Below are 66,626 nucleotides of genomic sequence, written 5' to 3' on the forward strand. Positions count from 1 at the left end.
GGAGCGGAGAAACTACGCCATGTTCTCCGCAGCCTTCAACATGTCATCAATGATGACGAACACCTCGCTATGGCCATCCCCGCACCTCCACCACTCGCCTTTAAACAGCCACCCAACCTCAAACAAACCATCGTTCGCAGCAAATTACCCAGCTTTCAGGAGAACAGCGTCCACGACACCACACAACCCTGCCACGGTAACCTCTGCAAGACATGCCAGATCATCGACACAGATACCACCATCACACGAGAGGACACTACCCACCAGGTGCACGGTTCATACTCCTGTGACTCGGCCAACGTTGTCTATCTCATACGTTGCAGGAAAGGATGCCCCAGAGCATGGTACATTGGCGAGACCATGCAGACGCTGCGACAACGGATGAACGGACACCGCGCAACAATCGCCAAACAGGAGGGTTCTCTCCCTGTCGGGGAACACTTCAGCAGTCATGGACATTCAGCCACCGACCTTCGAGACACACGACAACGCAAAATCGTCAAGCAGAAATTGATAGCCAAGTTCCGCACCCACGAGGACGGCCTCAACCGGGATCTTGGGTTCATATCACACTACACGTAACCCCACCAGCGAACAAATGTTATCTGTTTTTAATATAACGGGTCATTGACTGTCTTCCTTCTCTCTCTTTTTTTTGGGGGGTTTGTATATTCGGTGGCCTTTTAGGTGACACCTTTCTGTCTGCTCACTGTGATTGCCTTGGCAACAGGCAGTAATCACCAGGCATTGTTCTGTGATTTTCAAATGCGAAGGATTCGAAAATTTCATTTCCACACCGTTCACCTGACGAAGGAGGAAGCCTCCGAAAGCTTGTGGAATTTAAAATAAATTTGTTGGACTATAACTTGGTGTTGTAAAATTGTTTATAATTTCCTCTGGTTCAGGGAGAGGCCAGGAGGCAGTTCAGTATGCTCCTCCCTGCCCCATATCAGATAGAGAATTTAACAAGTAGAAGTGTTTGCAAGATCATCCCTTTAAAAGGTGCATTAGGCCCAACAGCCTTTAGTTTTCACCCAACTTCCTCCAGTGTTGGTCAGACATTAACCCAACATTCAGGTTCAGCTGCAAGTTCATGATATTTTGCAGCTGTATGATTAAGAAATCTTATTCCTGGAATATTCTGGTATCCCTCTACCTGTTCATTTATTTCATCAGGTACTTTAGGAAAGATGTGAAGGCCTTAGAGAAGGTGCAGAAGTGATTTACTAGAATGATTCCAGGGATGAGGGACTTTGGTTACATGGATAGACTGGAGAAGCTGGGGTTGTTCTCCTTGGAACAGAGAAGGTTGCCAGGAGATTTGAGAGAGGTATTCAAAATCATGAAGGGTCTAAAACAGAGTAGATAGAAAAATACTTCCCATTGGCAGGAGGGTCAAGAACCAGAGGATATAGATTTATGGTGATTGGGAAAAGAACCAAAGGTGATAAGGAAAAACTTTTTTTTTGAAACACAGCGAGTGGTTAGGATCTGGAATGCACTGCCCGAGGGGGTGGTGGAGGCAGATTCCATCATAGCCTTCAATAGGGAACTGGATAAGTGCTTGAAAGGAAAAAATTTGCAGTGGGACCAGCTGGATTGCTCTCGCATAGAGCTGGCGTGGACTCAATGGGCCGAATGGTGGCCTTCTGTGCAGTAACCTTGCTATGATTCTATTTCAATTCAATTTCGAGGTCTTTAGTTTGGTGAGAACCTGGCTTGTAAAAACTACAGAAAAGCATTAACTGTAGCCAAAGGCCTCATCTTAATTTGTAGCTATAGATTTAGGGTTCTAAATTAAGTTGATTCTATTGCATTATTTAAAACAAATGAGAAACAGAAGCTCAACTAAGACACCATGTGCACATACAGAAATACAAAAGCTTGTATTTGCATTTTATTGAGTATACTTAAGTTTTATACAGAAGGTGCTCAAATAATTACACTGATCAGATATCCATAAAACATGAATACAGGAACTGACAATGCAGTATTTCAATTAAGATCAATCACTCTACATAACCAGAAGTTTCACACTACAATTACTTCTTGTAATGTTCATTTGGTCCAGGAAACTGAACTGCATAACATCCGATGCCCCCTTTTTAAAAAAAAAATCAATCGCTCATTGCTACTATTTTCTGGATTATTTCATGCTAAGAACAGAAAAGGTCACAGTAAAATTGGTTTGTACATCAGTGTCAGTTTCCAGAAAATGTAATTTCTCTAGCATATTACTGGCCATCTCCATCTTTACATTTATTGGTGATTCACTGTATTCTCCATATTAAAGGGTTTAGGCTTTTTCTGTGTAAATAATCAGTTTTCATTTTTATCCAGCCACACAGTAGATTTGGTTTTATGAAAATATAGCGTGCACAGCTGCTAAAGATTTTTTGCACACTACATTTTATATCCAATTATATTTTCAAATAACTTAAGACAATATAAAAATCATAAAGTAGCTCCCTAATCATAGTCATTAACACTTTTACAGAGTAGCAGTACATGAATGCAGGAACAGATGTGATTATGCAAAGCATTCACTATGTACAGGTAGTTATTTCCTTTGGTATATCAAAATGAAATTTCACTTTTTTTGAGGGAAGGGGCAGGCAAAACTGAATTTTTAAAATTGGAGCCGAAACTGATATTCATTTATACTGACTAGCGTTTCCTGACAAGAAATTAAAATGTAAACATTTTCTGCCCTCAGCCACTACAGGCAAAACCACCTGCTGAATGCAGAGCTGAAGTCTTAACTTTTGAGGATTAATGCAAACTGTAGTTATTTCCCACTTCTCAATAAAACTTTATAAGTTTATATACTTCATATTGATAATGTAGTAAAATAAAGCGATCTACATCAGAAGTGCATTCTGTAACAAAAAGGTGTTTCATTTTAGCAGTCTTACACTGCCATTTTCAATTAGTGATAAAAATAGGAAGATTTAACAAAAATACTTAGCAAAAGTTTAATTTAAATGTGAAAGGTTACATTTAAAACACAGTAAATTCTACATATTGCACTATACTTTGAGAATACTTAAATGCACCAAAAATATTCCTGAAACATTTGTTGCATTTTCTAAGAAGGGTTTTCAGGAAATCACTTTTTAATACAAAAAGCACTAAGAAAATCTCACTGTACATCAAAGCAGTGAGCAGAAAAAATTGAGTAAAACTGGATAAAATATGTTTTTTCTCCCCATTTCTCTTCAGTCTGACATTCGTTGCATCTTGATATTTTTCAGGAACCCGGAAACAGTTATTGGTCCCTTGATTCATATAGAAGCTTGGCAGCCTAAGGATTTAGGTTGGGGGGGTGGTGGTGGTGATGGTTTGGGGAGGGGGAAAAAGGAGAAGAGAAAGAGGGAGGGACAATAAACATTCAGTATCAGTAAGTTTTCAATCACTATACAATACACATTTGCTGAGTTTTCTTGCATCTCAGTGATTTAACAGTCAAACAAATTTTAGACACAATTTCCAGGCTGAGTAGTTATTGCTATTCATTATTTTTTTTTGCTAGAAATGTAATATAAATAACTCAGTGGATGCGCACATTGTTCCCTCACCTTTGGCACTAGTGATCAAATCCAGCCAAACTGGTGAAATGAATGTCTCCATTCTGATGGCAGTGAAGAATACTTTGTGAAATGAGTTTGGGCCATTTCCACTTAGTAGTCACAGGCTGACACAGCACAAACAATACAAATTGATAATCTTATTCAAAGCCCCACAAGGAAAGAGTGGTAGAATTCAGATTGGTGCAATATCAGTGTTCTTCTGAGGTTATAGTTAAAATGTATTCTTCAACTGGCCTAACTTGAAAGTGCCTGGTGGAAAAGTGTTCCATTACCCAGCAATGACAAACCTCACAGTTTGACAGGCACATCAAGTTAAAGTTATATACTAAAGAAAGAAAAAAACTTGTGTTTGTATCACACCTTTCATGACTTCAGCTGTCCCTAAGCGCTTCACAGCTAATGAAGTTTTTTTTTGACGTGTTGTCACTGTTGTAATGTAGGGAAACATGGCAGTCAATTTGCAAAAGTCCAAAAATAGCAAGGAGATAAATGACCAGATAATCTGCTTTAGTAATGTATGATGTGGAGATGCCGGTGATGGACTGGGGTTGACAATTGTAAACAATTTTACAACACCAAGTTATAGTCCAGCAATTTTATTTTAAATTCACAAGCTTTCGGAGGCTTCCTCCTTCGTCAGGTGAACGATGTGAAAATGAAATCCTCGAAATGAAATCGCATTTATAATTCACAGAACAATGCTTGGTGATTACAGACAGTTTTTTCAACTGCCCGTTGCCAAGGCAATCAGTGTGCAGACAGACAGGTGTTACCTGCCAGGTCTCAGAATATACAAATCACCAAAAAAAAGATAGAGAGGTAGAAACATAGAAAAGACAGCAACTGACCCGTTATATTAAAAACAGATAACATTTGTTCGCTGGTGGGGTAACGTGTAGCGTGACATGAACCCAAGATCCCGGTTGAGGCCGTCCTCATGGGTGCGGAACTTGGCTATCAATTTCTGCTCGACGATTTTGCGTTGTCGTGTGTCTCGAAGGCCGCCTTGGAGTACGCTTACCCGAAGGTCGGTGGATGAATGTCCATGACTGCTGAAGTGTTCCCCGACTGGGAGGGAACCCTCCTGTTTGGCGATTGTTGCGCGGTGTCCGTTCATCCGTTGTCGCAGCGTCTGCATGGTCTCGCCAATGTACCATGCTCTGGAGCATCCTTTCCTGCAACGTATGAGGTAGACAACGTTGGCCGAGTCACAGGAGTATGAACCATGCACCTGGTGGGTGGTGTCCTCTCGTGTGATGGTGGTATCTGTGTGGTGGTATCAAGACATGCCAGATCATCGACACAGATACCACCATCACACGAGAGGACACCACCCACCAGGTGCATGGTTCATACTCCTGTGACTCGGCCAACGTTGTCTACCTCATACGTTGCAGGAAAGGATGCCCCAGAGCATGGTACATTGGCGAGACCATGCAGACGCTGCGACAACGGATGAACGGACACCGCGCAACAATCGCCAAACAGGAGGGTTCCCTCCCAGTCGGGGAACACTTCAGCAGTCATGGACATTCATCCACCGACCTTCGGGTAAGCGTACTCCAAGGCGGCCTTCGAGACACACGACAACGCAAAATCGTCGAGCAGAAATTGATAGCCAAGTTCCACACCCATGAGGACGGCCTCAACCGGGATCTTGGGTTCATGTCACGCTACACGTTACCCCACCAGCGAACAAATGTTATCTGTTTTTAATATAACGGGTCAGTTGCTGTCTTTTCTATGTTTCTACCTCTCTATCTCTGTTTTTTTTTGTTTGTTGTTTTTTTTTGGTGATTTGTATATTCTGTGAGACCTGGCAGGTAACACCTGTCTGTCTGCACACTGATTGCCTTGGCAACGGGCAGTTGAAAAAACTGTCTGTACTCACCAAGCATTGTTCTGTGAATTATAAATGCGATTTCATTTCGAGGATTTCATTTTCACATCGTTCACCTGACGAAGGAGGAAGCCTCCGAAAGCTCGTGAATTTAAAATAAAATTGCTGGACTATAACTTGGTGTTGTAAAATTGTTTACAATTAGTAATGTATGTTGAGGGAGAAATATTGACCAGGACACCCAGAGAACTCCCTTGCTCTTCTTCGAATAGTGCCAAGGAATCTTTTACGTCTACCTGAGACACGTCTCTATTTAATGTCTCATCCAAAAGGATCCTCCGACAGTGCAGCACTGAAGTGTCAACCTGGATTATGTGTGCAATCCTCTGTAGTTGGGCTTGAACCCATGACCTTCCAACTCAGAGACGAGAGTGCTACCACTGATGCAAGGCTGACACCTGAATGAAGGAAATCAACCACTGGCAAAACCCTCAAGATGAGCAAACCCCAAATTCCACTTTGAGCCCAGAGACAAAACCAGACAAAACTCCAGTCACCTGCCCAGCCCCGCAACTCGCGCGCCCAAACTCCAACCAGCCACAACCCACGGGGCATCTATCCACCCAGCAACACTGGGCAAAATCCATTCAACCCTACTGCCCCCCTCCATCTTGATCAGGAGTGATCCAGTCAGTGACACAATGTTGGCTAACCTGATGTGATATAGGAATTACATGGTTGAATCTGCTAATAAACTCCAATTTTTTTTTAATGAATCGTCACTTGCTATTGAGAATGAGAATAATGGTTTGCAAACGTCATGGGGAAGGAATTGGTTAGGTGGGGTAACAAACATACAGCATGTAGATGGGCAGTCATGGTAAAGCAAATGAGGTGTAATTTGCATGGATTGTAGGTTAAAATCCCACTCCACAGACTTGAGCACAAAATCTAGGATGACATTTCAGTGCAGCACCGAGGGAGTGCAACACTGCTGGAGGTGTCGTCTTTCAGATGAGACTTTAAACTGAGGCCTCATCTGCCCTCTCAGGTGGACAAGATCCCATGGCACTATTTGAAGCGAAGGGGAGTTTTCCCCAGTGTCCTGGCCAATATTTATGCCTCAACCAACATCACTAAAACAGATAATTTGGTCATTACCTTATTGCTGTTTGTGGGACCTGGCTGTGCGCATACTGGCTGCCACATTTCCTACTTTAGAACAGTGACGACACTTCAAAAAGTACTTACTTGGCTTTAAAGCGCTTTGGGACATCCTGAGGTTTTGAAAGGTGCTTTATAAATGCAACTTCTTTTGTTCTTTATACACCAACCTGCAAAGTCATTAAACTAAGAAAGGCTATATTTTTCAAACTTGAGTTTCAGAACTGCATAATGTCCACTGTCAAATTTTGCATTGGTGCTTTGATCATACTTTTCTGCATTACTCAAGTTTAAAATCTTCTACAGGTGTAAGCTGTGGCTCAGTCGGTAGCATTCTCACCTCCGTCTCAGAAGGTTGTGGGTTCAAGCCCCACTCCAGAGACTTGAGCACAAAATCTAGGCTGACACTCCAGTGCAGTACTGAGGGAGTGCTGCACTGTATGAGGTGCCCTCTTTCAGATGAGATGTTAAAGTGAGGCCCTGTCTGCCCATTTAGGTGGACATAAAATATCCTACGGCACTATTTCGAAGAACAGGGGAGTTCCTCCCAGTGTCCTGGCCAATATTTATCCCTCAACCAACATCACTGAAAAAAAAAATAATCTGGTCATTATCACATTGCTGTTGTGGGACTTTGCTGTGTGCAAATTGGCTGTTGTGTTTCCTACATTACAACAGTGACTACACTTCAAAAAATACTTCATTGGCGGTAAAGTGCTTTGGGACATCTTGAGGTTGTGAAAGCAACTATATAAACGCAAGTGTTTCTTTCTACAAAAAGAAAGCTTCACAAAAATAAGCCACAAATCAGTATCTAATGAGGTGAAATCACAAAAAAAAGTTGAGAAATTAAATTAATGGATTTTATCTGTGATATCTACAAGGGTCCTATTCAAAGTATTCTGAAGTTAGTTCAAATATTCTTAGATATACAAAGAGAGCAGGTGGAAGTTTCTGTACGTCAATATTCAAGAGAACCCAACTTGATTAAAATCTATTGTATCAATTTAAAGAATATTTTAATTAATGTTTTAAAAAAGATGTCTGCATAACTCTGATCCACCTGGAAAGGTAGAAAATATTAGCAAGAGTGTGTCTGGGGGCCTGCCCCCAGTTGTAGAACAGTACCCCAGCATGAGTTATCAAGAGTGGAGGAATAAGAGTGGAAAATTAAAGGAAAATATTGTCATATCCCATCTGCCAGTTTATTGGACAAGTCAAACTCTCAATTAAATTTCTCAGAACAGCAAACAGAGCTTTTTTTGAAAAGCAAGTGGTTACTACTGATTATTGTAAATGGGTGACTACAGCCAAACAAAACTTCTCATTCCCCTTCCATGTCCAAATAGTGAGTTGGTCCCAGATCTTTCCAGTGGCATTGTTGGGTTGCTTCACTCACAAATTATTCTACCATCTTGGCAAGCTTCCCAAGTGTTCACCAATTTCATCTGGTATTATACACTCTAGTTACCCATAACTAAGGTAGCACTGACTGATCCATAATTTTCTGGTCTTATCCTTTTCCTGAAAGGGATTGGGATATTTGCCACTATTCCTTTAACACAATTCTTATTTCCAAAGATTTTTTAAAAATTATGCTTAGTGCCTCCACCATGTTGTCCCCAGTCTCATTATTCTGAGGTACATACCATTGAAGTCTGATGACTTTTCTACTTTCAGCACCATTCACATTTTTAAATTTCCTCTTCAACATTTACCTGATGGCCCTTTCACATTCTCCTCAGCACTCCCACAGGTCCACTTCTACCTTGCTCTGTGAAAACTAAAATATTTGAAGCATCTCCTTTCATTCTCAAGAACAAAATGGATTGTTCACCATAAGGTGATCCCACCCTCTTCTTTGACTACCCTGTTACCCGTGCTTTTTTCATATTTACTTTTAGCCTTCCTAATCTCCTGTTTTGATTCCCATCACTACTTTTTTTGTATTTCTCAGTTTTCTTCTGTATTATCTTCCCTACATTTATCTTTTATAACCTAATTTTTGAAATGGGCTAATTTCCAGTCCAACGCCTTTATCATTGACTCCTCTTTTTCTTTATCTATTTTCAGTCTGTACCTAAATAGGTTATGATCACTATTTCTCATGTTCCTACACCTTCAGATTGTTTATTTGTCCTGTTTTTGTTACCCAGAACCAGATCAAGCAAACCTATCTTCCTGAACATGCAACACACTGATTAAGAAAGCAGTCCTGGAAGTATTCTAAGAACCTCCTCATTTGGACCACAACCATGTGCCTTGCCGCAGTCTACTCTTGCCATTAGTGTTTCTGTTCTCCAATTCCTAAGCTAATTTTGCACACAAATACTCTGCATTTAAATAGTTGCATTTTCACTTCCTACAGTAAAGTTCATTTACTCCAGACTGACACAAGACTCTAGCAGATCTTTAATATTTTGGTCCATTATACTTTACCTTATGCATAGCAGCCAGCCAACCAACAGACATCTTCTTGTTGCTATTGAAATCATCAGATGCACTTAACTTCAACTGTTTTGGTTCCTGGGAGCTCAAAGTTTTGTACTGGACCAGCATCCCTGTGGCACGTGTATTACCTCCTGGAATTGTACAGATAATTGAACACCATTAAAATTCTGTTAAAAAGCAAACTGGTAAGTTATCTTTTTGCATCATCCCACCTAGCAGCTTCTCCCAAATACTTTCACAAGATAATATTACAACTTTCTTGCAAACTTCCTTTTCGGTCAACTAATGTGATAATTTTACTTGCACAAACACCTGCTTTACTGGTTTGAATTTTTTCCAGGAAAACAATGTTATAAGGTAAAACAAGGTCAGAAAGAACAATCCCAGGCGGGAAAGCCAACACAACTGCTTCCTTTTTACTGTAGCTAATGCATCCTGTGATCCAATTAGTGTCTGATGTATGTCTGTGAGAGCCAAAATAAGAGCAAGCAGCCCAATAGTTTTAGATCATACAAAATCATGATTTCAAATGAATCCAACATAATTTGGCATAAAATATGATTCAACTACGTGCTGTTACATGCCATACAAATAATTTGTTCAAATTAATGAAAGGTACCTGGTATCTGAATCACAATGTACAACTGAATTTCCTGGATAGGCTGCAACATGCATCCTCAAAGAGTAAGACTGCAAATAAGGAAGGCTGGAACACCATACCTTAGGGGTTTGCATGTGTCATCTTAGCATAATTTTTTTTTTACCAACTATTTCCACTAATATTTGTGAGGATTTTTTTTTCCAGATAAAGGAATACATATGTGTAAACACAAAGGGCAACCTTATAATACCTCTCCCAAATGGACAATTATGTCTAAATGTGGACAATGAGTCAATGGGCTTTTTGATTAGGGGTGATCACAAATGTTCCCACTCTTTTCTCACCCAGCACCCACTTTTTTCAGCAGGAGTTGGATAGCAATGAATCAGCAACAGGAACCCTGGCTGTTCCCAGACTCCATCCCAACCAAGAGATGCTGAATATAAATGTCACCCTGGCTGAAATTGGCTAACTTAGCACAAGCCAAAGATGGAAATCCGGACTTTTCTGGTCCATGCAACTCAGCACATCACATTGCACACTCACTGAACTACATTTAAACTTACAAAAGTGTATTATGCTAAAACCATTTGAGGTAGCTTTCCAGTTACCTACATCATATTTGATTCCACTAATAAAACAGTAAAGTTTCAAATAGCCTAAAATAACTGCAAAACTATCAGTCTTTGACAACACTATATACTAATGGATGATGGACTAGATGGAAATGCACACAGTGAGTAAAGCACAGGTCGTTAGAATGGTATACTTGGAAGCAGAAAGCTGCTATTTCTGACTCTTAAAGAACACATGCAATCTAAAGCAAGCAAATAAGGAAAAGATAAAATTCTTAGGATTTTGAGGAGTTTGCCTTGTAATTTACAATGCATCACAGTCAGCACCAGCAACAATTGAATTCAGCTTAACTGAAACTGCACGGGTACTCCTCACAGAAAAAGCATCATTCAGAAAGGCAGCTAATACACAGTAAATTAGAAGCTAAGCTCCTTATGGCCATATGTAGGGAGATCGGCACATGCTAAGTTGTTGGTTAAGATGACAATCATACTTCTAACCTTCTGTAATGTACGGGTTCTCCAGTAGGCTGGTATAAGTGTGAATATCTTTCTCTGTACCAAGACGATAGGCAGCAGCAGGCATTGAAAAGAAGGATTAGTTTCAGGCCATTCTATCAGGAAAATATGAGCTCCACCATCTAATTCAATACACAAACACCACTAACTACATTAAAATAATTCTATAAAGGCAGCTAACCAAATTTAATTGAAAATAAAAATCCAATCTCACTTGCATGATTTAGTTGTGAAGGTTACTCCAGGCCACTGATTTCCACAAAGTTACCAATGTTGCCGCACAATTGAGTAATAGGCAGCACATCAACTTTCCTTCCTATGAAATGTTTCAACTCATCCAAACAAAAACAAGCACTGATCTAACCAGCCGGCACTGGAACTTGAACCCATGGCAACTCCTTTGGAAGACAATATTCTGCCATTTGCTGTACAAGGTCCATCCTGGCATCTCATTTTTTCATTATTGCTCTATGCAAATCCCATTTTGCTCTAACATATTAAGCTTTATGACCCAATAATTTTAAAGCAGTAGTTTTCTTGCAAATTAACTTTAATACAAAAAAAAAACAGGTTACTGCTGAAATCAGTTACTTGTACAACTAACATCTACATAACATGAATTTACCTCCAGGAGTAAAACCTTCAGTTAGCACCTGAACACTTATAATTCGGGAAACCTCAATTTCAAAGTGATTTTCTCCATCCAGATACAGATACCTAGCAAAAATTTAAAAGTAGTCATGATTTCAAGAGAAATGTTTCAGAGTAACAAACTTCTGAATACTGCAGTCATACAGGAATGATCAAGAATATTCAATCATTCTCAGTTTGCTTGTTGTATCTTAAATATAGATTTCACCCACTAGCACCTCATCATTTCCCAAAATCATTGGCTCTTATTGGCACTGCCAATCCTCCAACACTTCACCCAAGTGGCTATTTTTCACAGGTGAAACTAGACAGTATTTGCTATCAGATTACAGTTATTCTACCACGTGAAGCATCTCAGCCAATCCCAATCCTGTCCCCAACACCTGCACATGGTGATTTTGCAGCAGGAGGAATCCAAGCCAATTTCCCTCTTCTTACCTAAAAAGAGTACTGATGCCAATTATAACGCCCTAACCACACCCCAACTGAGATCTGCTAACTCAGTACAGATCAGGGATTAAACTTGGCATTTTCCTTATTGCCAAATTAGTGACCCAGTTGGTGATTAGGGCTCATCAAGACAATGGGAAGAGGAGAAAACTAATTCTGTTCCACATTTCAGAACAAGGAAAAGCTACTTTATAAGAAACAAAAAGAGTAGTCGGGCCACAACTACTGTGCACATATTACATGATTTGTCCAATTAGACCTATTTTTCTCAACACTAATAATGGGAGTAACATTTTAAAAAAATGTTCCACAAGAGGTCATCAATTCATATTTGCTTCTACTTTAATTCAAAGCAGACATTGCCATTTTAAGAAAAATGGTAAATACAGGCTTAAATTTGCTTATGCTTTTTCAAAAAATAAAAATGTTTTGCAAATGTGTTCATTACTATATTAAGTTTTAATATGCATTATTCATGATAAATTTCACCAAAAAAACAATTCTGGTTCGTAAACAACCCTGGTACACTAATAGTTTTTGCTGTTTGCCCAGGAAAGGAAAGAAGTTTGTGTTTCCATTTAGATCAGTGAATTCCCATGTGCTTTTCTGCTTTAGTCTTTGTATTTATATAGGGAGTATTCTAGATCTGGTTATCTGTTTGTAGTAGCTCATGAATGACACCAGATCTTGAACCTCTCCTAATTCAGCCTCCATGAGTGCATACACTGACAGATTCCACAGTGCCCAATCCACGTGTTGGGTGGAAGGAGCTTATATCTGTCACCATTTCAGTGAAGACACTGCTTGGCTGCAGTTGATATTGGTATTCGTCAAGATCACTATGAGGGCGCAGACAGATTGACACTTTCTCCCCCCCCTCCCAAAAGGCAACTCTTTTAGGTATGTTTGTCTCCAAATATCAGACTAGAAAGTCCAACCAACATGCTCCCTCTATACAATATGCCCAGCATGGCTCTCAGTCTAACCCAACCAGCCCCAAAATAAAACTAAAGCTGTGAAATTTCTTCTCCACCCCCTCCAATCCAGGGGGCAATCTGTGAAAGGTGTTCTGTAGCCCACCCCTATACAGAAAATTGCTGCATCCACAGGTACAGCAGGCCTAAAAATGGTCCTTAGGCTTTGCTTGATCACAATGGAATTCAATGTAGACAAATGTGAGGTCATCCACTTCGGATCAAAAAAGGATAGAACAGGGTACTTTCTAAATGGTAAAAAGTTAAAAACAGTGGATGTCCAAAGGGACCTAGGGGTTCAGGTACATAGATCATTGAAGTGTCATGAACAGGTGCAGAAAATAATCAATAAGGCTAATGGAATGCTGGCCTTTATATCTAGAGGACTGGAGTACAAGGGGGCAGAAGTTATGCTGCAGCTGTACAAAACCCTGCTTAGACCGCACCTGGAGTACTGTGAGCAGTTCTGGGCACCGCACCTTCGGAAGGACATATTGGCTTTGGAGGGAGTGCAGCGTAGGTTTACTAGAATGATACCCGGACTTCAAGGGTTAAGTTAAGAGGAGAGATTATACACAAATTAGGGTTGTATTCTCTACAGTTTCGAAGGTTAAGTGGTGATCTGGTCGAAGTTTATAAGATATTAAGGGTAACGGATAGGGTGGATAGAGAGAAACTATTTCTGCTGGTTCGGGATTCTAGTAGGGGGCACAGTCTAAAAATTAGAGCCAGACCTTTCAGGAGCGAGATTAGAAAACATTTCTACACACAAAGGGTGGTAGAAGTTTGGAACTCTTCCGCAAACGGCAATTGATACTAGCTCAATTGCTAAATATAAATCTGAGATAAATAGCTTTTTGGCAAAGGTATTAAGGGATATGGGCCAAAGGCAGGTATATGGAGTTAGATCACAGATCAGCCAAGATCTTATCAAATGGCAGAGCAGGCTCGAGGGGCTGAATGACTTACACCTGTTCCTATATTCCTATCTGTGGCTACCCTTATCTTTACACCCTTCAATTCCATTCTCCCTTCCTCTCTAAAGGAATGGACTCATACATCCAATTGCTCAGCCAAGCAGCAATTCTTCATGTGAGCATATACACTGGGTACAAGCAAGATTATTCGATAATGGGGCATCACAGCTGAGCCCAGCATGTCAACACCTAATGTGTACAGATCATACTTTTCAGCAGAAATTACTATAGTGACCATGAGTGGGAACCCAGGCTACTTTCTTCCCTCCCTAGATCAGGGATATAGAGGTCAAATGTAGCAATCTACCACCACTATGATCAGCTAACAGACCAGATATCAAACTGGAGATCTTCTTTATCTGTATGACTCAGTACCACACGATGCAGTTACCCACTGAGAAACTGAGGCACCTCAATTCCATTCCTAACCAGATGTTGTCCAGCTTTTTCGAATTAGCTGATGTTACCTTCTTTCGCATGGGTCTATTCCATTTATTTATAGATGTGTGGAAGAAATGTTTCCTAATCTTTCTCATCGAGGCTTGCCACTTTTGCATTCATGTGTCTACTCAGGCACTAGGGTGAATGGCATCAGGGCCAGCAGTTCAGTCAGTTTTGAGATCACTTATTCTACCCACTTGGCTAATCTAAGCACTGGAGTCTGGTATGCTAGACTCCAGTGCTTAGATTAGCCAAGTGGGTAGAATAAGTGATCTCAAAACTGACTGAACTGCTGGCCCTGATGCCATTCACGCTAGTGCTCAAAGAGATGGGGGATATGCTCTGCAAGCCACTAGCTCGTATTAAACAGCTCTCTGGGCTGGTTCCCATGGACTGGAGAGAGGTGCCTATATTTCAAAATGGCAATGTCAGAAGCTGAAAATTACAGGTCCATTAGTTTGACTTTGGTTAGAGGCAAGTAGCTAGATGGGATCATTACAGAAACACTATGACTACCTTGACAGAGAAAGCATCATCAGGGAATATCAACATGGCTTCTGGAAAAGAGGGCCTCACCAACCTGATGGAATTTAAGGTAGTTACTAAGTCGGTGTACATCAGGAGGCAGAGTGTTGTATATTTTGATTTTCAAAAAGCCTTTGACAAAGTGCTACACAAAAGACTAAAGGTTGAGTCTCAGAATGATACAGCACTGAAGGAGATCATTCAGCCATCATGCCTGTGCCAGGTTAATTGAATCTAGGTTGTTTCAGTTTTAGCTTTATGTCGTGTCAATTCAGTTCAGATTTTGGGGTGGATAAGGAACTGGTTGCACTCTCGTAGACGGAAATTAGTTATTAATGGTAGAAGATCTGCATGGGGACTTGTCTCCAGTTGAGTCCCGCAGGGATCAGTGTTAAGACCATTGCCCTACACCATCTGCATCAATGATCTGGATGAACCGTCGGGGGAACTGTCTGCAAGTTTGCAGATGATAAAGGTGTGTGCGGGTTAGATGAGGAAAAAAAACAAGACAGATGTGATGGGCGAATAGGCCCTGCTCTGGCAGATATCTTTTAATATACAGTGCAACACGCTTAATTGCAACCATCCAGGACAACTTCGCAAATTGCGATAAAATGGGAATTTCTATAAAGCAGGAAACAAGGCTAGTTTGGTGCATAATAACCTTTATTTGCCTAAATTTTGTACACCTTATATATATGAATACAGTGTAACAGCTTAATAATTAAATAAAAATGCTAATGTCTTGGGAATTTTTTTTTATATATGCTGCAAAGAACTCTGATTTTCTTTGGTGTTTCAGAAGTCATCAACCTCCGCACTTTCCCTACCAGTGCATAAAATTCAAACGTTTCACTGTCTTTTGACCTGAGTCGCGCAGAATGCACAGTACAGAATCTACCTCTCTAACCATGGGAATTTCCAGTCCTGGCACATCTTCATTTCTCTGTCAGAGAAGAAATGATTTCTGCAGCAGACATCTCTCCACAGATGTCACGGTCATCATTCATTGAAACCAAAAAAGTTGAACTTTGCCTCACTCAAACCGCTGGGAATCCCTTAATCATCGCTAGAAACCATGCCGCTGTTTCTAAAGCAGTTACTGATGCTGCTGGGAGTTACTGCATTCCAAGCTCTTAGAAAAATGCAAAGCATCCATAACCTGTGAAATGAGAGTTTCCTCTAATACAGAAAACACCTTGCGCAGGAATTGCTTCTTGTAGTGTTGCTTCATGCTATGAATGATGCCTTGGTCCAAGGGTGGATGATTGAAGTGGTGTTAGATGGTAAAAATTGGACCTTCACTTGTGAAAAATTAAAAGCCACGTCATGGCAAGTTATCCATCAAAAGCAACACCTCCTTGTGCTGCTTTCTCATCCTGGTACTGAAAGACCGCAGCCACTAACCAAAATTTATTTGTGGCATCCGAGCATTAGCCCGCACAGTTATCTCTGGAGTCCCCCAAGAATCTATCCTTAACCCCCCCCCCCCCATCTCATCTACATGCTGCCCCTTGGCAACATCATCCGAAAACACGTCAGGTTCCATATGTACACTGACGACACCCAGCTCTACCTCATCATCTCTCTCGACCTCTCCACTGCCTCTGATTTGTCAAGCTGCTTGTCCGATATCCAGTACTGGATGAGCAGAAATTTCCTCCAACTAAATATTGGGAAGACCAAAGCCATTATCTTCGGTCCCCACTACAAATTCTGTTCCCTAGCCACAGAGACTCCATCCCTCTCTCTGGTCACTGTGAGGCTGAACCAGACCGTTCGCAACCTTAGCATCCTATTTGTCCCGGAGATGAGCTTCCGAGTCCATATCCGTTCCATCATCAAGACTGCCTACTTCCACCTCCACAACGTCGCCTGTCTCCACGGCTGCCTCAGCTCATCTGCTGCTGAAACCCTCATTCGTGCGTTTGTTACCTCTAGACTTGACTATTCCAATGCTCTCCTGGCCGGCATCCCATCTTCCACCCTCCATAAACTTGAGTTAATCCAAAACTTTGCTGCCCGTATCCTAACTCGCACCTAGTTGCATTCACCCATTACCCCTGTGCTCACTGACCTACATTGGCTCCCGATCCGGCAACACCTCAATTTAAAAATTCTCATTCTTGTTTTCAAATCCCACCGCCCCAACGGCCTCGCCCCTCCCAATGTCTAACCTCCTCCAACCCTTTGAGATCTCTGCGCTCCTCCAATTCTGGCCTCTTGCTCATCCGATTTTAAATCACTCCACCATGGGCGGCCGTGCCTTCAGCTACCTAGGCCGTAAGTTCTGGAATTCCCTCCCTAAACCTCTCTGCCTCTCTCTCCTCCTTTGAGGCGCTCCTTAAAACCTACCTCTTTGACCAAGCTTTTGGTCACCTGACCTAATATCTCTGTGGCTCAGTGTCAAATTTTGTTTGATAACACTCCGGTGAAGTGCCATGGGACATTTTATAACATTAAAGGTACTATATAAATGCAAGTAGTTGTTGTTATAAATCAGTTGGAAAAGCTTTCACATTTTTAAAAATGAGGGTTCTTGATTTTCCCGATCACGAGTGGTTTCATCTTGTTCGAGCCAGTTTGGTTAGCACGTAACAATGAGACTCTCCTTTCTCATTTGCGCCACCGCTCACCCTCTCTCCTTTCTTTACGTAAGTTTGACCAGGCAGGGCACGATGGAAAAGTCTGGTCTTGTCGCAATTGTAAATGAAGTCGAGTGGATATTCTACTAACAAACCCAGCCACACTTCCTCAGCCCATGTACCAGCAGTGGGGTTGTCACTGTCTGCAAAGCTTTTTGTAAACAGGGTTGTGTCTCACTTTCCAGCCACACAGGAATCTATTTGATGCTTCAAAGCTTTCCACATAGAATTCTTTGGCAAGCTCATTAGCTTTCAACAGGCAGCCTTCAAGCAGGACTTTGAGCTCTTTTGTGATTAAACCACTTAAGCAGCGCTGCATCAACATCAGTCATATTATTTTCATGCTCCATTTCCCGTTCCGGTGCCCATTTCTTTCCCAGTCCTTCAAAATGTTCACTTTTCTTTTCAGAACTCTAGAAACCAGAGTATCTGAAATGCCGTGCTTCTGTGCAACTAGCTTTTGAATCCTCAATTCCTTCAAACTGTTCAAAACATCCACTTGCTCGTGCAGCGACAAGTCATGGTGCTATTTTTGTTCATCCATCTGGAAAATCAACTTCCATGCCTCCCTCACCCACACACGAAAACAGGTGGAAACCAGGTCAGGTTGGTTCTTAGGCACCCTGACCACTCAACCCAATCAGATTGAGAGGGGAGAGCCTCAGGTTTAAAGGTGACAAGTCTTGTTAAAGCAGGATTTCTGCATGCCACATTTGCATATTGTAGATTTAAGAGATATTGTCATAAAATAGCTGATATATGCATTATGGGAAAGAGAAGTTAGCCTGCGTTAGAAAGGAAGATAGGCATTTCAATGCAGACAGGTCGCCAAGGCAACACTGATAAGACATTCCTCACAGTTAGCTAGCTAGCTGGAACTTAGATAAAAGAACAGGGCTTTGTCTATCATTAACCACATTATAAACTTAAACCAGAGTGAGTAATACAATAGATTAAATTATAATGTGTGATATTTATACCTATGAATGTGAAACTATAAGAAATAATAATAAGCAAGATAGTTTAGGCATAATGAGAAAATTACTGGAGAAAAGCAACCAAGGAATGTGTCCTTATAAATCGTAGATTAGAGAAGCTCTAGATGCCTTTTGCTAGCTTCCCGCCAAAAGTAGGCAAGACGACAATCAGGTGACGTAGGTGGATCACTACAAGATATAAAAAGTGAGAGGACACTGGTGTAAGAAGGGCAGCTGGGACCGAAGATACAAGATCAATCTCAGGGCATCCGAGGTTCCATCCAGCAGGCTCATCTCATGCAAGTTACTATGAACATGTCGTGCTTCCATGTTTACTATGATTGATGCATCGATACAAGATACAGAAGAGGACAGAAACTCTGCTAATGATATAGTTCTTAAGAAAGTTGCTGACACTAGACTTTCGATCCTATTAATTAGGAAGCCAAGGCGCAAGATAGAATCTTACACATATAATCAGGAATTACAATAAAACAAACTTTTCACAGTTGGAAGTATAGAGGGAAAAAAAACAGGATTTTAGAAATGGTTCCATTAAAACGGGAATTGCAATTAAGTGAGCTGCAAATAAACGGGTACAACTAAATAAATGTGGTGTATTGCACTTGGGCAGAGGCATGCAGGATTATGTGCTCAAGGCATTTGAGCAGGAAAAGACGGAGTACTATAGTGCATGAGTCACTGAAGGTCCATTACCAGTGCCGCAAGTCTATTGTAAAAATGAATATGGGGTTAGAATGTATTGCCAGGATAATTAAATATAAAACAAGAAATACTATTCTTTGATCAAGTCACATCTATATACTTGGGTTCTGACAAAGGGCTATAGACCTGAAACATTAACCCTACCCTTCCTTTCTCCACAAATGCTGCCTGACCTGCTGAGTATTCCCAGCATTTTTTCTTTTTATCTAGAATACTGTATCCAGTTTTGGTTCCCTCACATGGTGGGTGATATAAAGGCCCTGAAAAAGAATCAGATGAGGGCCACTAAATTGACACCTTGTTTAAGGGCCCTCAGTTACCATGATAGGCTTAAAGAGTTGGGGCATTATACTTCAATCAAATCTCTGAAGTTTGTTTGTTCAATCAGGCTCAGTCCAAACAAATAAGCTATTTGAGCTAGATAGGTTAGGGAAGGCCAGGTGACAAGTATAAGTTACACAAGCTTGGCACTGGGTTAGATTCTAGGAGGCACTTCTTTTCACAGAGTCATCGATCTCTGAAACAAGTTGCCAGTGCATGCAGTGAGTGCGAATTCAATGCAAGCATTCAAAAGGGAGCTTGATGAGTTCCTGAGATGGCCAACAAATCTGCATATTGAAGCTAAGTGGGTCATTCGGTTGATGTGTTTCCTGGAACTTGTTTGATCGCTTTCAGGGATCAGAAATGAATTTCCCCATTTTCCCCCTAAATTGGCCTACGGTTTCTGCCTCTCCTAGGAGATTGCGTGGCTGTGGATGAGGGGCTGATGGGAGTGATGGTGCGCGGAAGTTACACCATGCCAGTATAGAAAAGGCTCAATGAACCAGCTGATCTTTACCTGTCCTTACTTCTATCTCAGTTGGCTTGACCTGATAGAAGTATTTGATTTGAAGATGGCAGAAGTCACCCTGGTTAAGTTGCTACTCAGCTCTGAAAGCCAATGTTGAGAAGCAAGAGCCTTGTTAATTTCCCATGTTACGATTTAATTTCCTCATTGGGTCCTGGTAGTATGTCAGAATTACTCTATATGTGCTGATACAGACAGCCCTTGTGGGACGTAGAAGTGGCTTTATATGTCTCTGCAGATTTAAATGGTTGGCCAGAATGAGGCGGTATTGAACTGAGGCAACATTCTGAAAGAAGCAATATAGTAGCTGCGCAATGGGGACAGATCAAGTTTTCCTGCTCCTTGGCAATGTTATGGAGTCTTGGCCCATATTACTATTTCATAGGTTTGTTGCACCTAGTAGCATACGGTTCAGGACAGCGAGACCAGTTTCACCTTTTGTATGTTGCAAGTCTTTTCAAGCTAATTCTGAATCTTGCTTTTCCAGTTTAAAAATAGACTTGACCTTTTAACAAAACTGCTTTCCTTCAGTCCACAGGCAGGAGCTACATTTGGCAGCTATACCTATAGTTTTGATGCAGTATCTTTATCCTTGCTCAAAAATCAGCATGTTAAGTTCTTAGCCTCTCCCCCCATTCATTACTGTAATGAGTTTTACAAGCTTGCTTTATGCATTGTTTTCTAAAGTTCTAGAAGTGTATTGTTTGTAATGAATTGCATGCACTGTGTAACCATATTCACACAAGACATTTTAATACCACAACATTCAAAATAAACTGTACCTACCTGTGATTGTTTGACAGCCGACAACCCATTGTCTCACCTTTTTCTAAGGAACCCGAAGATACAAGGAATGTAGCCCCTTGGCAACAAACAGTTAGAAATGCGTGAAAGGAAACAAAGGTACAACATTACAGAAAAAAGGTCAAGACAGGTAGAATGAGTGTGTCTACAGGAAGAAGTGCAATAAATACAACCAGAATTCACAAATTGGCATCTATTGCACTCATCTGTTCAACACATTGTTCTCACACCCATGCCTCCATTTGTTTGAATTGAAAGATGCAATTAAATTGCTAATTGTCAGCAAATTTCTATAAAACCTGTAATGTTTAATTTCATTATATAAAACTAACAACAACATCCCCAATGACCCAGCAAGTTTATCCAATGAGTAGCTGAGCCATACATTGCATCTATGCTGAGTGAGCTTAACTAAGCCAGGGCAGCAACAGGGTACAAGTGGCAGTAGGACACCTGGGTTAACGAATGTGGAAATAAGCCAGGGCCCCAATTCCTAATATTTATCCTGTAACCTTTTGCTGGAAGTGTGCATGTGTGGACATCAGGGGAGGACAGGACCAGGCTTAGCTGTGCTGCGCCTCAATAACCTGCTGATATTCACTGTGACACATGAATAGCAGCTACTTGGGTGTGATACCACATTATGACTGGCACCCATGGAACCATATTCCACCAAGGAGTTGATGCCTGCAGAAGGGGTGGAGGGGAAGAAAATTGGTTAAAAAAAATGTAAAAGTAAGTTTTATAAAATTTGTTAAATGTGTCTGGGTCATGTTTGAGAAACTTAAGGCTGAAAAATAAAATTATTTTCTGGCTACATCTCAAGTCCCAAAATTTTCTAGAGAAGGCTTAAAATATAGAAAATGTGTTTTAGAATTGATCTTTTACAATTCATCCAGCTTAACAGAGTAGTGGGGATGAATTTTCTTACTGTTTCCAGCACACTTACCGTGCTGGAATGGCATTGGCAACGGCAACCTATTTTGCAAGGAAAGTTAAGTGGAAGTCAGAAAATTAAAAAATAAAAGTTGAATTTGTGTTTCTGTCGGCTTTCGCTTGTTAACATTTAAAAAAGGGTCCGCATTAAGTATGCGAAAATTCATTTCCATCCAATTTTCATGTTTAAACATCTTCCCTCCCTAGCCCCAGACACTGAAGCTAACTGTACCTCCCCAACTACTACCCCAGTCAAGATCTGCTAACACAGGATAGACCACAAGTCAACTTCACATCGAAGAATTAACAACTGTGACAAATCAGTTCACACAGACAGTTATGACCAGTACAACTCAAATTAATGATAATGGATGAGCAGATGTGTATGCAGTCCCAAGTTGTTTTCAATAAGATTAAAGGCCAAGACCCATAGTATAGGACACATCAAACTGAAACAGTAAAATAGAAGGTATTAAGTGACAACAAGCATGGATTTTAAAAGGATGAACATTTTAGGAGGAATCAAAAACTGAGGGAAACCACAAATTCTACAGTTTTGAGGCAGAGAAAGAATGAGTATTGATTTCAACAGATTAAGGGTATAGGGAACAGGAACCACATGCAGGATTGATGTATTTTGGTGGCTAGAAACAAGAAAGGAAAATTCAGAGAAGCACAAACTATGGTAGTAACGATAAAAGGAGTTAAGAATATTTTATTAATTCACTGATTACTGTTCTGAAGTTGAATATTTGTGCCCAGACCAACAATGGCCATTTGATCCTAAAGGTAACCATAAGCATAAATCAGCAACCCACCTACTCAACTAAATTACCCTCGCCGTCTAAATGACGACTAAAAATATAATTCAGAGCTCCTGGCAGCTCAGCCAGCAAATGGTTTGCAACTGAGCCAAACAGATGGGGAAAGTGCAGGTTGATCCCTGGTCTGTGCTCAGTTAACTGTCCTCAGCCAGGACAGCAGCAAAAGCACAACAATTGTCCCCTCAATGCCCCCAAGCTAGGAAGGGGGCAAAAACAAAATCATTCAGGTTCTGCTTCTAACCACTATTCAATGATCACTATTGCAAAGCACGTGGGCAGGCTTTGGCCGAAGACGGGATCTGGCTCGTGAGATACTTGTGGCCACTCATTTCTAGACTCATATCAGCAACAGCCAATTATGCGAACAACAACATCCTTCCAATGCCCACTCCACTATATCCCAGAATTGCCTTCAGGACAGAAGGGGTAAGACACAGAAGTGGGGGTGGGGTGGGTTGGTGGGAGAACACATCTCGATCCACGAATGGGAAGTTTGGACACTGCACTTTGAACTACCTTTTGAATTATTCTAACTATTTTTTAAAAGCTCAATCATTTCTGTACCTTAACTCACATTACAACAGGAGTTTAACAGAGCTATGTCTAATGAAGATGTTACATATAAAATTATTTTGATCACAATATAGATCACTAATAACAGTAAACCTTCTAAACCTGTTTGAAGGTAAGTAGTAATGCAAGCCTTACCATTTATGAGCACCTTGATCTGTTTGTCAAAGAACTCTGATTCCTTCTGGGAGATCAGAGCACATTCAGCACATTGCCGTACTGGATCTATGAAGTACATCCGTGGAAGAGGTACCTTTTTACTGCAACATTTGTCACAGAAGCACTTGCCACATCTCCTGCAGTGATGCTACCAATTTCAGAATAGTAGAGGATAAAAAACATAATACTTCTTAACCTAAATCAAAAATTTTACTAGAATACAAACTTTAGTTTTAAATAAATTCACAAATCCTTAAAATTTAAATTAGAGATGCATTCAAAAGATATCTAGCCTCTTGCTCAACAGGATGCATCAGTTTAAAACTATATTTCATATAAACTCCAAGTATTAGTTTACCTTTGAGGGGGTAGGAAGATAACAGAGCAATCCAAACAGTACAACCAGCAGTGGGAAATAGCTAAATTGTTTTGTACCACCAATGTTATTAGAATGGCAGCAGGTTTCTTAATTCCTTTAATCACAAAAATATTTCAGTGCAGCAGGAGGCAGCTGACAGTGTTACTCTATTCAATTAAAAACAGAAAGCATTAAGCTCAATTACAGCTTAATGTAAAAATGCCATATTTCCTCCTTCTCATTTGTTTTTGTCCCAATTTCTCTGGTCTCATCACACCGTGTACAGTTGAGGAGGTTAGATGTGCAGACATCATGCTCCCAGTCCTGATATCATTAAGGCACCAGCTACTACTGGGTAGTCAAGCGAAGTCCAGTAATGACTGAATCATCATTTATGTTCCCTCTGGCAAACTGCTATTATGGTTTCTTATGTATATTGGGTTGCATTACACAGTGTTGACAAAGGTAACATTAACACGGAGAAATGGCGTACAATTTTAATCTTTAAATTTCGCACTTGTGATTGACAGAAGCACAAAGACTTGGGTGACATCTCTCCAAAACAGTGCAGCAAAGATCAGCAGCTCAACGTGAACCAAAGATCTATCAACACAACACTTTATTTATTTCCCCCAACTATGGTACCAAACTGATTTCAATTTACTACATTCTTTGGTGGTGTATTATTTTTCCTTCCATAGTGTGAAAAGAATCAATTTCTTTTTTTCAAATTATGTGCCCTTATTAGAAGCGGATAAATAGAATAAATTACAAAGAAATGTAAAACATCTTACTTTTCTGGTAAGGAAGTCAAATTTTGCTTCGCACTGCATACATCTCGGGCACTAGGAATAGAAATACAGTTGGTATGAAAAATGTCAGAAGTTAACTACTAGTATTTATTTTCCTGAAAGGAGCTTTTGTAAATTATTTTATATTGTTCAGTGGGTGATTCATTCATTAGCAAATGTCTTCTAAGGCAATAATCTTAATTTAAATACTAGCAAATCTCTTGTTGCATTGCTCACAGTAAGGCAGAGGAAGTGGTGTTTTATATGGACAGGAACAAAATGGAATATAATGGCCCAGATTTTGCTGGAGCGGGGCATCTCGTGGTGAGCCCTGTTAGACTTGTTCGTGCGAGTTTAGGTTTTAACATTTTTTGCCCACAAAGTTGCTGGAAGTGCAAGCTGATAATGGCACAGCGAGGGCAACGGGGCATCTGGGACCTTAGTGAACAATGGGTCAAACAGTGTATCTCCTTAACCAAGAGATAAAAGGATTGAGAAATGAACAGAGGAAGGAGTGAGAAGGAGGGTGAATTAGAGCAGGTGAATTCATTGTCAAATCAGGTACAGCAAGAGAAATAAAAAGAGGGAAAGAAAGATTAGATTGAGAGAGGAAAGAGATAGAAAAGGAAGAAAAACATTTTAAAATTTGACATTTTTAAAAACTCCAACAATTCACAACTTGAAGGAACGAGACACCGCACTTTTAATCGTTCACTTTCTGGGCAAGAGGTTGATTATCAGAAATTAACAATTATCATGTCGTTAAAGCAGTACTTACACTACTAATTATTAGACTTAACATTCAGTGGCAAGTTTAATGGGCGATTAGTGTAGAATTGCAGCAACTTCATGAAATTCGAAGAGGTTAAGGGCGAGATGCCATTTGTGCGAAGTTAACGGCAGAGCGGCGCAATTCGTCACAACAGCTTACGGTGATTCGTAATTCATGGCATATCTCTTCCTCGCCACAAGTTGCTGGTCGATTTTTACATTAATAATGGCAAGCGTTGTTCACACGCCGTTATTTTTTCAGCAAATTTTGGGCCAAAGATATTATTTTGCTGCTGCTAGTGTGCTCCCACTAAGGCTGCAAAGTCTAGCTGATGTCAACAAGGAGCAGTTCATTCAACGGCTAATTGCTACTCAGGCTAGAAATCAGAACCATGGTATTGTTTGAGAGACAGTCAATTAAGACCCTGTAGACATTGTGGCTCCAATATGTTCCGCTTCTGGTGTCTGTACATTGTAAATAACTGTCTTAGCTCCTGTTACATATATAAAGAAACAAAGTATTTTTGCTAAAATTTAGCATGATATTGACTTCTTTGAAACTATCATAGTACATAAGGAGTTAAAAACCAGCTTCATGCATAGAAAACATATTCCAGTTTATTTTTGGTCATTTTGTCTTATCCAGGTGCCTGGAGATAGCATGTTATACAATCCAAATACAATCATTTGGTGGAATTGGATCAAATTATGTTTAATTGGCAGCTTCTTCTTGAGTTGAGTACAGTTATTTAAATTTGTTTGGTGCTGGTAGTTTTTTTAAAAAGTATTTCTCTGCTTGGCTGGTTCAATTTCAACTGTCTGTCTGAAGCCTATGAACAGTGATAGTGAGGCCAGGTAGCGTCCATGAATGGTGAGAAAAGGAAAATAAATCGACACACAAGAGTACAGATTCTAGCAACAATTCATTTTTTTTTAAACTTATGAGTTAAATAGACACAAATTTGCATTAGACAGTGTATGTCTGAAATTGAATAAGTACTGTAAAATTTATGCTGTCATTGTTACTGTTCACTTACTCTTTTACTTACTTTTTAACCTTTTTGCCGATGTCTATTTACACTCAAATTTCCTGCCAATCTTATTAGTACACGCGGAATGTAAAAACAGGTGTAAACAAGCAGAAATCAGGATAAACAACTGGGGCCTAAGGAAAGCACCGATCACACACCATATATTTTTTCTTTAAATATGAAAATTAAAGGTTCAAGCCATCTATCATTCATGCACATTAGGCACAGCACATTAAGAACATGCAATCGCAGAAGCTTTTCAACTTGTAATGTGGCTTATACTGATGCCATAAAAATACATTCAAAAGAAACAAAATACAATGCAGGGGTCCAAGGATAATTCTTTTAAAAAAACTGAAATAAAACACCAGAAAAATGACTTTCCCACTGTGCCTAAAATTCTGGGGCTAATTTTATGTCCGTTTTGAACCAGCATAATTACAGGAAATTTGCGTGTGCAGTTCTTTAGCTTGGGGGCGGACCCATTATAATAAGCCAAGATGCTTTCGGTCACAAGGATCAATGGACTGGTGTAAAAGAACAAAGAAATTCGGGTGTAGCATAATTACGTGTGTAACACACTTGCATCTGAGTTTCCATGATCTTTTACGCCAGATATTCGCTTTACACCTTAATTACACATATCTGAGTGTAAACACACAGGAAATTCCATCCCTAAGTTTTCAACTGGGGGTCACTCACAGAAAGTGGTCCAGCTTACTTTGATACATAATCAGACATCACTGTCTGTCAAGTTTCAGGAGGAATAAGACACCCCATTCAAATGCAAGCATCCCCAGAGTCTTGTATGCATAGATTTTGATTGGCAATTCTTCCTGGCCTTAACAGATACATTTAAAATTTCCTTGTCCTAATCATTATTTTTTTGAAAAAAGTATTTCTCAGTCCATCTTGTAAAATTTAGTCCACACGTCAGAAAAAATTACTGTAAATCTACAATGCGTCATTGCTAACTTAACTATTTACAGTTTAATAAATCTGTTTGGCATTATAGGCCTAAATCATGATCTAGTGAATGTTTATTCTACTGCTTTCCATAGTCAAGGAAGATCAGACAAGGGCACAGAAAAGCCAAAATACAGTAACAAGGGTCTTTTATTTGATCCATGGGCACAGTATGAACAACATATTGGCCTGATAAAGGCACATACTGGATCATAGGGAGTAAGGGCTCACCTATGCAAATGGACAGAGATGCTGAATCAGATAAAAATATCTACCCAAGAAATAACATCCTTGCTCAAATCTCGACTGGCAAAAACGCCTACGTAAGGGACCAAGTAGGCTTCAATCCAGCCAACTGTTAAATGTGTACCTGCATCTGCTAAAAACTCAGGGTAGCCATGACCTTCCTGCATAATTAATCAACCAAGAGGCAGTCAGGTGACCTACTTCAACATCTCTGCTGCTGTAAAGACAGACTTGTATTTATATAGTGCCTTTCACGACCGTAGGACGTCCCAAAGCACTCTATAGCCAATGAAGCACTTATGAAGTGTTTGTAATGTAGGAAACGCAGCTGCCAATTTGCACACCGCAAGGTCCCACAAACAGCAATGTGATAATGACCAGATAATCTGTTTGAGTGATGTTGGCTGAGGGATAAATATTGTCCAGGACATCAGGGAGAACACCCCTACTCTCCGAAATAGTTCCATGGGATCTTTTACGTCCACCTGAGGGGGTAGACGGGGCCTCGGTTCAATGCCTCATCTGAAAGACAGAAACTCCAACAGTGCAGAACTCCCTCAGTAATGCAACAACTTGCGTTTATATAGCACCTTTAATGTAGTAAAACATCCCAAGGCGCTTCACAGGAGCGTTATTAAACAAAATTTGACACCAAGCCACATAAGGAGATATTAGGAAAGGTGACCAAAAGCTTGGTCAAAGAGGTAGGTTTTAAGGAGCATCTTAAAAAGGAGAGGGGTAGAGAGGCGGAGGGGTTTCGGGAGGGAATTCCAGAGCTTAGGGCCTAGGCAGCTGAAGGCACAACCGCCAACGATGGAGCGATTAAAATCAGGGATGCACAACAGCCAAGAATTGGAGGGGAGCGGAGATCTCAGAGGGTTGTAGGGCTGGAGGAGGTTATAGAGATTGGGAGGGGCGAGGCCATGCAGGGATTTGAAAACAAGGATGAGAATTTTAAAATTGAGGCAGTCCCAGAGCCAATGTAGTGTCAGCCTAGATTTTGTGGTCAAGTCTCTGCTGCTCAGCAATCATTCAATAGCATGGATTAATTCTCTCCTGCAGAGAATCACTTGGTCTTCAGCTGAAAAAGTGTTTTGGGGTGGGGCCCTAACAAAACTTTTAAAAAAAAAATCAGACATATGGCATGGTAACAATTTGCAAATATCATGAAGAACACAGGTTCCTGTCCGATAGAAAATAGTAGAAACGATAATCTGGGACAGAATTAACAGTCACTTGGACAAGGGTGGATTGATTAGAGAAAGCCAGCACGGATTTGTTAAAGGCAAACAGTGTTTAACTAACCTGATACAGTTTTTTGATGAGCTAACAGAGAGGGTAGATAAGGGCAATAGTTGACGTGGTGTACATAGACTTTCAAAAGGCGTTTGATAAAATGCTGCATGGTAGGCTTATCATCAAGATTGCAGCCCATGGAATAAAGGGGGCAGTAGCAATACGGATACAGAATTGGCTAAGGGACAGGAAACAGTAGTGGTGAACAGTTGTTTTTCGGACTGGAGGGAGGTGTACAGTGGTGTTCCCAGGGGTCAGTGCTGGGAGCACTGCTTTTCTTGATATATATTAATGACTTGGACTTGGGTGTACAGGGCACAATTTCAAAATTTGCAGATGACAAAACTTGGAAGGGTAGCAGACTGAGGAGGATAGTGATAGACTTCAAGAGGACATAGACAGGCTGGTGGCATGGGCAGACAAGTGGCAGATGAAATTTAACACAAGTGTGAAGATACACATTTCAGTAGGAAGAACGAGGAGAGGCATTATAAACTAGAGGGCACAACTCTAAAAGAGGTACAGGAACAGAGATCTGGGGGTACATGCGAACAAATCGTTGAAGATGGCAGGGCAGGTTGAGAAAGCGGTTAAAAAAGCATATGGGATCCTGGGCTTTATAAATAGAGGCACAGAGTACAAAAGTATATCAGTCATAAAGAATCTTTATATAACACTGGTCAGCCACAACTGGAGTATTGTGTCCAGTTCTGGGCACTGCACTTTTGAAAAGATGTGAAGGCCTTAGAGGGTACAGAAGTAATTTACTAGAATGATTCCAGGGATGAGGGACTTTAGTTACGTGGATAGACTGGAGAAGCTGGGGTTGTTCTCCTAGGAACAGACACAGTTGCTAGGAGATTTGATAGAGGTATTCAAAATCATGAAGGGTCTAGACAGAGTAGATAGAGAGAAACTGTTCCCATTGGCAGAAGGGTCAAAAACCAGAGGACATAGATTTACGGTGCTTGGCAAAAGAACCAAAGGTGACCAAAATAAAGTTTTTCCTCATAACACAGCAAGTGGTTAGGATCTGGAATGCACGACCCAAGGGGGTGGTGGAGGCAGATTCAATCATGGCCTTCAAAGGGGAACTGGATAAGTACTTGAAAGGAAAAAAATTGCAGGGCTACAGGGAAAGGGCAGGGGAGTGGGACTAGCTAGATTGCTCTTGCACAGAGCCGGTACGGACTCTATGGGCCGAATGGCCCCCTTCCCTGCTGTAACCTATGATTCTATGAAATCTGCAGTTCTAGTCACAGCCATATAATTGACAGACCACTATGAAACTTTAAAATGACTTGGTAATTAACAGAACTGTAGGAAGATTTTACCACTTATTTTAGAAAGTAGCTTGGATTAAAGAAATCCAATTCAGCACCATTAAAGCTACAACTTTGAAATAAAAGTGCTGAATATCATTGCTACTATCATTTTTAATTAAGATCTGAAGTTGTATTAGCTTCAAATATTGCCACATCTTTACAGATTTCTTCATTTAAAAGTTGAAGTGCAGTGCCAAACTGGGCACATGGACAAAAGAACCACTTAAACCACAGATGTAAAAAAACTGAAACAGCTTTTAAATGAAATATGCCATAACAAACTAGCATCTTAATGTATTGGTACAGTAGCACTCTATTTTGTATCTAACTATTGGTAATATAGTTAAGATTAAGAAATTGCAGGTAGTTTGGCATAAATTGTGTTTGAAAAACATTAGTAAATATTTGATTTACAATATTACACTGCTTTTATGCTTCATGACAGCAACTGTGGAATACTTTTAAGAGGGTGAACAGCAAATTATGTGTTGTATAGTGTATAGGCAAAAAAGTTACAATAGTTTACGTGATTATCTCTACAGTGAAGGATTTATTTATGATGTGATTCATACTGAAATTTTTCTACAATTCACAGCTGATTAGCTGGAAACACAATTAACATACCGGAAAGTACAAAGACACGTGTGTTCAAACGATGCACAAGTGTTCACATAGCTGTTGTGCATTGTAAGCTGCCCCAACTGCTCATCCAATTTATCCAGTGAATAGCTGAATCTTAAAAACCAGGAAGTCCCAGATTCAATCCTTGGTCTGTGCAGTTTGCTGATCTCATAATTGTAAACAATTTTACAACACCAAGTTATAGTCCAACGATTTTATTTGAAATTTACAAGCTTTCGGAGGCTTCCTCCTTCCTCAGGTAAATGTCAGGAACTCCTCGAAGCCTACGGATTTATAAATGCGTAGGCTTCGAGGAGTTCCTGACATTTACCTGAGGAAGGAGGAAGCCTCCGAAAGCTTGTAAATTTCAAATAAAATTGCTGGACTATAACTTGGTGTTGTAAAATTGTTTACAATTGTCAACCCCAGTCCATCACCGGCATCTCCACATCATGTCTGATCTCATAAGGCAACGGTGGAGGCACTTGCCCTCAATGGTGTCCTGTATCAAGGAAGGGGAATAAACTGCCCAGAGTCCCCACTAATAACTATCCAGCAATCTCTGCAGGATGTGTGCCTGTGTATAAATTGTCACTGGATTGAGTTCAGCTAGGTGTCCCCATGGTCAAATTGCCTGTCAATATTCAAACATAAATAATGGTGAGGTGTAGCAGGGCACCCAGCACTGATGGGAACATATACCAGCAAGAAATTAACACCATCAGAAGGGATTAAAGAATATTAGCAAGAAAAAAAGTTGTTTTGCACCAAATAGAATCAATTTGATGTTGTTTTTTTTTGGGGGGGGTGGGGGAGGGAGAAGAACAAAGTTTTTATTTTGTTTCCTGCAAATTTTATTTTGATTGCAGACAAAACAGCAGACAAGTGATTGAGTCACACAATGTAAACTGTGATGTCAGGTTGTGCTTACTGCATCTAAGGGTGAAAAGGATATTTTATTGTATGCTGTTATCTTGGTAAGAGTATCCACCTATACTTTTGACTAGTACATCACTTGGAACCTATTACTGATACAGAAGCACAATTAAGAAAAAGCTTTGCTTACATCACTTGATTTACTTAAGTAAAGCCAGACAAATCAAAGTAGCACTAGGAAATAAGGCATCAAGTGTTCTGGAATTGAGAGTCAATGTATAGCACATTGATACCTGTAAAGTGAGAAATCTAGTAGTTTTCCCCAGCATATGGATTTGTAAATTTTATCTGTGCATCTCAGTAGCACTTTACTGTACTATTGGATTGACGACAGAAGACAGAGGGTGGTTGTAGAGGGTTGTTTTTCAAACTGGAGGCCTGTGACCAGCGGTGTGCCTCAGGGATCGGTGCTGGGTCCGCTGTTATTTGTTATTTATATTAATGATTTGGATGAGAATTTAGGAGGCATGGTTAGTAAGTTTGCAGATGACACCAAGATCGGTGGCATTGTGGACAGTGAAGAAGGTTATCTAGGATTGCAACGGGATCTTGATAAATTGGGCCAGTGGGCCGATGAATGGCAGATGGAGTTTAATTTAGATAAATGTGAGGTGATGCATTTTGGTAGATCGAATCGGGCCAGGACCTACTCCGTTAATGGTAGGGCGTTGGGGAGAGTTATAGAACAAAGAGATCTAGGAGTACAGGTTCATAGCTCCTTGAAAGTGGAGTCACAGGTGGATAGGGTGGTGAAGAAGGCATTCAGCATTGGTCAGAACATTGAATACAGGAGTTGGGATGTCTTGTTGAAGTTGTACAAGACATTAGTAAGGCCACACTTGGAATACTGTGTACAGTTCTGGTCACCCTATTATAGAAAGGATATTATTAAACTAGAAAGAGTGCAGAAAAGATTTACTAGGATGCTACCGGGACTTGATGGTTTGACTTATAGGGAGAGGTTGGATAGACTGAGACTTTTTTTCCCTGGAGAGTAGGAGGTTTAGGGGTGATCTTATAGAAGTCTATAAAATAATGAGGGGCATAGATAAGGTAGATAGTCAAAATCTTTTCCCAAAGGTAGGGGAGTCTATAACGAGGGGGCATAGATTTAAGGTGAGAGGGGAGAGGTACAAAAGGGTCCAGAGGGGCAATTTTTTCACTCAAAGGGTGGTGAGTGTCTGGAACGAGCTGCCAGAGGCAGTAGTAGAGGCGGGTACAATTTTGTCTTTTAAAAAGCATTTGGACAGTTACATGGGTAAGATGGGTATAGAGGGATATGGGCCAAGTGCAGGCAACTGGGACTAGCTTAGTGGTATAAACTGGGCGACATGGACATGTTCATGTTGGGCCGAAGGGCCTGTTTCCATGTTGTAAACTTCTATGATTTTATGCCTCTAAGTCAATGTTGATTTATGCTTCCAAGAACAGCACCAAACAATAATGCATACAGTTGTCAGAAGCATTAAAAAAAAAGGATTGAAAAATCTAATGGATCATTGTCTCTAGGTCACAACTGCATTCCTGGTTTACAGCACCACTAAAAATGCCATCTACCAACAGTGTTCCAGGTGGCTGGAGGAAGTGGTATTACAGACACTCAAATACAGTAAATGAACTATGCCCTTTCCACTGATACGTGAGCTCAAATCCAGACCAAACTGATGGGATGCTAAGTTTCTTCTCTTTCCCAGCTATAAGGGCCCTATGTGAGATGAGTTTGGATAATCTTAATCTAGTTCCTACAGAGCATGGATCATAGCATAGAACTACCTACATAGTGGTTACTTAATATATAAGTCTCACCCAGACAGATGCATAAAATACTGGTGCAGAAGGGTGGGGTTAAGGTAAATTGGTGAGCCATGGGGAAATTGACCTGGTGGTACTGGAAACATTGGATTCATTTGCCAGGAATGATACCCCTCAGTTTATTGACCTCAAAACAAATCACCAAAAATATAGCTTTTCAGAAGCATATATAACTGGGTCCAAAGTATTTATACTTTGAACGCTTCAGTTGCTACAACGTCACTACAGCAAACTTCGGTCGATAGCATTACATTTTGTTTAATTCCGCCACTATCATCTATTTCTCACTCAGAGCAGTTACTTTGAGAAACGCAGAAAGACATAAACTGGATTTCAAAAACAGGTCAGATACAAAAGATTAACACCACACCCACTGGAACTTTGTTTGGACAAACCTAACCCCAACATTTACAAACAAGCCAACACAGCAGAATCTATCCCGCGGTGTTTCTACAGCTGCATTCCTCGTCACCTCTATCCACAACTCCACAACAACACAACTAATAAACAGAGAATAGCTACACTGTGGTACGGGACACCACGGAACTGCCAAGTACTAAGCTGTTGCCCAACCTCTGCTCCAACAACAGTACCCACCAATTAAACACCCTACAACATTCCGGCACAGCCGTTTACCTCTTTATCTGGGACCCAATGCGGCTCATCGAGCGAGAAGGGACTGCTGAAAGCACCGTTTTCCGGCACCATGCGAAGTCCACTCGGACTACGCACCAGTTTCTTCCCTTCGGTCGTAGCCGCCATATTGCCCGAGTGAACGACAGCCTAACGAGCGCTACAGCCAATCAACCGCCAGGGGTCATCCACGCCCCACCATAGCTTCAGCCAATCATAATCCTTCAACATGTTAAACCTGTCAGCCTATCAGATGCTGCCCTGCCCGCCCAGCACCAATCACCTGGCAGGGTAATCTCAACCAATCACTTACCAATGGCCCACACTGTTAGCCAATCAACTATCAGCAGCTTGTTACTCTGCCAATCGCCTTGCGTCTCTGTTCAGCCGGAGTTTAGCCAATGCCCGTCTGGCAGGACAGAGACTCCAACAAATCACGGCACGATTTGTTGGAGTCTCTGTCCTGCCAGCCACGTCTAAGTGATCCCAGTCCATTTCACGCCCCCCTCCATCGGTTAGGCTCGCGCGCTAACCGTTATCGCTCGGGCGCGGAGATCTAAAGTCAATGGATCACTGATGGAGGGGGGCGTGAAATGGACTGGGATCAGTTAGACGTGAGTCCTAAAGTGGTGGCTGCTGTTAAGATCGATTTCAGCCAATCGCGTGTATTGTAAAACAGCCCCTCCCCCCACCCACGGCTCTGAGCGTGAGGAAGAGTTTGTTTCGTCAGAGTGTGTTTAGGGAGAAAGTACATTACAACACAATGAAATGCTTAAGGAAGAAAAAAAAACTTATTCCACGTAATGAATATACATAAATATCTTACAGGTAACAATAGATGTTGAGGATGTGGGATTGATTTATTAGCAAGATATGTTATGAACTTGCTAGCTTTTCCTAAAGAGTAGAACCGCCCGCTCAGGGCGCGCTGTCTGGGGCAGGGGGAAAGGTGAAGGTTGAAGGGTTGCTGTGACCCGGCTCGCGCGCTAACCGTTATCGCTCGGGCGCGGAGATCTAAAGTCAATGGATCACTGATGGAGGGGGGCGTGAAATGGACTGGGATCAGTTAGACGTGAGTCCTAAAGTGGTGGCTGCTGTTAGGAGAGGTGAGTTTGTAAGTGAATTTTACAAAAGAAACTGCCGATACTGTAAAAACTGAAACGAAAAACACAAAATGCTGGAAACACTGAACAGGTCAGGTAACATCAGTGGAGAGAAGTAAGAGGAGGTTAGTAATGTTAGAGGTGTAAACCCTCATCATAACTGGAAAACATTACAGAGCAGCATTTGAAAAGGAACAAGGGAAGGTGGGGGAAAACACAAGAGTAGGGTAACCTGAAAAGTGCATAAATAGAAAGCAAGAGATGGCTGAAGTGATGTTAACATGGGACAATAGGAAGAAGCATAATAAAATAAATTAAAGACATTTAATAGACACAGAACATATGAATAGCTGAGGTGGTGTTGGGGGGGGGGAAGGGGAGGTCTGAAATGGAAACAGGAAAACCAGGCAAAGTGGCTGAAGTTAAGTCTCAAGTTATTAAAGTCGATATTAAGGCCCGGGGGCTGCAAAGTGCCTAAAAGAAAGATACGGTGCTGATCCTCAAGCTTGCGTTGAGCTTAACTGGAACAGTGTAGAAGGCTAAAGACAGAGCGGTCAGAGTGGGAGTACGATGGGGAAGATATGTGGTGTGGGACTAATATAAATACTGTCCTTAGGCAGGAGATGGAAGGGAGGGACAGGGGGAAGGAATGAGGAGAAGTTGGGAGGAGTAAATGTCAAAATTAGCCAAACAACATTCACGATCTATGAGAAACAGAGGCTAAGAAATTGCCATTGGACCCAGCAGTGACAATGATAGCAGTGGTACCATATCATAGGATGGCTACAGTATGGAAGGAGGCTATTTGGCCCATCGAGTCCATGCCAGCTCTCTGCAAGAGCAATCTGGCTAGTCCCACTCCCCCGCCCTTTCCCCATAGCCCTGCAGATTTTTTCCCTTCAAGAATTTATCCAATTTTATGAAAGCCTTGATTGAATCTGCCTCCACCTCCTCCTCAGGCAGTGCATTCCAGATCCTAACCACTTGCTGTGTAAAAAAAGTTTTTCCTCATGTCGCCTTTGGTTCTTTTGCCAATCATCTTAAATCTATAGTCCTCTGGTTCTTGACTCTTCTGCTAATGGGAACAGTTTCTCTCTATCTACTCTGTCTGGACCCTTCATGATTTTGAATACCTCTGTCAAATCTCCTCTCAACCTTCTCTGCTCTAAGGAGAACAACCCCAGCTTCTCCAGTCTATCCACATAACTAAAGTCCCTCATCCCTGGAATCAATGTAGTAAATCTCTTCTGCACCCTCTCTAAGGCCTTCACATCCTTCCTAAAGTGCGGTGCCCAGAATTGGACACAATACTCCAGTTGTGGCTGAACCATAAATAGGTTATAAAGGTTCAACGTAACTTCCTTGCTTTTGTACTCTATGCCTCTATTTATAAAGCCCAGGATCCCATATGCTTTTTTAACCACTTTCTCGATCTGCCCTACCACCTTCAATGATTTGTGCACATATACCCCCAGATCTCTCTGTTTCTGTACCCCTTTTCGAATTGTACCCTTTAGTTTATATTGCCTTTACTCGTTCTTCCTACCAAAATATATCACTTTGCACTTCTCTGCGTTAAATTTCATCTGACGTGTCCGCATATTCCACCAGCCTGCCTATGTCCTCTTGAAGTCTATCACTATCCTCCTCACTGTTCACTACACTTCCATGTTTTGTGTCATCTGCAAATTTTGAAATTGTGCCCTGTACACCCGAGTCCAAGTCATTAATATATATCAAGAAAAGCAGTGGTCCTAGTACCGACCCCTGGGGAACACTACTGTATACCTCCCTCCAGTCTGAAAAACAACCGTTCACCACTGCTCTCTGTTTCCATTCATTGTGCAATGGTAGGATGTAGGCTATCTGCTGGAAGTCCTCATTGCCACTTATCAGTCTGAGTCTGGACATCTGGGGAGGTGCTTCAGATCGTGAGGTATGCCCCGAGAGAGAAAGGGAAGAGAAAATCAGACGGCGAGATAATCTGTAACACTTGAGCAGCCCCAACCTCTTCAGAGGAACAGGTCGTCTGCCTAAATTTGGTTGGGGATTCGCATACGCATCTTTATAGAGTTGCTGTGGGTAGATATCTGTTTTATTTAATAGGTATTTTAATTGTTTTATACTGAATAAAAGGGATAGAGTTGAAAGTTATTTTGATAAATGAAAATTTACTGCCAGCCGCCCATTATTGTATACAGAATATGCAGCTATTTGGACATGAGTGTTTACCAAATGGCAAAACAGTGGCAGTTTCCTGTCCTATTTGTCACAATCATGTTTGTCCTGCAGTGCTTATTTAAAAAAATATTTTTTTTTTTTCCCATAGCAAACATCCAATCAATAAAGGAGATCTTGAGTCTTTCGGGACCAGATCTGCAGAGACTCACCAAACTGTCCAGTCCTGATGTGCAGTATTTGCATAAAACTGTTGCAGCAGCAATAAAGAGTGATCCAGTGGTAACAGGTGTGTAAAAGGAAGAGTGCAACCTAAATCGCTGCAGGATCGAATATCTGTCGAAGACTTAATTACCTATTATACACAATGCATTAACTTCAAACACTTAATTTAGACAAGTAAGAATTTATTAAGAAACTTGTACAAGTTGGAAGGTAGCTCAAGCAACGGTTGAGACTACGACTTCAATTCAAACAAAGAAACGGTTATCTTTTATACACTTGATTCAGTAATGTCTGTCTATCATTGAATATGGGCGTACATGTACACTCTCAGTGGTCAAGTGGTTCGTCAATCAAAAAATAGGGAACCCACCCAACTGACATCCATAGCTCATTCCTGCTTTGGCACGTAGGCTTTGCAGGCATGAGAGAACCCTGCCTCCCTAAATTCCGAAGCTAGCTGATCACAGGGCTGAAGTCAGTATCAAGGCTACATGGCCTTTCTTAAAACTGTATTCTCATTATTTTATAAGCCAGCATGTCCTTATCTACAGGGGGGAGGGATGGAAGGCCAGACAGTACCAAGCACCTGCACAGCCAACTTAATTATCAACATACTAAGGACAATTGTGTCTTTCTGTGAGTGTGTATGAAATTGTAACTACCCTATGTATGGGAGTCAAGGAGTTAACATTGGTCAAATACCCATCATGCTGTTCTCTTTTATGGTCAAGTAACTGTTCACGTATTTCTACATTAATGTGGTCTTTATAGTTTTCCACATTGGTCTTTATAGTTTTACGTATTTCTACATTAATGTGGTCTTTATAGTTTTCCACATTGGTCTTTATAGTTTTCCACATATCATATACCAATGTAACATCCAAAATACCCTTGAAGACAAGTTTTAAAAGTAATTAACACATCTTTATAAAACTCTGAAATATCCACGTCTTATAATGGACCTTTTAAAGTTCTGTGTAATTTAGATGGCTTCAACTAAATATTTTTGATGAACAGACTTTCCACATAACACTTATTTATGTCCCACATTCTTGAGTGATTATTTTCAGCTTGAATCTTATGATTTATTACATTTAAAAATTGGTAAGCACTAAGTTTTATAGAATTTGGCTTTAATGCAAATATAATTTATGTTCCACATTTTATGAATGTACCCTCATGCATCAGAGAGTGGTGAGGGCCATTCCAGAGCTTGGCTATGAGGTGTTGAGTTTATCTTCATTGGAGAAAAGAAGATTGAGGGAGTTGTGATTTAGGTTTGCTTACAATGCTGCGAGACTTGGATAATATTTGTAAATAGAAGTAGATTATTATACTAGAAAGCACAAAACTTGGGAAGGCTCACCTAACAGCTTAGTGGGTAAATGCACTGTGTGCGTATATACAAGGTTCAATCCATAGTCTGCGCTCAGTCAGGATGGAGACTTGCTGATTTTGCCCCAAGCAAGGGTGGGGCAAAATCAGCAAGTGCTCCATCCTGACTGCTCCCCAGTGACCCCTGCGTGGATGTCAGGTAGGAAAAGGATTGGGCTCAGCCGTATTGACCTTTGTGGTTGAATAGGCTCCTGAAACTCACTGTGCAGGCTCACACATGAAGAACAGCTGCTGGGTGAGATGCTTGTAGACAGCCAGTGCATGTGAAATTACACTGCAGCAGGAGTCAGCATCTTCAAGATCGAGGAAAGAAAATGGGAGGGGAAAGCAAGAAAATGAGGGAGGAAACCAAAATCATTCAATAAAAGATTAGATTTTTTTTGCTACAATAGTGGATATGTAGACAGACACCCAGTAAAAGCAGTTGATTAACTCCTTTGGGATTGGGGGTTACAGAGGTCCTTGGAACAGATATAGACTGGGATCATCAAATACTCCATGGGAGACTTTGGTTCCTGTGCCTCTGGAGTCAGGGAAGAGGTTGAAGAGAGAGAAGTGGGCTGTTGTCTGTGAACAGCGGCAAACTGGCTAAATAGTGGAGATATGAGGTTGGATAAATAATCTGGATTATTTATTGTAATCCAGGCAGCCAAGAGTTCACTGCATGTTGGAATATTAACAAACTGCACTACAGAGTGGTTCAAGTCTGCAATTTAGATGCAGTGACTTCCTGATCTCATAAGCAAGTTATTTCTTTCTTTATAAATGCAAATTTGTTCATGCTTAAATGGGTGATTGGGAGGCACCAAGGGAAGGAACGTTAGCTGGTGAGTTGATTTTTTAGTCTTGCACACCTTCTAGTGGCAATGCAGAGAGTGACATTAGCCATTGCAGAGTGATTGTCTGCTTTCCTGCCTGTTCTCTTGGCTAGATAATAAGGCAATAAAAGTAACAAGAAAGAGCAAAAAATGGCTTTAAAGTATAAGAGGGAAAGAGAATAAAAAATAAAATATTGCAATGTATGTATTCTATATATAGTTGTAATCATATTAAGTGCTTATAACCCCGCTTCTGATTAAGTATAGATTGTTTTTCAACTGTAAATTATGTTTAAACTTTTGTTTCCAACAAATATTTGTATGTATTAAAAACTGTCATTTTACACATACAGTAATATAAACTTTTTATTGTATGTTGTTTCTTCCCCAGCCCTACAGATATACAATGGAGAATGTCCTTTTCCAACCCAGAACCAAAAACTTAGCCTGGGTTGCCCAGTACTGGACTTGCTACTTGGAGGTGGAATTCCATTAATGGGAATTACAGAGATTGTTGGTGAGAGTTCAGCAGGGAAGACTCAAATCTGCATGCAGCTCTGTCTGTCTATACAGTTCCCATGTAGCTATGGTGGACAAGAAGCAGGTAAAACACTGTTTTAGCCATTTGGTTTACTCTTTCAACTCAACCTTGTACAAGTTAGATTATTGAGCTATGAAGCGAGGCTAAGGAAGATAAATCTATTCTCTGGGGTGAAAAGGATTAAAGGGGGAAATATTTTTTTAAGAGTAAAGAAAGAAAATAATTTTCTTTTAAATAGTATTATTACATCTTCAAGATTTCCAAAGATTTTTTTTTAAAGTGATGTTATGTAGTCAACACATTCTCTTTGTATGGAAGATTAGATCTGACCAGAAATTACTCTTGATTTCAAATTTCTTGCTGACAAGGAGGCTTCCTACTAGACCATTCCAGTTATGTTAATCATGGGAAGTATCTCAGAGCCGCTCCATTGCACAATGGGAGGACCTAAATTCAAATCAATCTGAGTGCTGCTCCAGGTCATCCAGCCACAGAAAACCACACTACAGATTGGAAATATAGATTTTCCAAGCTGCAGTATGATTTCCAGGATTCGGCAGCACCAGAGTGACTCAGTTGGTTTGAAGTCATGTCTCCATCTCATTTGTAATGGAGCTATTCCAGGACTCACGGGAGTGCTTCCTGTAATTGGTGCCACTAGAGCGGCCTATTCAAGATTCTTCACATTGGCAAGAAAATTGACTTTTTATTAGAACTTTTAGATTTAAAAAAAATGTTATCTTCTATTAAAAGGGCAGTATTTTGAACTAAAAGTACCCTCCCTAGACTTTCTTTGCCTTTTAAAGACTTGATTCATTTTTTAAAGTAATGAAGTGTTAATATAGATGTAGAGAGGAACATGTTTACAGACTAAAGGAACCACAAGCTAAACTTAAATAATTTCTTCAAGTATAGAGCTAGTAGAATGGATTGTCACCTAGTATGGTGATGATGACCTGGTCAAGCATTTGAAGAGAAATTGTTCAGTGAGTTTGGATATTTGGACACTAAGGGAATCAAGGGATATGGGGATCGGGCGGGAAAGTGGAGTTGAGGTAGAGGATCAGCCATGATCTGATTGAATGGCGGAGCAGGCTCAAGGAGCCATATGGCCTACTCCTGCTCCTATTCCTTATGTTCTTAAGGAATATGAATTTGAGGTACACAAAAATTAAAAATCGAAAATTGTCATATTTGTTCCTTAAACATGAATGGCCTTTACTTGTTTTTACATTCTCATATTCTTAAAATATAGATTCCAAAGTAAATACATTATATGATTTAATACTAACCAATGGGAGGTTATCTAAGGTAAGTTACTTTTATATTCAAAGTATGTACTTTAACAGTTACTACTTCCAATGAAGTTAGTAGTGCATAGCTCTTGGGAGTGCTGTAGAGCACAGGAATAGTAAATGATTGTGAGGTGTGTGCTACTCAGTTTTTTTTTAAATGATTCTGTCAAATATAACCATTTGCGAGTTCTGCATTCCCAAGTCCGGATTCGAAGTGGCAATCTTCCAATTTCTTTTTCTCCTTCAGTTTTTGTTTTCATTTTTCTTCACGTCATGTTTTCATTTGGGAACTTTTGGGAAATGTCCAGTAGTTTGCTTTTTTTCGCCTACCCCTTTTGAACTTTTTGAACCTCTTATCTTTCTAGGAGCTGTGTATATTTGTACAGAGGATACTTTTCCAAATAAACGATTACAGCAATTGATTGCCCTTCAGTCCATGTTAAGATCTGATATACCCGCTGACATTGTCAACAACATTAAGTTTGGTAATAACATCTTTATTGAACATGTTGCAGATGTGGTGAGTCCAACATCAACAAGTAGTTCCTTTGTCTATAAAATAATCCATGCACAAAAAAGAAGCCCATATAAAGAATTCTGCAGTGCAAATAAAGGTTATTTTGAAGAAATCTGTTTACTGTAATAACAGTAGTTTAAAGTATGATACACTAGCAGTTACTATTTAGTAAGGAAATGAACAGGTTACTAATTACAATTTGCACTTGTGAAGAAAGGCGCATGGATTGCAAAATTCTACAATTTTTAAAAAATAATCCATGAAAATGAGTACAGAAATGTCCTGACTTTTAAAAATGATTCTTTTCTGTGGATTTAAAGTACAAAACAAGTTCATTTACTCCAGTGTAAGCTTTCACAGAATCATAGAATGAAATAGCACAGAAACAGGCCATTCGACCCAACTGGTTTATGCCGGTGTTTCCTCCCGCTTCCTCCCGCCCTACTTCATCTAACCCTATCAGCATATCTTACTATTCCTTTTACCCTCCTGTACTTATCTAGCTTTCCCTTAAATGCATCTATGCTATTCACCTCAACTACTCCATGTATCGTAGTAGGTACAGCACAGGTGGAGGCCATTCGGCCCATCATGCCTCTGCCGGCTCTCTGAAAGAGCTATCCAACTAGTCCCATTCCCCTGCTCTTTCCCCTTAGCTCTGTAAATTTTTTCCCTTCAAGTATTTATCCAATTCCCTTTTGAAAGTTACTATTGAATCTGCTTCCACCACCCTTTCAGGCAGTGCATTCCAGATCATTCCACCTTGCTACGTAAAAAAAAAAAAATTTCCTCATGTCGCCTCTGGCTCTTTTGCCGATCACCTTAAATCTGTGTCCTCTGGTTACAGACCCTTCTGCCACTGGAAACAGTTTCTCCTTATTTACTCTGTCAAAACCGTTCAGGATTTTGAACACTATCAAATCTCCCCTTAACCTTCTCTGTTCTAAGGAGAACAACCCCAGATTCTCCAGTCTCACCACGTAACTGAAGTCTTTCATCCTTGGTACTATTCTAGTAAATCTCCTCTGCACCCTCTCTAAGGCCTTGACATCCTTCCTAAAGTGTGGTGCCCAGAATTGAACAAAATACCCAGATGGGGCTTTTGAACTCTACCGCCCCTATTTATAAAGCCACGGATCCCGAATACCTTTTTAACTGCCTTCTTATCTTGTCCTGCCACCTTCAAATACTTGTGTATGTACACCCCCGGGTCTCACTGTTCCTGTACCCCCTTTAAAATTCTACCATTTAGTTTCTGTTGCCTCTCCTTATTCTACCTACCAAAATGAATCACTTCACACTTCTCTGCATTAAATTTCATCTGCCATATGTCTGCCCATTTCACCTGTCTGTTACTATCCTCCTCACTGTTTACTACATTTCCGAGTTTCGTGTCATCTGCAAACTTCGAAATTATGCACTGTATACCCAAGTCCAGGTCATTAATACATATCGAAAAGAGCAGTGGTCCCAACACCAACCCTTGGAGGACACCACTGCACACTTCCCTCCAGTCTGAAAAACAACTGTTCACCACTACTCTCTGCTTTCTATCCCTTAGCCAATTTCGTATCCATGCAGCAACTGCCCCTTTAATCCCACGGGCTTCAATTTTGCTAACAAGTCTATTTTGTGGTACTTTATCAAACGCCTTTTGAAAGTCCATATGCACAACATCAACCGCACTACCCTCATCAACCATCTCCATTACTTCATCAAAGAACTCATAATCAAGTTAGTCAAACATGATTTGCAGTTAACAAATCCGTGCTGGCTTTCATTTATTAACCCATATTTTTCCAAGTGCCAATTAATTTTGTCCCAGATTAATGTCTAAAAGTTTCCCCACCACTGACGTTAGGCTGACTGGCCTGTAGTTGCCGGGCTTATCCCCCTCCCCTTTTTTGAACAGGGGTGTAACTTTTGCAATCCTCCAGTCCCCTGGTACCACTCTCCTTTCTTAGGAGGATTGGAAGATTGTGGCCAGAGCCACCACAATTTCCACCCGTACTTCCCTCAGCAACCTAGGATGCATCCCATCCGGACCGGGTGACTTTTCTACTTTGAATACTGCCAACCTTTTAAGTACCTCCTCTTTATCTATTTTTATCCTATCCAATATCTCTACTGCCTCCTCTTTTACTGTGACATTGGCAGCATCCTCTTCTTTAGTGATGACAGATGCAAAGTACTCATTTAGAACCTCAGCCATGCCCTCTGCCTGCACAAGAAGATCTCCTTTTTGGTCCCTAATCGGCCCCATCCTTCCTTTGACTACCCTTTTACTAAAAAGACTTTTGGGTTCTCTTTTATGGTACCCGCTAATCTATATTCCTACTCTCTCTTTTCCCCTCTTATATCCTTTTTCAGTTCTCCCCTGTACTTTTTGTATTCAGCTTGGTTCTCTACTGAATTGTGAACCCGACATTTATCATAAGCCTCCCTTTTCGGTTTCATTTTAATCTCTATATCTTTAGTCATCCAGGGAGCTCTAGCTTTGGATGCCCTTCCTTTCCCCCTCGTGGGAATCTAACTAAAGTGAATCTAATTTTAATTTAAATCTTGATCATGTTAGTCTTCAAATTGATTCAATTGAACTATTTGAGTTGCTCCCTTTTTACTAATTCTTGCAATGGGGCAGACGATTCAAGGTAGCTAATACGTACATATCTGCTTTAGGGTGACAGAGTTGTAATGATGATACAGCTATTGCTACAAAGTTGGGCTTTCCATTACTAATTAACCAGGCCTGTTTCTGGAAAAAGTACACGGTTGTTTTACACTGCCCTTGACCCAGTGTGACTCTGGAAACAGGAATCTCCAGCTAGATAAGTTAGATTGAATACCAGTGTAATTCTGGAGTGTGTACTTTGCTAGGACTTCTTCAGAATTGAATCTGTGCTGGATTCAGTTTAACATAGAACTCATAGGGTCAACAAATTATTAAATTGCTTCCAATCATCCCCGTTGGCTTCATTGTCTGGAATTATCTTGTTCTACGTCTTCTGCAAACATTTTAAATATAATTCCAGTCTCAGCTCTTTAGTGTCACCAGACTACTTCTTTATTCACCGAAACCTCCATTGATTTGTATTGGAGCAGTTGAAATTGGTGATGGCAAAGAGTTAAAAGAACTGTGCCCTGCAGTAAACCTCTTAATAAAATAATTGGATATAAAATTGCTACCATGATGTTTCTGCAACTGAAGTGTATAATGTGCATGTAGGTGATTATTTTATTTTTGATGTGCATGTAAAGCTGTAACTAAATCAATAATGTTTGAGTAAATTTAGTCTGTCTGGATTTTCTACCTTTTTTGTTTGTTTTTGATAGGAATCCTTGAATCACTGTATTAGTAAAAGGTTACCGATATTACTGTCACGAGGTTTGATACGTCTGGTGGTGATTGATTCAGTTGCAGCTTTATTCAGATGCGAATTTGGAGCCAGTGATTCCATTGCCAAGGCTAAATGTCTTCAAAAATTTGGAGCCACGCTCCATCATCTCAGTCATAGGTTCAGTAGCCCCATCATCTGTGTCAATCAGGTATGGCTTTCCAAACTAACACATAATGCGTGTTGTTGTTTAAACACTTGGATACACACTTTGGGATTCTTGCACCTCCCAAACCTGTGACCTCCACCGCCTAGAAGGACAAGGGCAACAGGTGCATAGGAACAGCACCACCTTCAAGTTCTCCTCCAAGTTACACACGATTCTGACTTGGACATATAATGCTGTTTCTTTATTGTCACTGGGTCAAAATCCTGGAACTCCCTACCTAACAGCATTGTAGGAGAACCTTCACCACACGGACTGCAGCGGTTCAAGAAGGCGACTCACCACCACCTCCTCAGGGCAATAAATGCCGGCCTTTCAATTCAAAAAAAATATATAAACACTAAATACACAAGGCAACAGGCTATGTTTGTTAATATACAGCAGGTAGTCTTTGCAGAACATGTTTTAGGATTCTGAAATTTATTGCTGTTTGTTACATTTTTAGATGAGATGGATGTAATAAAACGTAGATTAAAAACTACTGTGATTACTATCTGGGCTAAGCTCTGAAACTGCGACAGTCTTTTCAATAATAAAAAAAAATTACAATTGTTTAGCAGCTGTTTAATCATTAATCCATCACAACAGATTTGTTTACTTGATGCCATAATATTATGGAGCCAATAATTTATGTCAAGAAAATCAAGCATGAAAGGATAAGTAGTCAGTTCCTGACCTCGTCCAGCGGAAGCAGTGAGCAGAGTCTAGGCTGTATTCCCTCAAAGGGTAGGGGGGTAATAAAGAGGACAAGTCTGGGGCCGAACCCAACCTTAGAGCCACTGGTGGCATCCAGTGGTCAAATGTTGCAGGGTGCCCCTCATGGGGAGCCTTGGAGCTTCCAACAGCACTGGTGGTACTTTGGCTTGTAAAGTAAACAATCTCCAACAGCTCTCTTGCCATCAATGGTGACCCCGTAAAGTAAATTGGATACAAAATGTATATGAACCAGAGGGATTAGGGTGATTCAACAGAAATTAACTACTGAAGTATTTTTCTGCTCATTTCTTACAGGTGGCAGATGCAGTAAGTGACTCTCATTTGGCTCAGAGTAATTTTGGGTAGGTATAATTTGTTTGCTAAATGTCTACTATTATTTACAATTTAAAAAATTTGCAAATTAAATCATGAATTATTTTTGCACATTGTGAGAAATTAACCGTACAGACAGGTTGATATGAAAGTTAGCCAATTAGAGTGAATATAGGTAATAGCTGGCATTCCTTTAAACTCACTTAAAGCTGGTTCTCTGAATACTTGAAACCACTTATATACTTTAAACACGTTTTTGTTGACATTTAGAACAGAAGAGAGAGATTAATTTGAAAAATTATCACCTGCTTGTTGATGCTCCAACATGTTGTGCCATGGAGTGCGAAGACACATTATTACAACTATGATTTCTCATATGCATAGGAACCGGAGTATGCCATTCACCCCCTCGAGCCCATTCTGCCATTCAATTAGATCATGGCTGATCTATAACAAATGTCAAATCCATTAACTCGCCTCTCATCCATATCCCTTGATATGCTTACCAAATAAAAATCTGTCAGTCTCAGTCTTGAATATTTCAATTGACCCAGCATCCACAGCATTTTGGGGAGGGAATTCCAAATTTCCACTACCCTTTGTGTGGAAAAAGTGCTTCCTGATTTCACTCCGAAATAGCCTAGCTCTAACTTTAAGATTATGCCCCCTTGTTCTGGATTCTCCCACCAGAGGAAATAGTTTCTCTGTAACTACCCTATCGAATCCCTTTATCATTTTAACACCTCAATTAGATCACCCCCTCAGCCTTCGTAACTCGAGACAATAAAGCCGAGTTTATGCAACCTGTCTTCATAATTTAACCCATTAAGCCCTGGTATCGTTTTGGTGAATCTCCACCATACCCCCTCCATGGTCAATATATCCATCCTGAGATGCGGTGCCCAAAACTGAACTCAATATTCCAATTGTAAACAATTTTACAACACCAAGTTATAGTCCAACAATTTTATTTTAAAATTCACAAGCTTTCGGAGGCTTCCTCCTTCCTCAGGTGAATGTGAGGAAGGAGGAAGCCTCCGAAAGCTTGTGAATTTTAAAATAAAATTGTTGGACTATAACTTGGTGTTGTAAAATTGTTTACAATTGTCAACCCCAGTCCATCACCGGCATCTCCACATCAATATTCCAGACAGGGCCTGACCAAGGCTTCATACAAATGAAGCATAACTTCCTTCCCTTTGCATTCCAACTCCCATGAGATAAAGGCCAACATTCCATTAGCCTTTTTGATTACTTGTTCCACCTGTGCACTAACATTTAGTGATTTGTGCACATGTACACATCTCAACCATTGTGGAGAAAATGGGGAGAAGATATAGAAGGATTGAAGAACTAGGCCAGGTATTTTTTAGGATGGAGGAACAATTGTCAGGCAAGTCATCCCAGGTTGCATATCTCCTCGTGCCTGAATGAAGAATGTCATTAGCAGAGGCTTGGGATCAGGTCACTTGCCTCTCCTTTGTTGAAGGAACAGTATAATTAGAGCTAGCAGTGAGAGATAACTAAAGTAACTGTTAGTGGGATTGGAGTCCCACCACAGTCTAAACTTATTTCTACTTGGTTTCTGTACAATACCGCTTTTAGAATTTCCGATCCTTTCAAGGGAATACTGCTAAAATCACTTTTTGACTCTAATTTAAAAAAATTATAGTCATATTATCCCTTCAATCTGAATTCTGTTCCACCCATACCACTGAGACTCTTCTAGTCAAAATCATTAACAACATTCTGTGTGATGGTGACCATGGTGAGTTATGCCTCCTTGAACTCCCTGTGCCTTTCAATGTAGTTGATTGTATTATCTTCCTCCAATGCTTTTTTTCCATGCACTGCCCTCACATGGTTCCATTCCGACCTATCTCAATGCAGCTACCACATCTCCTGCAGTGAACTCTTCCATGATCAAATGGTCATCCCTGAGTTCCATCTTTGGCTCCTTCCTATTCTTCATCTATATGGTGTCCCATGGCAACATTATCTGTAAGTGTGGAACTTACAGATAATGTTACCAAGAGGCAGCTGTCGTCAGTATGCCGACCATGCCCAGCTTTATCTTTCCATTCCTACCCTTGATTTCACAGCTGTTGCTGCCTCAGTGCTTACCCAATATCAAGTTTTGTATGAGCCCAAGATCAGCAAGACCAAAGCCAACCATTCTGTTCAGTTTGTGTTAGAAACTCCACACCTTAGCCACTAAGCCCATTCCTCCTTCCTGGATGCCAGCTCAAGCTCAATCCAGCAGTGTGCAAGCTGCATATCTTGCTCAATGAACCCTTAACTGAGCTTCAAATCCCACACCCAATCCATCACTAAGACAACCTACTTTCACCTGTGTGATATCACCTGTCTCCATCCCTACCTCTCCCCTACTGCAGCTGAAACCCTCATTCATGCCTGTCACCTCCAGACTTAACTTTTGTAAAAGACTCATCACAGATCCCCCAAACTTCACCTTACATAAACCCCAACTTATCCAGAACTCTTCTGTCCATATCTTGTTCCTTGCCAAGTCCCGCTCACCTTTTGCCATTGTCCTTGCCAACTTGTATCGGCTTCAGCATATCAACTTCAAAATTTTTGTTCTCATTTACAAATCATTCCATGACCACACTCCATCCAATCTCTACAGTCTCCTCCAGCCCTAAATCCATGCTCGCCCTCCATTCTCCCAACTCTGGTGTACAATCCATTCCCCCGTCCCGATCCCTCTGCTCTATCGTTGTCCAAGCTTTCGGTCATCTTGCCCCGTACTGTGGTACTTCTTAAACTGTCTGTCTTGCTAATTTCTTCCATTCCCCCTTCAAAAGCCTCCTTTAAATCTGAGTCTTCAATCATGCTTCTGGGCGTTTCATCTATTTTCTCTCTTTCTCCTGCTCATGTCTGGCTAAAATTTTGCTACATTAAAAGCGTTTATACAATTGTAAGTTGTTGAAATTGTTCCATATTTACCAGTGTATTGTAGAATAATGTGTTATTTTTCACTAGAAATGTAACTTTGAGGTGCTCAGTAGCACAGCAAATTTGTGTATCAACAAGCTGTGCCACAGAGTAGGAAGGCATGCATTTGTGCCCACTCTTTTCTGAGTTCCTGATTTCAGCCAAACCAACAAAGTAAGGGATGAAGCACAGATGAGTGACTTCTGCACAAACAGAGCGGTGGGGGGGGGGGGGATAATCATCCATGCTCCTTGTCCATTTTACTTGCTTTGCAGGACCTCTTAATGGTCTGCTTAATAATCAAATGAAGAAGAAAAAAACTTTCCTATCAGACCGAAGTTACTCATATTTGAGTTTATATAAGTAGCTTTGTTTGAAGAATGAAATCTATTTGGTTTGTAAAGTACACAATGTTCAACAGATTGTGCAGAATGTTGCATAGGATCCTTTGAAAGGGGGAGCTGTATTTTATAAATGTGGTGATTACATTGCAGTGTTTGGTATCTGATACTCTGTTGTTCTGCAGCTTAATAGATAAAAAAGTGTTACCAGCTCTGGGTTTGACTTGGTCCAATCAACTCCTGATGAGGCTAATGGTTAGTCGGACACATCTCTGTGTAGAAGGCAAGTTTCCTGATGATAAAGTGTGTGCCTCGAATTCTGGGACTGTTCTACGAAGAATGGAAATAATTTTTGCACCTCATCTTCCTCAATCATTCTGCAATTATATAGTCAGTAAAGAAGGTGTAAGGGGAATGAAGGAAACAGAGGTATAACCAGGGCCAGTGAAAAACCTGTATTTGTTTTCTTTCCCCTGCATCTTTATCTTAATAATTCCACTGCCAACCGCCAACCACCCTCCACATCAAAATGGATTTAATGTTCCAATATAATTTTATAATCATTTGCGTTGACTTTATTTACACAGACATCAGTTGTGCTTTCATTATCACATTTAGCAGCTTGTATTTTTGTGATTCTTCCCTCTACTTTTCAAAATCACTGTTTTCAGAATGCTGGCTGGTTCAGCCTCCCCCAAATAATCACTCAGCTTGCCTTAAAATAGCTCACAGTTATTCTCAAAACAATTATCAGCTTTACCCAATATAAATAAACTTGGTAACCTAGAAAAGTCACAATTTGTAATTTTATTTATAATATGATTTTATTTATCATTCCATAGCTGAAACTTCTGCTACCAGAAACAAAATAACAAGCAGATTTTAACAGAAATCTTTAACTTTTTATCAAAATATTCTGCAAGTTTTCTTTGCCTTGAGTAATATTCTATGCATCTAGGATCTATTCTTCATAATATTCAACATGTTCTTTTGACATTTGATTACACCGTGGGGCACTGAAATTATGCTGTTAAATACCAGTGTACAAACATGCAAGATGTTCATCTGAAATTTCTTTGACAAAATTTCAGGGTCTAGGTCTTTAAAATCAGAAACTAGTTTTTTTTAGATCAGCAAATTTAAAAAAAAATTCTTGCATGTCAAGAGGGTATGGTAATGAGTCACAGACTGTCAGTTCTTGAGTATTAATAATTATCATTCTTGCATATTTGCTGAATAACATGAGAATTGATAAAACTTATATGAAGTAAGTTCAAGTTGACAGGCAGCCCTGGTACTCAAACCTGTGACCATTTTGCAGTTTGCAAGCTTCTGTGTCACCTAGAAAATGAATTTCTACAATATAGAGATTTTTAAAAAAAATTCATAGTCAACATGCAAAGTGTTTCCAAGTTATGGTTGGATGGAGAAAAATTAATTTAGGTAGATGAGTAATGTTGAGTGAACACTTGTTATAGCTAAAAACTTAGGATCATTTAAGTTTTTTCTTTACATTTTTTATGGGATCCTGTGGATTAAGTTATTAGTTTAAATACAAATTCAATGCCGCTTTAGAGCCAATGCTCCGACTTAAATATCTCTGTGCTCCCTCTGAACACTAGAACACTTCTTAAACACTGGACATAAACTACCGTAAAGGAAAATTAAGTGTCCTGCAGTACAGTAATAGCATTTGCTCTAACTTACGATCCTTGACCAGATCCAAGTTTAAAGTTCAGCTGAACAAACAAAATCCCCAATGTTATCTATAATTTTATTAAAATATACTGTACTGGAGATCAATATAATGTACAGTTAGATATTTGTTTTCTTCTCAATACATTTCCTCTTTCACGTGATACTTTTTGTTGTATCTACAAATATGTGATCTATTGTATATGGTAATTACTTGCTGGTCACCTGCATGCATTTTTTTTTTGCCTGTTTGTTTCTCAGACCAAGAAAGTAACAATAGGCAAAAAGGGGACTTTGTAGATGAAGGGAATTTAAATATTTAATGTAGGCAGGATGTTGAATTGAAGTCCCAGAAGCTGTGCCAGCTGCCAATATTCAAAATTATGTCTTGCCAGTGTGAATTACTTCCACATGACTTGTGCATATAGAATGCCTTTCAGATACAGACTGGAAAATAAAGGGAGCTGGTTCCAAGGTTATTGTTAATGGGTTTAATTTTTAATTCAGGCTTACAAGCTGAATATTTTATCCCTCCCTATACAATTTTCAGATTTGTAATAAAGTGTTAGCACTGCATTTACTCCAGAATAAATCATGCCCGCTGAATGTTTATTTAGCTTGTGTTAACATAATAATCGTACTCCAGTGTGCACATACACAGCGACTTAAAAGTATTAGTTTACGACATGTAAGAAGTATGTTTTAAAAAATCAAAGTTTTTTTCAGACATCTGACTGTATTCTGGTAGTTTCCAGTTCTTTGTCACTTGATTGACTTGTGTAAAATGCCTGTGGTGGATTTCTTAGCGCTCAGTATTTCTCTGAACACTTTGTTTTCAGGTGGGGGGAATTGTACCCTATAATTCCTGATGGCACAGAGTAGTGTCCTGCTTCCTGTCAATACCATTGTTAACCAATCTCTCTCCAATTTTCCTTCCTTTGCTATGAGGCGGTGCTTGGTTTCTGTCCAGTGTCTCCTCATAGCAGCACAGTTGAAACTGGTAACTCGGTGGAACCTGCATCCCAGTACTGAATAATTGCACTCTTTCCCTACCTCACCCCACCCATGCTAGTGTCAGCATTTATTGTAGTTTTAACTAATATCACTGCACAATACCAGTATTTTCTTAAAATTGATATTTTCCCTTTGGTCTGTACCATACACCATGTAGCACTTCCCAAATTTATCAATTTTCAAACCATGCTAGAGTCCTCTTTTCCCACAATGGCAAAGCTGAGAATGGAATTTAGAATGACTTAAGCAGTCCACAAGCGTTGACTGATGATTGTTGCATATTGCACTGTTTAGACAGCTACAATACCACTGTAATATTTGACTTACAAGGAATTTGATGAGCAATAGGTAAGGATCATTAAAGTCTGTTTTTATTGCCAATTTAAAAATCCTTTTTTTTGGGTATTTTCTATATTTAGTGACAAAAAAAAGAAAATTGGACCCCAAAAAAACTGGATAAGTTCAGAGAAAGTTAGTAAAAATCAGTTTGTATTTGGAATAGCACTACAAGTCAAGACAGCAAGCAAAGAACTTTAAGGCACAGTAAAACTAAATGACAATTCTCAATTATTTTTAAGGTTAAAGACACTTTTATGAGCCTCAATGTCAGGTCCAAAAGTTCTGGCAAACATATGCATGCAGCAATTGCATTAAACTGCATTTATGAGAGTATAAATTTTGGAAAGAAAACTATGCTGGACTTCATTAGGTGGTGTTCTTTTACCTCCATCTACATTCTTTCATTTGTGAAGGAGTGTAATTTTAATTTTGCTGCCTTTTGGCTGTCTGCTAAAAATTTCCATATCAAATAATTTTGGTTGTCTGTTAAAAATTTCCAACTTTCGAACATCTGACTGAATTGTATTAACGGAATTGTCCCAGTGATCTTTCCTTATTCCTTCCAGAGTAAAACTTTTACCTTCCAGTTGGTGATTCATGAATGAAAGAAAGAAAGACTTGTATTTATATAGCATCTTTCATGACCTCAAAGCGCTTTACAGCCAATGAATTACTTTTGAAGTGTAGTCACTTGTAATGTAAGAAACTGGGCTTGTCTAAACCCTGTTGTAAAAATGAGAACTGAGGTATGTGGCAGTGATATTTGAGATGAGCTTGAGTAAGTTTGAATTTCAGTCTATTTTTGTTTTGCACTAAAGTGATCTAATAAATCCCAGAGAATTGTCCCTCTGAAGCTTTAAATTGTGAACCCTGCTAACCTTCCATTCTAGTGGCGACTGCATAGAGATCATGAGCTACTCACTGGTGCAAATTCTTCAGGACAGTTTTCCCTTGAATGAATTTGGCATCAAAAAAACGGATCCCAGGATGCATTGGTATTGCTTTAGGGATGCCCTTACATGCATTGTGTGATGTAGGTGCTGGAAGCTAGAAAACTACTGGAGCACATAAATAAAGCTATATTCTGGAGCTCTCTTCCATCAGCATCCATTCAGAAAGAACCTATAATGCGTCAGTAGTCTGTTCAAAGCTCTGCTGGCTTTTTAGGTCATTCTTCAGATTTAAGTCTTTTACGTCTGCAAATTTTTTTTAAAAAACAAAGACTTTTTAAAACTCCAGACATGAAATGGAAGAAGAGCCTGAAAATGACAACAAAATTTGGTAGATGTTTGAGGGAAAAGCAAACAAATGAATGACAACCAACATCACCAAAAACAGGTGAGGTAAAGGGAGGAACGTTAGTCACAACACCAGGAGAACCCCCTGCTTTTGGAATGGTGCCATGTGATATTTTACATCATCTCAGCAGGCAGACATGGACTTGGTTTAACGTCTCATCCAAAATATGATAATTCCAATAATACAGCACACCCTCAGTTCAGGGGATAAGGTCCTCTGCTGGGTGCTAGTTAGGACATGAATGAATGCCAATATCAACAATAACTTGCACTTATATAGCACCTTTTAATGAAGAAAAACATCCCTAGGTGCTTCACAGAGGCTTAAGTTTTTAAAAAATGGACACCAATTGGAAGAAGGAGATAATAGGAACTGTAACCAAACTAGTCAAGAGGTGGGTTTAAGGAGAAGAGAGAGATGGAGGCAGAGGGGTTTAGGGAGGGCCTAGGTGGCTGTAGGTCCATCTACTAATGGTGAAGTGAAGGGAGGGGATGATGCACAAGAGGCCAGAGGAATAGGGGTGAAGGGGGTTACAGAAATAAGGAAGAGCAAGACCAAGGAGGGATTTACACACAAGGATGAGAATTTTAAATTTGAGGTGGTGGGCGACCAGAAACTATTGTAAATCAGTGAAGACAGGAGTGATAGGTGATGGTGCAGGGTAGGAAAAGGGCAGCAGAGTTTTGGATGAGCTGAAGCTTATGGAGGGTGGAGGACAGGAGACTGGCCACGAAGGCATTAGAATAGTTGAGTCTGGAGGTGACAAAGGAACGGATGAAGATTTCAACGGCAGATGGGTTGAGGTAGGGGTGGAGGTGGGTAATGTTACAGGGTTGGAAGTAGGTGGTCTTTGTAATAAAATATGGTGTTGGAAGCTCAGCTCAGAGTCAAATAGGACATAGAGATTGCAGACAGGCTGGTTCAGCGTGAGAGTGGTGGAGAGGGTACAGAATTTGTGGCAGGGGCCGAAAATGACAGATCTTTCCCAATTTTTAGCTGCAAGTGGACATGTATGAAGCATGCTGGACAAGATGTGTAGCTGCTGCACCTAACTGCCAGCTTGGATTACGCGCTTAAGTCCATAGTGTGACTTGAACCCACAACCTTCTGCACAGAGCTGAGAGTGCTACCAACTGAGCAAACCTGACAGCCAAACAAGAAAGAAATGTAGGTGAGATGCTGAATATAATATGCAAAAGTTGGAGAGCAGGAAAGGAAGAAGGGAGAAATAAGGAAGCAACTGTGGGAAGTGAAGGAGAGGAAGAATCTTAAAGCTAGAAGAAAAAAGAATTACTGAGGACATCCATGATTGGTGCTGGACAGGACATAAATGAGTGCGAGCAAGCAGACAGATACACAATTTGTGTATGAGACATTCTGGAGATAATGAGCAGCTACCACAAAGAACTATGGCAATTCCATCTTCCAGCTTGCTGCTGCTGAATGAGCAGTGACAGGCCAGACCCCAGCCAGGAATGTTAGATAGATGCTCACCAATGATGCTGAGGACCGGTGTTTGTGCTTTTCATTGGGGGTGGGGACCTGGAGCATGGTGGTGTAGAGTGTGACGGTGTCCCGAAACAACATATCTGTCTAAAGAAGCTCCCTCCCGATGTCAATCAGATGAGAGGAGTGCCAAGGCTTAGCCAACACCAGGTACAGAAAGCACCTTTAAGGTGGTGGTTTTTCATCCAAGGAACTTCATGACTGTTACACCTATGGAGGGTGTGATAGTGTGTTGTGCTAATGCCAAAAGTGAAGAGTTCAAAAGAATGGACTACTGTTACAGGGCCAAGGTGATCATCTACATGTCCAGACTCAACGTGGCTATGACTGCCTCTCTTCCGCGGCTTTCTCATTGCCCGGGTGGCCCTGGAGAGGGAGCACGTGGTGTCTGCCAGTATGCTTGCGGCTTTCCACGGCTACTAGGCATCGCAGGGACTGGAGTGCATAGTGGATCAGGATAACTGTATTCTTATTTAATTTGAATGATTTGGGTGTTTATTGCTTGTGCCAAAAAATATTATGGTGGCACTTTCTTAGTTTATTGGGGTTCATGACACCGGGGCAACCCAGTGTTTTTCTACAGGTTCACTCAAAGATACTACTGTTGCAGGCTCTCTTCATGAACTTCGTGGGCAACAAGTTACAAATCCCCACCAAAGGGGTAATGAGAAGTTAGGAACAACCTCAAGCCTGTTCCACCATTCAATTAGATCATGGCTGATTTGTATCTTAACTTCATCTACCCGCCTTGGTTCCGAAACCCTTAATACGCTTGCCTAACAAAAATCTATCTCAATTTTGAAATTTTCAATTGAACTAGTCTCAACAGCTTTTTGGTGGAGAGAGTGCCAGATTTCCACTACCCTTTGTGTGAAGAAGTGCTTTTTGACATCACCCCTGAACAGCCGAGCTCTAATTTTAAGGTTATACCCCCTTGTTCTGGACTCTCCCGCCAGAGGAAGTAGTTTCTTTCTATCTACATAGAATTACATAGAATGTACAGCACAGAAACAGGCCATTTGGCCCAACATGTCCATACCGGTGTTTATGCTCCACACGAACCTCCTCCCTCCCTATTTCATCCAACCCTATCAGCATATCCTTCTATTCCTTTCTTCCTCATGTGTTTATCAAGCTTCCCCTTATATGCGTCTATGCTAGTCGCCTCAATTACGCCTTGTGGTAGCGAGTTCCACATTCTAACCACTGTCTGGGTAAAAAAGTTTCTTCTGAATTCCCTATTGGATTTATTAGTGACTATCTTATATTTATGGCCCCTAGTTCTAGTCTCCCCCACAAGTGGAAACATCTTCTCCATGCCTACCCTATCAAGCCCTTTCATAATCTTAAAGTCCTCTATCAGGTCATCCCTCAGTCTTATCTTTTCTAGAGAAAAGAGCCCCAGCCTGCTCAATCTTTCCTGTTAGGTGTAACCTCTCAGTTCTGATATCATTCTAGTAAATCTTTTTTGCACCTACTCCAGTGCCTGTATATCCTTTTTATAATATGGAGACCAGAACTGTTCACAGTACTCCAAATGTGGTCTAATCAAGGTTCTATACAAGTTTAACATAACTTCTCTGCTTTTCAATTCTATCCCTCTAGAAATGAACCCTAGTGCTTGGTTTGCTTTTTTTTTGGCCTTATTAACCTGCGTCACTACTTTTAGTGATTTGTGTATTTGTACCCCCAGATCTGCTCCTCTACCCCGTTTAGACTCTTATTATCCAAGCAGTATGTGCCCCCCTTATTCTTTCTACCAAAATGTAATACCTCACACTTATCTATATTGAAATTCATTTGCCAATTACACGCCTATTCTGCAAGTCTATTAATGTCCTCCTGTATTTGGTCACAGTCCTCCTCGGTATTAACTATACCCCCCAATTTGGTGTCATCCACAAATTTTGAAATTGTACTTCTGATTCCCGAGTTTAAATCGTTCATGTAAATTGGTGAACAACAATGGTCCCAGCACCAATCCTTATGTAACACCACTTCCCACTTTTTACCAGTTTGAGTAACTACCTTTAACCCCTCTCTGTTTTCTGTTTTGTAGCCAGCTTGCTATCCATTCTGCTACTTGTCTCTTGACTCCACATGCTCTGACCTTAGTCATGAGTCTACTATGCGGTACCTTATTGAAAATCCAAATATATTACATTTACTGCATTACCCTTGTCTACCCTTTCTGTTACTTCTTCAAACAATTCAATAATCAAATTAACTACGGCTGTAGATAGGGCTTTGAACTAAAAAAAAGGGGGAGGGGGAGATTCAGGTGAGGGGAAATTTAGAAATCTAAAGAGAAAAATCAAGGCATTAGAGCAGTGTAGCGATTCGGGTAAAGATAAGCAGAGTGTGACAGGAAGGGACAGAGTTTAACGATAATAGTGCATCAGTGAATAAGGTCAATTCAGGGAAAAGTGGTAAAAAGTTAAAATTAATAGCGCTTTATCTGAATGCACGAAGCATTTGTAACAAGATAGATGAATTAATGGCACAAATAGAGATAAATGGGTTTGATCCAATAGCCATCTGAGATATGGTTGCAAGGTGACCAAGGTTGGGAACTAAATATTCCAGGGTACTTGATGTTTCGAAAAGACAGACAAAATAGAAAAGGAGGGGGTATAGTCCTGATAATAAAGGATGACATAAGGACAGTAGTGAGGAAGGATCTTGGCTTGGAAGATCAGGAAGTAGAATCAGTATGGGTGTAGATTAGAAATAACAAGGGGCAGAAAACACTGGTGGGAGTAGTTTATAGGTCCCCTAACAGTAGTTATACTGTGGGACAGAGTATAAATCAAGAAATAATAGAAGCTTGTAACAAAGGTAATGCAATAATCGTGGGGGACTTTAATCTTCATATAGAGTGGGCACATCAAATTGGCAAAGGTAGTTTGGAGGACGAGTTCATGGAATGCATTTGAGACAGTTTCCTAGAACAATACGTCGTGGAACCAACCATAGAACAAGTTATTTTAGATTTTGTCTTGTGTAATGAGACAGGGTTAAATAGTAAGGGATCCTCTGGGGAAGAGTGATCATGATAGAATTTCACAGTGATTTCGAGAGTGAAGTACTTAAGTCTGAAACTAGAGTCTTAAACTTAAATAAAGCCAATTACATAGGTATGAGGGGTGAGTTGGCTAAGGTAGATTGGGAAATTTGATTAAAAGGTATGACAGTAGATAAGAAATGGCAAACATTTAAAGAAATATTTCATAATTCTCAACAAACTTGCATTCCATTGAGAAATAAAAACTCCAGGAGAAACGTGATCCATCCATGGCTAACTAAAGAAGTTAAGGATAGTATTGGATTAAAAGAAGAGGCTTATAATGTTGCCAAGAAGAGTAGTAAGCCTGAGGATTGGGAGAGTTTTAGAGACCAGCAAAGGATGGCCAAAAAATTGATAAAGAGGGACAAAATAGAATGAGAGTAAACTAGCAAGAAATATAGAAATAGATTGTAAGAGCTTCGACAAGTATGTAAAAGGGGAGAGAATAACGAAAGTAAACGGGTCCCTTAGAGGCTGAGACAGGAGAAATTATACTGGGGAATAAGGAAATGGCAGAGATGTAAAACAAGTATGTTGTATCTGTCTTCACAGTAGAAGACACAAAAAGCATTTTTTTTATTCATTCATGGGATGTGGGCGTCGCTGGCAAGGCCAGCATTTATTACCCATCCCTAATTGCTCTTGAGAAGGTGGTGGTGAGCCGCCTTCTTGAACCGCTGCCGTCCATGTGGTGAAGGTTCTCCCACAGTGCTGTTAGGTAGGGAGTTCCAGGACTTTGACCCAGCGACGATGATGAATGGCGATATATTGCCAAGTTAGAATGGTGTGTGACTTGGAGGGGAACGTGCAGGTGGTGGCATTCCCATGCGCCTGCTGCCCTTGTCCTTCTAGGTGGTAGCAGTCGCACGTTTGGGAGGTGCTGTCGAAGAAGCCTTGGCGAGTTGCTACAATGCATCTTGTGGATGGTACACACTGCAACCACGGTGCACCGGTGGTGGAGGGAGTGAATGTTTAAGGTGGTGGTTGGGGTGCCAGTCAAGTGGGCTGCTTTGTCCTGGATAGTGTCGAGCTTCTTGAGTGTTGTTGGATCTGCACTCATCCAGGCAAGCGAAGAGTATTCCATCACACTGGAAAGGCTTTGGGGAGTCAGGAGGTGAGTCACTCGCCGTAGAATACCCAGCCTCTGACTTGCTCTTGTAGCCACAATATTTATGTGGCTGGTCCAGTTTAGTTTCTGGTCAATGGTGACCTCCAGGATGTTGATGGTGGGGGATTCGGTAATGCCGTTGAACGTCAAGGGGAGGTGGTTAGACTCTCTCTTGTTGGAGATGGTCATTGCCTGGCACTTGTCTGGCGCGAATGTTACTTGCCAGTTATCAGCCCAAGCCTGAATGTTGTCCAGGTCTTGCTGCGTGCGGGCACGAACTGCTTCATTATCTGAGGGGTTGCGAATGGAACTGAACACTGTGCAATCATCAGTGAACATCCCCATTTCTGACGTTATGATGGAGGGAAGGTCATTGATGAATTAGCTGAAGATGGTTGGGCCTAGGACACTGCCCTGAGGAACTCTTGCAGCAATGTCCTGGGGCTGAGATGATTGGCCTCCAACAACCACTACCATTCTTGCTTTGTGCTAGGTATGACTCCAGCCACTGGAGAGTTTTCCCCGATTCCCATTGACTTCAATTTTACTAGGGCTCCTTGATGCCACACTCGGTCAAATGCTGCTTTGATGTCAAGGGCAGTCACTCTCACCTCACCTCTGGAATTCAGCTCTTTTGTCCATGTTTGGACCAAGGCTGCAATGAGGTCTGGAGCTGAGTGGTCCTAGCGAAACCCAAACTGAGCATCGGTGAGAAGGTTATTGGTGAGTAAGTGCCACTTAATAGCACTGTTGAAGACACCGTCCGTTACTTTGCTGATGATTGAGAGTAGACTGATGGGGCGGTAATTGGCCAGTTGGATTTGTCCTGCTTTTTGTGGACAGGACATACCTGGGCAATTTTCCACTTTGTCGGGTAGATGCCAGTGTTGTAGCTGTACTGGATCAGCTTGGTTAGAGGCGCGGCTAGTTCTGGAGTACAAGTCTTTAGCACTACAGCCGGGATGTTGTCGGGGACCATAGCCATTGTTGTATCCTGTGCACTCAGCCATTTCTTGATATCACGTGGAGTGAATCAAATTGGCTGAAGACTGGCTTCTGTGATGGTGGGGATCTCGGGAGGAAGCCAAGATGGATCATCCACTCGGCACTCCTGGCTCAAGTTGGTTGCAAACACTTGTCTTTTGCACTCACGTGCTGGGCTCTGCCATCATTGAGGATGGGGATGTTCACGGAGCCTCCTCCTCCCGTTAGTTGTTTAATTGTCCACCACCATTTACGATTGGATGTGGCAGGACTGCAGAGCTTTGATATGATCCATTGGTTGTGGGATCGCTTAGCTCTGTCTATAGCATGCTGCTTCTGCTGTTTAGCACGCATGTAGTCCTGTGTTGTAAATTCACCAGGTTGGCACCTCATTTTTAGGGTACACCTTGTGCTGCTGCTGGCATGCTCTTCTACATTCCTCATTGAACCATGGTTGATCCCCTCGCTTGTTGGTAATGGTAGAGTGATGGATATGCTGGGTCACGAGGTTACAGATTGTGGTGGAATACAATTCTGCTGCTGCTGATGGCCGACAGCGCCTCATGGATACCCAGTTTGAGCTGCTAGATCTGTTCTAAATCTATCCCATTTAGCACGGTCGTAGTGCCACACAACACGGTGGTCATTCCTACCAGTACTTTCATGGACAGATGCATTTGCGACAGATAGGTGAGGCCAAGGTCAAGTCGGTTTTGCCCGTGTTTTGGTTCTCTCACCACCTACTGCAGGCCCAGTCTGGCAGCTATATCCTTCACCACTCGGCCAGCTCGATCAGTAGTGGTGCTACCAAGCCACTCTTGGTGGTGGACATTGAAATCCCCCACCCAGAGTACATTCTGTGCCCTTGCTACCCTCGGTGCTTTCTCCAAGTGGTGCTCAACATGGAGGAGTACTGATTCATCAGCTGAGGGAGGGCGGTAGGTGGTAATCAGCAGGAGGTTTCCTTGCCCATGTTTGACCTGATGCCAAGAGATTTCATGGGGTCCGGAGTATACCAGGAATAGTGGGGAACCAAGGATCTAACGAGAGTGAGGAACTTAAAGTAATTAATATTAGTAAAGAAAAAGTACTGGAGGAATTAAGGGGACTAAAAGCCAACAAATCCCCTGGACCTGCTGGCTCCATCTTAGGATTCTAAAAGAGGTGGCTGCAGAGATCGTGGATGCATTGGTTGTGATCTTCCAAAAATCACTAGATTCTAGAACGGTCCCAGTGGATTGGAAAATAGCAAATGTAACACTGCTATTCAAGAAAGGAGGGAGAGAGAAAACAGGAAATTACAGGCCAGTTAGCCTGACATCAGTTATCGTGAAAATGCTGGAATCCATTATTAAGGAAGTGGTAACAGGGCGCTTAGAAAATCATAATATGATTAGGCAAAGTCAACACTGTTTTACAAATTTAACAATCATGTTTGACAAATCTATTAGAGTTTTTTGAGGATTTATTTAACTAGCAGGGTAGATAAAGGGGATGTAGTATATTTCGATTTTCAAAAGGCATTTGATAAGGTGCCACATAAAAGGTGATTACACAAAATAAGGGCTCATGGGGTTGGGGGTAATATATTAGCATGGATAGAGGACTGGTTAATGGACAGAAAACAGAAAATATGAATAAACGGGTCATTTTCAGGTTGGTAGGCTGTAACTAGTGGGGTGCCGCAAGGATCAGTGGTTGGGCCTCAGCTATTTACAGTCTATGTTAATGACCTTAGATGAAGGGACCGAGTGTAATGTATCCACGTTTGCTGATGATACAAAGCTAGGTGGGAAAGTAAGCAGTGAGGAGGACACAGAGTCTGCAAAGGGATATAGACAGGTTAAGTGAGTGGGCAAGAAGGTGGCAGATGGAGTATAATGTGGGGAAATGTGAGGTTATTCACTTTGGTAGGAAGAATAGAAAAACAGAATATTTTTTAAATGGTGAGAAACTATTAAACGTTGGTGTTCAGAGAGATTTGGTGTCCTTGTCCACGAAACACAGAAAGTTAACATGCAGGTACAGCAAGCAATTAGGAAGGCAAATGGAATGTTGGCCTTTATTGCAAGAGGGTTGGAGTACAACAGTAACAAAATCTTGCTACAATGGTACAGGGCTTTGTTGAGACCGCATTTAAAGTACTGTGTGCAGTTTTGGTCTCCTTACCTAAGGAATGGATATATATGTCTTAGAGTCAGTGTAATGAAGGTTCACTAGATTGATTCCTGGGATAAGAGGGTTGTCCTGTGAGGAGGGATTGAGAAGAATGGGCCTATATTCTCTGGAGTTTAGAAGAATGTGAGGTGATCTCATTGAAACATATAAAATTCTTAGAGGGCTTGACTGGGTAGATGCGGAGAGGCTGTTTCCTCTGGCTGGAGAGTCTAGAACTAGGGGACATAGTCTCAGGATAAGGAGTGGCGATTTAGAACTGAGATGAGGAGAAATTTCTTCACTCAGAGGGTGGTAAATCTTTAGAATTCTCTACCTCAGAGGGCTGTGGATGCTGAGTCATTGAGTATATTCAAGACTGAGATCGATAGATTTTTGAACTCTAAGGGAATCAAGGGATATGGGGATCGGGCAGGAAAGTGGAGTTGAGGTTGAAGATCAGTCATGATCTTATTAAATGGCGGAGTAGGCTCGAGGGGTCGTCTGGCCTACTCCTGCTCCTATTTCTTACGTTCTTGTAATAAGGCTGGTCAAAAATGACCTTCCCTTTTGAAATCTGTGCTGACTATTCTTTATTATATTTTCAGTTTCTAGATGTTTTTCTGTTACATCTTTGAGTAAGGATTCCATTATCTTTCCTACCATTGACATTAAGCTAATTGGTCTATAGTTCCCTGGACTTATTCTATCTCCCTTTTAAATTAGGAATCACATTAGCTGTCCGCCAGTCCTCTGGCACTATTCCCTTTTCTAATGAATTGTTATATATATATATGTGTAATAGTGCCTCTGCTATATCTTCTATAACTTCTTTTAATATGTGCAGATGCAACCATCCAGACCAGACGTTTTATCCCCTCTAAGTTTGATTAGTTTATCAATTATCTCCCCCTTTCTATCTTAAATGTCTTTATATCTTTTTTGATCTCTTCTTCTAATGTCGTGGCCACCTCGTTAGCCTCCCTGGTAAATACTGAGGCAAAATAATTATTTAATATTTCTGCCATTTCACTGTCATTACCTGTGAGCTTATTGGGTGTATCCCTTAGTGGCCCTATCCCAATCCTGATTTTTCTTTTATTTATGTGTCTGTAGAATACTATTTCTTGTTTTTTCCTTGATAATTTAATTTCGTACTTTCTCCTTGCCTTCCTAATTGTTTTTTTTAAAAACTTCTTTCCTAACCTTTTCATATTCTCTTTTGTCATCCTCTCCTTTGTTGTCTATGTACTTAGTGTATGCCATGTACTTTAGTTTCAATTTTGCCCATATTTCTTTATTCATTGATGGTGTATCATTAGTTTGTTCTTGCTTTTTAGTGGGATATATTTCTCCTGGACTCTGTTGATCACCGATTTAAATGTTTTCCACTGCTGTTCTATCTCTTTGTTTACCAGTAAATGTTTCTAGTTTATTTTTCCTAATTCCATTCTCATCTTCTGAAAATCAGCTTTTTTCCAATTTATTACTTTGGTCTTTACCTTACTTATGTCCTCCTCAATCTTTATCTTAAACCTTATTATTTCATCTACCCAATCAAATCCTTTATTCATCTTAAACACCTCAATTAGATCACCCCTTAATCTTCAATACTCAAGGGAATACAAGCCTAATCTGTGCAACCTGTCCTCATAATTTAACCCTTTTAGCCCTGGTATCATTCTGGTGAATCTGCACTGCACCCCCTCCAAGGCCAATATATCCTTCCTGAGGTGCAGTGCCCGGAACTGAATGCAGTACTCCAGATGGGGGGGGGGGGGGGGGGAGAGAAGGTGTCAAGCTGAGGCCTAATGCTTTCCCACAAGGATAGAAAAGCAGGGGCAAAGTTACCCCAGACTGTAGTTATGCATTCCTGAAGGCCAGTTAAAGAGGCAGCAACCAATCTTCATCCAGTTCTGTCAGCAGGGAGTGGAAAAATACAAAGTACTGAATGACTTCCTGCAGTTTTATTCCATGAGTGGAATAATAATTTTTTTTAAAGCCTCTATAAAAACTACAAAATATATGGAGAATAGGACTCAAGGCTGGTATCATTTCTCTCATGGTCTGGCGCAACATGAAGTCCTCACGGGCCACAAGCGAGTTAGAATACCAGTTCATCCCCCTATTCTATTCTCGATTTCAGTGGTGTAGAAGCCAAGTCCCTCTCCATTGGGAAGGAAAATTTATGCTTTGACTAAATTGCTTTTTGATAGTAGATAGTAGAAAACTGGAGGATGCAAATGAATTGCTGGCAAGTGGAAAATTAGGTGTGGTAGTAAAGTGTCACTGTCAACAGAAAGGAAAACAAATTGAGTTGTAAATATCTTGATTACAACTTCAAAATCATGAGGGTCTAGACAGAGTTGATAGAGACTGTTCCCATTGGCGGAAGGATCGAGAACCAGAGGACACAGGTTTAAGGTGATTGGCAAGTAAAAACCTTTTTTTACACAGTGAGTGGTTATGATCTGGAATGCACTGCCTGAAAGAGTGGTGGAGGCAGATTCAATTGTGGCTTTCAAAAGGGAATTGGGTAAGTATTTGAAAGAAAAAAATTTGCAGGGCTATGGGGAAAGGGCGGGGAGGACTATCTAGATTGTTCTTGCGGAGAGCCAGCACAGACTCAACAGGCCAAATGGCCTCCTTCTGTGCTGTAACCTTAATATGATTCTACAATTACAGATCTTATAAAATAGTGTACATCCCTGAAATCATAATAGTCACTTACCTAGAGTACATAGGCACTCAACTGGTCTCTAACTGTAGGCTAGCTCCAGCAGGATGGCACAGCCTTTTTGTGATGGTAGATCTTGCCAGTTTGGAACAGCTAGGAGATAAATGGAGGTTCTCAGTATGGATGTATTGGAAACAAATTGGCTTCCCCCGTAACTTTGAAAGGACATTGAGAACTGTTGAGGAAGGAGATTTCCTGGTAACCACCCCACCCCTAATGAAATATGATAGTTGCACATGTGATATATCAGAACTAAAAGGCAATTAACTGATTCCATGTGCTAGGTGAACAAGAGGCAGGTTAGGAGCACATAAGTTATTTCAGCAACTCCAAAGAACATTGAACTTTGGCAGTCATCAATAATTTATTTTTATGTAATGAAGTAGGAAAGAACAATGTTTTGTGTATCTGGAAATACACAATATATAATTGAACCATAGAAGTCTACAGCACAGGAGGCCATTCCACCCATTGGGGGTGATTTTAAACCCCAAGAACGGGTGGGTTGGGGGCGGGTGGGAGTTGAAAATAGTTGTTTTTTTGGGTCACAACTGCAAAATTTTCTGACTTTGCATTCCCAATGGGAAGCTTGTACTTTAATGCGCTGACGTTAAACCCGGAAATAAAGCCAGGTTGCAGTCGCGACCCCAAAAAACTAATTTCAACTCCCAACCGCCCCAAACCCACCCGTTCTTGGGGTTTAAAATCACCCCCATTGTGTCTGCTGGAG

The 66,626-nt window shown here is 40.7% G+C and overlaps 2 protein-coding genes across 3 annotated transcripts; one reads left to right on the forward strand and one right to left on the reverse strand.

Annotated features, from left to right (window-relative positions):
• Positions 1 to 1,884: 1,884 nt before the first annotated feature.
• zfyve21 (zinc finger, FYVE domain containing 21) lies at positions 1,885 to 34,195 on the reverse strand. 2 transcript variants are annotated; one of them, XM_067991730.1, is made up of 8 exons: positions 34,036 to 34,195; positions 24,399 to 24,449; positions 23,226 to 23,394; positions 20,740 to 20,815; positions 11,366 to 11,457; positions 10,723 to 10,776; positions 9,034 to 9,176; positions 1,885 to 3,304 (listed from the first exon to the last, which is right to left on the reverse strand). In XM_067991730.1, the coding sequence occupies exons 1-8, from the start codon at positions 34,159 to 34,161 to the stop codon at positions 3,269 to 3,271; spliced, it is 747 nt and encodes a 248-aa protein (XP_067847831.1). In that variant the 5' UTR covers positions 34,162 to 34,195; the 3' UTR covers positions 1,885 to 3,268. The 2 variants fall into 2 exon arrangements, with proteins under 2 accessions (XP_067847831.1, XP_067847832.1); XM_067991731.1 differs by lacking the exon at positions 10,723 to 10,776.
• Positions 34,196 to 35,001: 806 nt separating this feature from the next.
• Positions 35,002 to 53,902, forward strand: xrcc3 (X-ray repair complementing defective repair in Chinese hamster cells 3). Its single transcript, XM_067991736.1, has 7 exons — positions 35,002 to 35,138; positions 37,465 to 37,602; positions 40,143 to 40,355; positions 41,953 to 42,107; positions 45,438 to 45,650; positions 46,677 to 46,723; positions 50,179 to 53,902. Exons 1-7 carry the CDS (start codon positions 35,084 to 35,086, stop codon positions 50,426 to 50,428), a joined length of 1,071 nt encoding a protein of 356 aa, XP_067847837.1. The 5' UTR covers positions 35,002 to 35,083; the 3' UTR covers positions 50,429 to 53,902.
• The last annotated feature ends 12,724 nt before the right edge of the window (positions 53,903 to 66,626 follow it).

The sequence above is a fragment of the Heptranchias perlo genome, chromosome 10, assembly GCF_035084215.1.
Source record: "Heptranchias perlo isolate sHepPer1 chromosome 10, sHepPer1.hap1, whole genome shotgun sequence".
Lineage (NCBI taxonomy): Eukaryota > Metazoa > Chordata > Chondrichthyes > Hexanchiformes > Hexanchidae > Heptranchias > Heptranchias perlo.

Bases quoted from the DNA above. Each gene is read 5' to 3' on its own strand.
- zfyve21 (XM_067991730.1), bottom strand. From the start codon at position 34,161: ATGGCGGCTACGACCGAAGGGAAGAAACTGGTGCGTAGTCCGAGTGGA. The intron at 20,816-23,225 runs GTAAGGCTTGCA...TTTGTTGCCAAG, and splicing joins GATCAAGGTGCTCATAAATG to GGGCTACATTCCTTGTATCT. The intron at 9,177-10,722 runs GTTAGAAGTATG...GTACAATTCCAG, and splicing joins GAACCCGTACATTACAGAAG to GAGGTAATACACGTGCCACA.
- xrcc3 (XM_067991736.1), top strand. From the start codon at position 35,084: ATGGACTGGGATCAGTTAGACGTGAGTCCTAAAGTGGTGGCTGCTGTT. The intron at 37,603-40,142 runs GTGTGTAAAAGG...TTTCTTCCCCAG, and splicing joins GAGTGATCCAGTGGTAACAG to CCCTACAGATATACAATGGA. The intron at 45,651-46,676 runs GTATGGCTTTCC...CATTTCTTACAG, and splicing joins CCATCATCTGTGTCAATCAG to GTGGCAGATGCAGTAAGTGA.